The sequence below is a fragment of the Kogia breviceps genome, chromosome 1, assembly GCF_026419965.1.
Source record: "Kogia breviceps isolate mKogBre1 chromosome 1, mKogBre1 haplotype 1, whole genome shotgun sequence".
Classification (NCBI taxonomy): domain Eukaryota; kingdom Metazoa; phylum Chordata; class Mammalia; order Artiodactyla; family Physeteridae; genus Kogia; species Kogia breviceps.
In genome coordinates, this window is record NC_081310.1 from 179,385,681 (window position 1) to 179,446,628 (window position 60,948).

Here is a 60,948-nt window from a genome sequence, read left to right on the forward strand (position 1 = left end):
CAAAGAAGGATGAACTCTCTGCCTAGGAAAGTTTTCTGTGCCCAAGTCAGGGCCCCGATGGGACAGGAACAAGTGCCTGAGACTCAGGGTGAGGATATCTGGATGGTTGGGACTTGAGAACCCAGATTCTCCAGAACCTTCAGGCCTGCAAAGTGACCCACTCCCCTTGCTGGAGCAGAAAAGCTCCCTTGCCAGAGGATGGTGCAGGGACCTCAGATGAGGAGGTCCTTCCACGAGAGCCCTTGCCCTCTTCAGGATCTGCCCCTACATCCCCCTTTGGCCACCAGAGCCACAACCAGGCTTACACTGGGTCAGCCAGGGGAGGAGTGAGACTGATTATACATTCAAGGAGCTGCGGGACCTGGCTGCAAGGGCCAGCAGGAGCCAGGAAAACAGGGCTGGGAATGGATCCCGGAGGTGCCGGACCAAGGAGGGCAGGATATAAAGCTGGATAAAGCCACGTGTTGATAGAAGGGGACTGTCCTGTGACACGGGATTTGACACTCTGGGAAGGGCTTGTTCCAAAGCAGGGTTCCCTGGCAGCTATGGGGATGAAAGGATCCCACCAATCCCGCCGTGGCAGATGGCGTCATTATCTTAATGAGCAGTAAGTTTGAAATGGCAGCCTCATTAAATCTAAAAAACGTTGAGCTTCAAAAGACACTGGTACGAGATTGAAAGACAAGCAACAGGCTAAGAGAAAAGATCTGAAAATCATGTATCTGATAAAGGACTTGTTTCCAGAATATATAAGGAATTCTCAAAACTCAGTAAATAAAAAATAACCGGATTTTTTTTTTATTGGAAGTATAGTTGATTTACAAAACTGTGTTAGTTTCAGGTATACAGCAAAGTGATTCAGGGATAGGTAGATAGATGGACAGATGATAGATGGATAGACAGATAGATGATAGATTCGTTTTCAGATTCTTTTTCAGTATAAGTTATTACAAAATATTGAGTATAGTTTCCTGTGCTGTACAGTAGGTCCTTGTTGATATTTTATATAGAGTAGTGTGTAAATGTTAATACCAAACTCCCAATCTATTCCCCTTCCCCTTCCCCTTTGGTAACCACAAGTTTGTTTTCTGCGTCTGTGAGTCTCTTTCTGTTTTGTAAATATGTTCGAAAATAACCCGATTTTTCTAAATGGGCAAAAGACTTGAACAGATATGGATGACAGATAAGTACATGAAAAGATGCTCGACATCTTTAGTTACCAGGAAAACGTAAAGTAAACCACAATGAGATACCACTGCATACCTATCAGGATGGTGAAACTTAGAGCCTGATGATGCCAAATGTTGAAGAGGATGAGGAACAACACAGATCCCACACACTGAGCAGGCAAAGCACTGTGAAAAGTAGTCTGGCAGTTTCTTAAAAAGTTAAGCATGCCACCTGCCATGTGACTCAGCCATTCTACCTCTAGGTATTTACCCAAGGAAAATGGAAACACAAGTTCACTCAACGACTCATACACAGGGAGATTGGGATTGACATATATACACTAATATGTATAAAATGGATAACTAGGGCTTCCCTGGTGGCGCAGTGGTTGAGAGTCTGCCTGCCGATGCAGGGGACACAGGTTCGTGTCCCACGTGCCGTGGAGTGGCTGGGCCCGTGAGCCATGGCCGCTGAGCCTGCGTGTCCGGAGCCTGTGCTCTGCAACGGGAGAGGCCCGCATACCGCAAAAAAAAAAAAAAAAAAAAAAAAAAAAAAGGATATAAAATGGATAACTAATAAGAACCTGCTATATAAAATAAAATTCAAGAAATAAAAATTAAAAATAAAAAGCAATTAAAACATTTTTAAAAGACTCATACACAAATGTTTATGGCAGCTTTATCTGTAATATCAAAAACCTGGAAACAACCCAGATGTCCATCACCAGGTGAATGGATTAACAAATTGTGGTATATCCATGTAATGGGTTACTATTCAGCAATAAAAAGGAACAAAGTGTTTATACACACAACATGGATAAAACTAAAAATAGTTTCGGAGTGAAAGAAACCAGGCAAAAAGTGCATGTTGTATAATTCTAGTTAGATATAATTCTAGAAAATGTAAACTAATCTATAGTGAGAGAAAGCAGATCACTGATTGCCTAGAAAAACAGGAGGCAGAGAAGAGGCCAAAAAAAAAAAAAAGGAGGGGGGGGAAGGTAGTACTGGCCACAGAGGAAGATGGCTGTCAACTTGTAGTCCACTAGGACTGGGAGCTCTCTCTTGTGCTGAGCAGAGCTCCAGTTTGCCTCAAAGTCTTTCCAGACTGTCCTCTCCTGGAGTGAGTGTCACAGGGGCCAGGCAGGATTTGCTGATGGCAGGGAAGAGGGGACCCTTCTCCACCCAGGTCTCTGGAAAGTTATTCCAGCTGCCATCCTGGGCAGTGCAGGGTAATGGATGGCCTTTCTTTCATGCTCTCTGGGAGATGGGCTCCTCCTTAATCTGCTGCAGTGTCATTAACTCAGAAAACATTTGCTCCTTGGGGTTCCTGATGGCCTTTAGAAACTGCAAATTAAACACCAACCAGGAAGGGCTGCTCAAGGCTTAACCCTCGCTTTCCCAGCACACACCCAGGCCTTGGCCACTTGGGTCTACAGATCACTGGCCTTGACTCCCAGGGAGCCCCTGGGTCCTGTCTCCAGCTCTTCTCAGCCCAAGGAGCAGGTGGGAGGGAGGGCAGAGGGAGAAGAGGAACACTTGGCCCCTGAGTCACTCAGTTCAGGGGTTTGTAGACAGAGGACCCTCCCCCAGGCTGGTTAGAGAGCAGAGCACCGGAAGGCCTTCTTTGGGGGCTGGGTGACTTTGAGTCACTTCCTTAACCTCTCTGTGCTAGCTTCCCATAGGACAGAGGGGCTGGAGGGGCCTCCAAGTTCCGAGGTTCTAGGGTCTGTGTTTCACAGCAAGTAGAGCCTGGTTCCCCCAGGCTTTACGTGTCCATGCCCCCACCCAGGTCCCTGCTCCCTGCTGGGACCACATGTCACATGTGACCAGGTGGGGAGCCACCTCTGGAGACAGAGGGGAGTAGGTGACCTGGATGAGCTGACAGGGGTGGAACCCCTGTTACTGAGAGTCTCTGGGGAGCCCAGCACTGTGCCAGGATTACACACACACACACACACACACACACACACACACACACACACTACTCTATATGAGCCTCAAAACACAAGAGAGAGGTCTCACCTTGACCCCCTCCCCTTCCAACCTCCCTGCTTTTGCACGTGCAGTACCCCCCTCCTAGCACACCTTCCCTCCTCTATGCAAGTCCCACCCAGCCCAAGGTCAGCCTCTTCCAGGAAGTCCTCCCTGATGACTGACAGTCAAGCCCTCAATGGTTCCACTCAGCTGGCTCTTGGGTTGTTCAAGTTCCCAACACAGGTTTAGATTTTGGTGCCATGAGGCATGTGGCCCAGACACAGACATTAGCTCATTTCATTATCTCATCAGGTTAATTGATATTTACTGGACACCGACTTGGAGCCAGGCACTGCGGGGTCATAGAGGAGACGGGAAGAAACGTCCACTGAGCTCCTGCAGATCCCCCCCACCCTCATGGCTGGTGGGAGCCCGAGTGGGGTCCCTGCAGGCCCCTCACCCTGTTGGAAGATGAAGAACCCGAGGCCCAGAGACGGAGGAGGAGGGAAGCTGCTCAGGTCCGGCGGTGAGTCAGGGGCTGGGACTCAAAACCAGGCCAGATTCCAGATCTACCCCACCCCCATTACCTGCCCCTGGAACACTTTAAACCCCCTCAGCTGGGGCAGAATTGGTTCTGTAGCCTGGAGCCTTCTGGTCACCCAAGCAGGGCTCAGGTGGCCACAGCTGTGCAGAGAGGGGGTGGGACAGGGGTCAGCAAGGCAGGAACCCTAGTCAGGACTAGGGTGAGGTGAGTGACACCCTCACCCTTCTGGTGGCTCCCCAGTCTGTGGTCCACCTGGGACTCCTGGCCCCCTGGCTGTACACTTGCCCATCCCCTTTCTCCAAACTGTCCCCAGGACCTGTTTGTAGCCACAGCGCATGATGAATCTGCCTTTCGGATTCTGGCTCCAGATCTTCTGTTCTCTTGCCTTCCCAAGCTGGTCTCCCTTGTCAGTGAGATTCTCAGAGAAATATTAAAGGAACAGATGGTGGTCACTGATCCCTAGGGGTGGAAGGACAAGCCCTGGCCCCGGGACTGGTGCTGGATGATAAATCCCATCACTTGGATCTGGTAACAACTTTTCCTGCAGATGTGTCTCAGCATGAAAGCAGAGAGAGTGCGTGTGCATCTCTGTGTGTGTAGTGGGGTGGGCTATACATCCCCTCTGCATCCCCGGGCCCTGGACTCCATCTCTGGCTCCAAACCGAGGCTGCTGGGGTGAGTTCCCAGTCTGTTGATGGAGGCTAAAACTGAATGTCAGCTTGTGACCCCACGTTGGGCTGCCCCTGGATCAACTTCAAGTTGAGAGAGAGAAGAAAGAGAAAATTGAATCCCAAGATGCTACAGTCAGAATGGTCCCCAACAATCTAACTCTTGTTACAGATGGGCAAACTGAGGGTCTGAGAAGGTGCCAGAAGTTTACACATCTGGGCAGTGCCGGGACAGGCACGCAGGACTCCTGAATGTCAGTGCATCCGTGTGAAATGACGTGTGTGTGTACGCGTGCCTGTGCGTGCATAGTGTGCACACACGTGCCTGCCTTATGCGTGTGTATACAGGCTTTGTTAGGATGTGTGTGTGTGATTATCTCAGGGCGCACGTGTGAAGGTCACAAGGACAGGCATGTGTATTAATCTCAGGGTGTGGGTGTGTATGACTGAAAGTGTGAGAGGGACGTCGAGGTGACCTGAGGGTGAGGGTGGTGGTCTCAAGATAGTGCAGCTCTTGCAGCGCATGTGGGTGCCTGTCTCAGCAGGGCCACCCAGGGTGGGGATTCAGTGACTATTTGCAGAATGGGGGGGGGGCGGGGGAAGCAGTGACAGTGTGTGCAAGGTGCCAGGCATTGAAGATGAAGCTCAGAGGCCAGGACTTGACGCTGAGCACCAGGGGGTGAAACTGACCCCACCCTCGCCTGCTACAGGTCAAGGCCAATCCAGGACTTGGGCATTGAGCCTGCACGTGGGCCAAGTGACCTCATCCGTGGTCTGGGAGGAGGCCAGCCTGCCCAGGCTCTGCAGGCAGTGGCTGGCGTGGCTCGGATGGTGACCTACATCCCTAGACGTAGATCACCGGTGCCTGGATGTCAGGGGAGAGAGGCCAGGTGCCTCCCAAGGTCTCTATCAATTCCTTGTCTGAAAACTTCACAACACCCCTCCAAAGGTGGCTGCATTTTGCCAACTCTGGTTTCCTGGAGTCACTCCCCCATCCTTGTTTATGGTGAAAGGGACTCCATGATTTAGAACATAGATGGGTTCTGCAGTTAGAGAAGAACACAAGAGATTTGTCCAGGAGGCCAGCTCACTGTCCAGTGGGAGGAGCCACATCCTAACCCCAGCTTCTGAGGCCTCTCTGGGTCCCGTGACCCTGGGGTGGGTGCAGCCCATTGACCCCATACCAGGTTGGGAGGGGAGGAGAGGTGGCCAAGGTGAGACCAATAGTGTGAAGGTTAAGGGTTTGTTTTGGAATCAGACAGACCTGAGTTCAACTTGCTCATGGTGTGACCTAGGGCAAGTCCCTCCACCATTCAGAGGACAGACGTCTTATCTGGGCAGGTCCCACACTGAGCTCTGGGATATCGGTGCTGTATCAGAGACCATTCATATTCCCAGAGAAAAGGCATTCTCTCCATCTAATTAATCTAATTAATGATAATCAAGTTGTGGAGATCTGTGCAGCAGGGTAAGTGATTAGGAAAAATTACCTCCCCACAAAGAGTTTAGATTTAACATTTTTGGTTCCAAAATCTGAACACCAAGAAAAAGAAGAGTGGGCTCTCTGTCCCCATACCCACTGGCCAAGGATTCCCTTAAGTGTGGCCACCAGCCCAGAGAGAGGGTCAGTCTACAACCAGAAGGGCAGGGGGGCACAGCTGGCCTGCTGAGACGGTCACCCACAGCTCTGGAATATCTGTGCTGTCTCAAGACCGCCACCTGCTCCTTTGGGGACCCGACGGTCCCACTATCAGTCCTCTCTCACACACCCAGTCACATCCATACATACCCACATCCTGAGACAAATGGCACTTCTGTCTTTGAGTGTCAAAGTGTTCTTATATTTTATTCCAATAGACCCTCTCTCAAGAGAACCCAGAATTCTTGGGAGCCAGAGATGGTTATGTCACGTGTGTGTGTGTGTGTGTGTGTGTGTGTGCACGCGCGTGTGTCCTGGAGGAGGAGTTGCTTTAACTTCACTGCTTCCTGTCTCTGTTGGGTTTGGCTCAGGTGGAATGGAGTGGGTAAGTGTGTCTATCAGTAGCCTTCATCAGGAGAAGCTTAGGAAAGCAGCCTGAGGGATGACACCAGGGTAGGGCAATGCTTAACCCAAAGGGATGAGTGCCCTTATGGTGAGCATTGCCTATGAGGGTCCCTTATATCACGCTCCTTACCTCTCCTCCTTCACTAAAGAGTAAGTCCTTGCATTATTGCAGGACATAGGACCTGTTTACTCCAAGCAGTGCCCTGTGCAGGCCGTCCATCACTTAGGGGTGGGCAGAGCCTGGAGACAGTTATTTTCAGCCCTGCTGAGTCCCGTAGATTGGCCCTCCCAACCACACCCTTTCTCAGCTTGTCCCCCAGTCTGCATGGAGCACCTCATTATAGGCAGAAGAACTGGGAGAAGGAGGACTACAGAAGAAGGTGGAAAGAGATGGAGGGAGGAGCTTCCCTTTAATGGTTGCCTGTTGGTGGGGGGAAGGAGACAACATTCTTCAGAGGAGTTGGGTGTCGGGATCTCCTTCTCTTCCCCAACATTTGCTTTGGGGTTTGAAGAGGAATAAAGAAGACACAGTACTCAGAACCACAAAGTCCAGTCCCCACAATTTAGAATTATACAACTGAGGATCAAGACTGTAGAATCCTAGACCCCAGAGCTATAGATTATAAAACTTTGAACCACCAAACCTAGAAGTAAAGACCCCAGAATCACAGAATTCTAAACTCAGAAATTCAGAACCCAGAGTCACAGAATCCAGACCCATGGAATCTAGAACAGAGAATAAAAGACCCTGAACCCAGAATTATAGAACCCAGAACCCTATAACACTAGAGCCTAGGACTTTTGCTCTCACTGAAGTGCACTCTGCCTCCTACTCCATCTTAAATCCTTCAGCGCCCCACTCAAATACTTTTTCCACAGGACCTTTGGCAGGCCCTTCTTCCTTCGAGCTGTCCAGGCTTCTCCTAGACCCTGTGATGCTATCCACACCTGTCCTCTCTGACCATTCACATTGGATTCCCATCTGCCTCCACACCCCATCTCTGCACTGAGTCTGACCCATTTCCATGCTCATGGTAGACATACAAGGCATGTTTGTGGAAAGAGTGAATTCTTGAATCATTTAGCTTGAAGTCCCTCAAGTTCCCTGGGTGGGGGGACCTGAAGCCCAGAAAGAGAGTACATTTTTCCCATGGTCACACAGTGTTTTTGAGAAATCTCTGAGAAGACCCTAGTTCTCCTTATTCTAAGCCTAGAGCTCCTTCTCTGCCCCAGATTGTCTCTGAAAAACTAGGGTGTTGGCATGGAAAGCCACTATATCTTATTGCTTCATAATGTCTCCCATTGTTGTTAGTTTCACCTTTAAAAACCTCAAAAGTTTAGGAGAAACTGTTCAGCCTGGCAGTGGTGGTGATTGTGGTAGGAATGAAAATAGACTTCCTGGAGGAGGTGGCACCTGAACTCAGTGGGCATGTGGGAGCCTATGCCAATTAGAGAGCAGTGAAAAGGCCCAGAGGTAGGAGATGCATCCTGTGTTCAGTGACTGCAGGTGGACGGTAATCACAGAGACAAAAGTTCACATTACAGGAGATGTTACAGGGCTTTGTATGCCATCCTGAGATGTTTAGTCCTTACCTACTGTATATCTTGTACATATTATATCCCTAGATTGCTTATAGCTCCTTGAGGGCAAGAGCTAAACACAGATTTGATCAAGAAAAAAAGCAGGGCTTCCCTGGTGGCGCGGTGGTTGAGAGTCCACCTACCGATGCAGAGGACACGGGTTCATACCCCGGTCCAGGAAGATCCCACATGCCGCGGAGTGGTTAGGCCTGTGAGCCATGGCCACTGAGCCTGCGCGTCCGGAGCCTGTGCTCCGCAACGGGAGAGACCACAGCAGTGAGAGGCCCGCATGCCACAAAAAAAAAAAAAAAAAGCAATGAGGGCTGTGGCCTAGGAACACTGCTGATCCAAGGCTCAACAAACACAGCTCATAAGAATTAAAGCAGGTGGGTGTTTGTCAAGAGTAGCCTGAATATGCTGAGAGATAGGGGATGAGTGGGAGAGAGGTAGAAGAAGGTGAGTGGAGGTCAGGAGAGTGGACAGAAAGTAAAGGGTCCTATGTTGTTTAGAGTTTCGTTAGCTTCCGAACCATGGACAGCTCCCAGGGCATTTAGATGGTTTTTCTCTTCAGATTCCTGGGATCACTCAACCCCCTGGTCTTCTAGATGGAATTATCTGGTTGGTGTTTTTGTTTTGTTTTTTCTCTTGCAAATTGTGCATTGTGACCAGGAATGAGGGAAGGGCTCTAAAGCCAGACTGCCTAAATTCAAATCCTGACTCTGCCCCTTACTAGTTACATAATCTTGGGCCAATTTCTTAACCTATCTGTACCATGGCTGCCTTATCTGTCAAATAAGGATAATAATGGCAACCTACCTCATAGGGTTGTGGTGAAGAATAAGTTAAAATAATGCAAGAAAAGAGATAGTGACTGGCACATAGGTGGTGCTAAAAGAATATGTGATACACCTGAAACTAACACAAATATTGTAAATCAACTGTACTTCAATAAGAAAAGAAAAAGAATATGTGAGCTGTTATGGTTGTTGATGTTGTTATCTCAAGATCTTTCTACACAAGATGGGGATTCTTGAACCCAACTCTTATTCTTTAAAATGAGGCCATTTTTTTCATCCATATTATTAGACTTTTTTACCATGACAATGTATTTTCACATTATTTGGTCAATTATTTAAATAAAACAAAATAAGGATATTGGACTAAGAAGTATTTATGTTCCAGAACTCTTCAGCCATAACTGTCCCAAGGTCTTTGATTCAGGACTTCTCATGAGTGGAAAAAGACTTGAGCATGAGGCATAATGAAAAATGAAGCCTTTGTAACAGATCATGGGGTATACCAACTATAAAGAATTAGAAGTTCTTATCAATGTTTTTAGCCTCTATATTGTTCCTCTCCACTTTTCCCAATGTATACTCAGGTATTTTGGCACCCTGAGCCACAATATCCAGACCCCCACCACCCTCCCTTCATATACCAACTACGTACTTTGTCTCCCCTCTTCTTGACATGTGGATCATCTTTCAGATCTCAGCTTGAGATGCACCTCCTCAGAAAAGACTGTCCTCACTCCTGAGCTTAAAGCATGGCCCTCTTTTTTATTTTATTTTTTGTGTGTGTGGCTGTGCCCTGCAGCATGTGGGATCTTAGTTCCCCGAGCAGGGATCAAACCCGGGCCCCCTGCATTGGGAGTGTGGAGTCTTAACCACTGGACCGCCAGGGAAGTCCAACTTTTTAGCTCTTTTATATTCAAATTTGGAGTTTATTAAGTACTGTCTAAAAGAACCAGACACTAGTTAAAGCAATAAAGGCAAATTTTACCCAGAAACTATTGCAATAGGGAAAAAAAGACTTCAGTATTAAAAAAATTGAGCACAATTCCAAATAAAACAAGGACAAGTGAGTACTTATAGCCAAGGAGCAGAGTTGAGGGGGTCGGTGGAGACACCAACAATAATGGATTCGTGCTAAATTGACCTAGCAGGATTCTTACTGAAGGCAGTTCAAGGCGATCAGATATCAAGAGGGAGAGATTTTCTCTAAGCAGACTTAGCAGGATTCTTGCTGAAACTGGACTTAGCAAGGACAGATATGCTAGCCCAAAGTCAAGGTCTAGTCAAGAAGAGGGGCTTAGAGGAACTTGCCTAAAATTCAGTCAAGGAGAGTCTGTGTCATTACTTACTAGGCACCAAACACTATTCTAAGTGATTTACAGGTATTTAGTTTAATCCTCTCAAGTTCCCTATGAGATAGGTACTTTTATCTTCACTTTAGAAATGAGGAAACTGCAGCCCAGAGAGGTTAAGTAACTTGCTCAAGTTGCCACAGTCAAAATGTAGCAGGGCTGGAATTCAAATCAAATCCAGGCAGTCATTCTTCAGAGCCCACTCTCTTAACCACTCTACTCCTCTCCTGAACATAAGCATGCAAATAATCACAAACTTACCTCTACTTATGTGTATTCTTGATGTGATTATTTACAAAATGCCTGTCTTCTCCACCAGACTCTGAAACCCATGCAGGCAGAGGTCTTATCTGTTGTGTCCCTTGTTGGATCCAGTCTGTCTCATCCAGCACCCAACAGTATGTATCACGTAGGACTTTATGTCCTTCCTTTTCCAACGGAAATAACGAGTCGACCCGGCATTGCAAGGGGCATTTAGAGAGTCAAATCCAAACCTGAGTCCTATCTCACCGCTTTCTCTCCTGGCTCACCCCTTTCCTTCCTTCACCCTCTTTCCTCCTTCCCACCCTTCCTCATCCTCTCTGCCCCTCTAGGAACCCCTCTCTCCCTCACCCTCCTGCTCTCCCCTTTCTCTGTCTCAGTCCCAGACTATCTCCTCCCTCTCTCCACCCCACCACTGATAATTAAATAGCACTGTGGAATGCATTTAGTTTGCATTTGGCTCAGGGACCAAAGAGGGTCAGCAGCCCTCTGTTCATTAAATTGCTCTGTGTAGAAAGATGTAATGAACGTGTTTTATTACCATCTTGGCTCATCCTATGAGACAATTATGTATTCATTGGGGGAAAAAAAGAACCACAAGCCTTAGCCACCAGTGCTTGAGACTTGGGGGTGGGTGAGGGGAAGAGGGCTTGGCTCTGAATCCAGGAAGGGCCTTGGGCTGCTAAGTATTCTGCTGGAAGCGGGGAGCAGGGGAGGAGACTCTTTACTGCAATGCTGTCAACACTATGTATGCTGTCAGAAATCCCTCTTGGCTTTGACTAGAACAAGGTCAGAGTCAGAGTGTGGTTATTAAACTCCTGGGGGTGATTATTGCAAGGAGTCCTTAAATCCATCTCTTGTACACCCAGCACCTAGTAGCACCAAGCACTTTGTGTACATGGAATTATTAGCTTAGCGCACAAGAGGCCACTATTTTATTATATGTGTGTGCTATAGCAATTATAATGACAGAGAAATTCATTGAAAGCATTTCTGAATTCCTAGTAGCTTTTGCCCATTATGTACAGTAAGTCCCCTACATATGAACCTTCAGATTGGGAACTTTCAAAGATGTGAACGTGCATTGCATCAATGTCAGGAGTGAGTGAAATTGCAGCTTGCCCCACCCCCCGTCTCCTGTTGCTGACAATCCTTCAGCTCTACCATCGCCCACCTCCTTTCCCTCCTCCTGTCAGTAACTCTTCCTGCCTGTTCACTCGATGCCCCTGGATGCCAGCTATTGTACTGTACAGTGATTCCCCAGTACTTTTCAAGGTACTGTACTATAAGATTTTAAATGTTTATTTTTTGTGGTTTTTTTTATGTATTATTTGTGTGAAAAGTATTATAAACGTATACAGTACAGTACTACATAGCCGATTGTTAGCTGGGCACCTAGGCTAACTTTGTTGGACTTACGAACAAATTGGACTTACAAATGCGCTCTCAGAACAGAACTCGTTCATATGTTAGGGGACTTACTGTATTTCCTCAGTCATTGGTGTTGAATAGTAGCGGTTGTCATAGTGATATAATGATAGCAGCCACCATCTAGTGAGCACTTAGTGATTTAGTAGACAACAACTTGGGGTGGGGGGAGGGTAGTTATTGTTATTATTCGTCTTTTGTGGCTAAGGATACTGAGGCTCAGGACTAAAGGGCCAAGACCAAGACACTGAACAATAGACAGCGGAGGTCAGTGATCCCTCAGAGGGAGACAGAAAGGTGAGACGAGTGATTCCCCAGCTTCCGAGGGTCCCGTCTTCAGAGAATTCCCAGGCCAAGATGCTGGGAGGAGGAGTCAGCTGGAGCTGAGTTAAAGGGATGGAGCTGAGAAACCAGGAAGAATGAGACAGAGTCCATAGGACCGAGTACCAAGAGCAGAGAGGAAGAGAACACTGCAGAGGGTCCTTCCCAGGCATTCAGCTGAGTGTGATGAGTGCCCACATTGGAGGAAACTTGAAACTGTGGACGGAAGCACCCAAAAGGATGAGATTAACAGTGCCAGCACTCACACAGGGCTGAGAATAATGTGTATTCCCACTAGGCAGACTGGAAAACCTCATGGTTCACAGGGAATTGAGTAAAGTACACAGAAGGGTCTTGTCTCGATAGTGGGAAGTAAATCAGCCTAGGTTAAGCACTACTTCAGTTCTTCTAACCATTCTTAAAAGCAAGAACTGAAAGGATCAAACGATTAACAAGTAACTTAACTACACCTCAGAATATAGGTTAAGAAACTTTATAGAAATACAAAAGTATCCAGCATCCAACAAGGTAGAATTCATGATGCCTAGGATTCAAATAAAAATTAGCAGGCAAAGAAGCAGGAAAATGCAAGCCATAATGAGGACATTAAACAATCAAAATGAACTCAGAATTGACACAGGTGATAGAATTCACAGACAGGACTTTAATGGTTATTATAACTGTGTTCCTTATGTTCACAAAGTGAAGTAGAGACATGGAAGATATTAAAAAGATCAAATGGAACAATGAGAGGTGAAAACTACAATGCATGAGATGAAATATACACTGGATGGAATTGACAGCAGATTAGAAATTGCAGAAGAAAAGTTCAATAAACTTGATACCATAGTGACAGAAACTATTCAAACTAAAACAGAGAGAGAAAAAATAATTTTTTTTTTAATGAACAGAGCAGTAGTGAGTTGTGGGACAAATCCAAGTCCTCTGGTGTACATGTGTAATTAGAGTCCTCAAAGGAGGGAGGGGCAAAATACTTGAAATAATACTAGCAAAAAATTCACCAAATTTAATAAAAACTGTAATCCTACAGATCAAAAACATGCAAAAAACTTAAGGAAAAGAATTATGAAAAAACTATAGGCTTTTTCATAGAAATTGATAAGTTGATTCTAAAATTCATAAGGAAACAAAGGTTCTACAATAGCCAAACAACCTTGAAAAAGAAGAACAAAGTTAGAGGACTAACATTTCATGATTTCAAGACTTATTATAAAACTACAGTAATTAAAACAGCATGGTGGGACTTCCCTGGTGGTCCAGTGGTAAAGAATCACCTTCCAATGCAGGGGACGTGGGTTTGATCCCTGGTTGGGGAACTAAGATCCCACTTGCAGTGGGGCCCCTAAGCCCACACGCCACAACTACTGGGTTCGCGCACCTCAACAAGAGAGCCCTTGTGCTGCCAACTACAGAGCCCAAGCACTCTGGACCCCGAGCACCACAACTACAGAGCCCACGTGCCACAACTAGAGAGAAGCCCGTGTGCCACAATGAAGAGCTCACAGGCCACAACTAAGACCCAACACAGCCAATAAAAATAAAGAAAAGAAAGAAAAAATAAAATAAATATTTTTTAAAAAACAGCATGGTGTCGGCTTAAAGAGAAATAAATCAATCAGTGGAACAGAATAAAGTCCAGAAATAGACCCACAAACATATAAAGACAATTGATTCTTGGCAAAGGTGCAACGGCAGTTCAGTGGAGAATGGATAGTCTTTTCATCAATATGGTGCTGGAACAACTCAATATCCACATACAAAAAAATAATAAAAAGAACATCAATCCATACATAAAAATTAACTTTCAATGTATCATAGACCTAAATATAAAACCTAAAACTATAAAACCTCCATGAGAAAACATAGGAGAACACTTTTGTGATCTGGGGTTAGGCAAATATTTCTCACATGTAACATCAAAAGCAGGATTTATGAAAGAACTAATTGATTAAATTGAACTTCATCAAAATTTAAAATTTCTGCTCTTCAACATAGAAAACAAACTCATGATTACCAAACATGAGGGTGGGGGGAGATAAATTAGGGGCACAGGATTAAAAGACACAAACTACTATACATAAAATAGATAAGCAACAGGATTCACTGTGTAACAGGGGGAACTATATTCAATATCTTATAATAACCTATAATGGAAAATAATCTGAATATATATATTTTTATATATATATATATATTTATATCTGAATTACTTTGCTGTATACCTGAAACTAACACAATATTGTAAACCAACTATACTTCAATAAAAATAAAAAGCTAGGGCTTCCCTGGTGGCGCAGTGGTTGAGAATCCGCCTGCCGATGCAGGGGACGTGGGTTCGTGCCCCGGTCCGGGAAGATCCCACATGCCGCGGAGCAGCTGGGCCCGTGGGCCATGGCCGCTGAGCCTGCATGTCCGGAGCCTGTGCTCCGCAACAGTGAGAGGCCACAACAGTGAGAGGCCCGCATACCGCAAAAAAAAAAAAAAAACTTCTGCTCTTCAACAGACACTAGTAAGAGAATAAAAAAGCCACAATTGGAAGTAAATATTTGTGAATCATATCTGAATAAAGGACTTGTAACCAGAGTATATAAAGAACTCTTACAACTCAATAATAAAAATACAAATAACCCAATTTACAAATGAGCAAAATGTATGAATAGATATTTCTCCAATGATATACAAATGGCCAGTAAATACATGAAAAGATGCTCAACACCGTTAGTCTTTAAGTAAATGGGAAATGCAAATCACACCACAATGATATATCAGTACATACCTATTAGAATGCCTAAAACAAAACTGACAGTAACAAGTGTTGACAAGAGTGTGGAGAAACTAGAGCTCTCATACACCACTGATGCAAGTGTGAAATTGTTTAAGCACTTGCAAAATGTTTGGCAGTGTCTTAAAATGTTAAACATATGATCCAGCCATTCCGCTCCTAGGTGAGAAAACTGAGGCTCAGGAGACAGAGGGACTGCTAAGAGCCCCTGGTCCCTCGTGGTCCAGCTGGTTTCTGGCTGGTCTGACTCCAGGGCCCCTCTCCTTCCAACACTGTACCCTGCTGGCTGCAGTAGCAACTTTGAGAATGGAAGGGGCTGTTTGGGGGTCTCACACTGAGGGGCCCAGAGATCCCTTCAGAGGGAGTGGAGCTGCCTCCCACCCACTCCCTCCAGGGGTCCGACTCCAGCCCAGGCAGACCCTGGGTCATCTGCCTGATGAAGCCAGTGCCCTCCACTCTCTTCTTCCTTATTAGAACTCAGACAGGTTAAAGCGTTCTGCTGACCCCTTGGATCACAGCACAACTTTGGGCCCCAGAAGCCCCTTACTCTGCCAAGGATTGTTTATAGACAAGATGTGTTAACTCATCAGCAGGGAAGCAGCTGCACTGCTAACAATCCCTGGGCATGTGAACCATCTGTGCCCAGTGTCCTGGCACGTAGCTGGGCCCATCCTGCCAGTGGGACCTCGTCCTTTTCTTTCCTGAGCCACAGGGCCGTGGAACCTGTGAGACCGACAGGGTCTGCTCTCCCCGAGGACAGAGATGGGTACAGGAGGGCACTTAGAGGAAAGCTAGGGGGGGAGACCTGGAGGAGGTGATCTGGCAGGGAAAGGGAGACCTCAGATGGGCTAGAGGGGAGAATTCAACTTTCCTGAGCACCTGTGTGCCAGGCATTTATACACAACCCCTCACCTAAGCCTCATCTTCTTGGAGGGCAGATGTTGTCACCAACCCCACTGTGTGATTATACCCATTTTGAAGATGAGGGAATCGAGGCCCTGAGAGATTAAGTGACCCTGCTAAGTTCACACAGCTTGGTCACGGTGGGGCAGGGATTCAAACCCAGGACACTGGTGACCCCTAAATCCACCTTTTTTTTTCAACCACACTGTCTAGGTTTGCTCTTCACTTCATGCGGGTCCCCATAGCTCCTACACCTCTGTTGCCCCCCCTACCCCAAAGCCACCAGGCAGGAAGTCTCAATAAATCTTAGCTTTCAACCAGGAGGAGCCAAGACGATCCCTCTGGAGGAGCAAGCATTTCCCAGCAGAGTAAATCACCAGGCCTCTTAGTCACTGCAGGTGCAGACACCACTCTCCTTCCCCAGGAAGTCTGTAAATCAAACCTTCAACCTGGATTTGAGAATCTGCTCAGAGGTAAGTGAGGCAGGAAGCAGGGGGAGGGATGCTGGGAGAAGAGCAGCGCCCCAAGTCAGGCTCTGGGGGGTTTCATGGAGGGGAGGGGCACAGCGTGGTGCTGAGGGACCACTGCTCCCACCTGAGCCCCCAGGGGTAGACGAGATGCTCCTGGGGCCCCTGCCAGCCCTGACGTTCTGTGGGTACCTGATCTGGTATCTGGGTGTCTGGGGGGCAGCTGGAGCAAAGGGTCTGGGCTCAGGGATGGAGGCTGGAGAGGGAGGTTGGGGGTGGGCAGCAGCTCTGAGCTGAGCTCTGGGTGGGGGTGTTCAGTGGGAAGAGGGCTCCGATGGTCATGGAGGACAGGCCCAGAGTGAGGGTGGCCAGCAGGGCCCTGGGCCACAGCAGCCGGAAGGAGCCCAGAGGTGCAGAACTCAGCACCCAAGGCTGGGAGTCAAGGCCTGGGTCAGTTCTGGTGCTGCTGAGTTGGCTGTGTGACCTTGGGCAAGTCTCTTGACCTCTCTGGGCCTCAGTTGCCTCATTTGCAAAATGAAGGTGATTGTTCCTGCCCTGGATGCTGGGCTCTTGGAGGAGGTCAAGGAGCAAAAACCCAGTCGGGAGGGTCCATCCTGAACACGGGGTGTGGGGTCTGGCTCTGCTCCACCTGCCTCTGCTCCCAGCCTCCTGGTGATTGGCCAGGTCCTGGTTCCCCGCCCCTGAGAACCCAGCTGATTGGACGAGGTGGGACTTTTAGGCAAATAAGGCTGCTCCCTCGCTCACTCCCTTCCTCCCTCAAGGCCACCATCACTGGGGCCTCACACGTGCTGGCTTGAGTTTCCCCAGGAATGGCTGGAGGCTTGTAAAACATGTGATTTACTGTCTAAATGCAGGAGCCCTCTGGTCGTCTCTCCCCAAGATCCATGCTGCTCTCCCAGCCCTACCACTGACCCTCCCCTTCCTAATCCCTGCCCCCTCCCCCTGCTGTGTGATTTTGGGCAAGCGCTTCACCTCTCTGAGCCTCAGGCTGCTCCCCTGTTAAATGGGGATGAGAATGCCTACCTCATGGATGTGTCCTGATTATTTACACACTCTCGTAGTCCTTAGACAAACATTTCTTGGGAGACTCCTGTGTGCCAGGCCCTGGTCTGGACACTGAGGACACAGAGGTGGACAGTGGAGAGGCCTCTGCTCTCTCGGTGCTTCCATCGTGGTGGGCTGCTGGGTGGCTGCAGCAAGGAGCTGGCGGGGAAGGTGTTTGCAAGTGGCCAAGAGCCGAGGCAATGCAGAGTGCATGGGTGACACACCCCCAAAGTCACGGGTGGGTCATCAGCAGAGCCCAGGCCAGGCTGGCCGCAGAGCAGGCACATGACACACCCCTGTAAGGGGACCCACCACGTGGATTTCCAGACCCACATGTGAAGTTACCCCCTAGTGCAAGGATGTCAGGTCCCAGGGCAAGCCTCAACTCGTGGGGGAGGCTGAGACCTCCTGGGTCCCCTTGCCTCCTCCAGCCCACCCAAGGGCTCACGGGCCGTACAGATGGGGGTCACCTGGTCACAGAAGAGTAGCTCTCCGCTTCCCCTTCCTGAACTCTGTCACCCTGTCCATTAGCTCCAGAATGCCCAGCACACTTACCTAGGGATTGGAGGTTTAGAGCTGGAATCCTGTTACCAGAACATCTGCTTTACTCATCAACCCCCAGCTGGCTGTGCAGGCAGCACTTTCCTCCCCACAGACGATAACAGAATTTTTAATTATTATAATTATCACTTGAAATATTGCTTTACAGCCACGGATAAATAAAATGAGATCTGGCTCCTCTTTACCTATCTCTCCCTTCGGCTTTAAATCTGATGACAAGTTTTGTGACATGCCCAGAAACAAAAGTGGGTAAGAGAAAGCCCCTGAGGGGACTTGATGCAGGAAGGAATTTATAGTAGTGCGTGTGAACGTGGATGTGGAGACACATCTGGGGGTGAGGGCCCCTCGTGCATGCCTGAGTGTGCACAAGTGTGTGTGTGAGTGTGCGGGCATGTGCTTGTGTACATGTGCGATGATGGGGTGGGCAGGGGGCAGGCGGCACCTTGTCAGGGGCAGGGCATGGCAGGGGAGTCAGGTGAAGGTACCTGGGGGTGCGTGATGGGGCACAGGTGCAAGTCTGTCCCCAGGGCTAACAGCCGGGGCCCTGGAGGCAGGTGAGCCCCTGTGCCCGCGTACTGGTTGTTTATTTCTCCTCTCCAAGCCTCTTTTTCCTCGTCTCCAACTGAGCACCGTGATTGTGCCTCCTCCATAGGACCATTAGTCGTGAGAATTAAGTGAGATGGGCTGTGACTCATGGGAACACTCAGGGAGGGTTAGTTATTAGTATTGGGGGCAGGGTGGAGGGACAGGGTGATAACAGGTGACAGAGCATGACTGTGGGTGATGAGGAGTCAGGTCTGAGGGTCCAGGCAGCAGGGCCCAGGCTTAGGCTTGCCTTGGCTGGGGACTCAGGGGCCCTCCCTAGAGAGACCTGTCCATCCTTCCAAGAGGTAGTTTGGGAGCTGTGGCCAAGCCAGCCTCTTCTCCCGTCCCCAGCGCCCCCCAGTGGGAGCTTAGGACCCCAAAGAGGGGACCACCAGGCCCCAGTGCTAGAGCCCAGCCTGCAGGAGTCCCAGCCCCAAGGGGGATGAGAAGGCACAGCCATTCCTGAGTACCTACTATGCGCTAAACACCTGTGCCTGCCTCGGCTCCCAGCCTCCCAACAAGCTGCTGCTGCAGTTGAGTGACTAGCCCAGGGACACAAGCCCAAGTGGCATGAACCTGGGTTTGTCAGGGAACAGGGCCCACTTCTCTCCCACGGTCCCTCCACTGACCACTGACTCAGGGGGTCCTGAGATGAGCCCATGAGCCCCCTTCCCTCTAAATGTCAGGGGGGTGGAGAGAACACGAGGAGGGCAGGCACCCCTCCCCATCAGGGTGCAGATCCCACCGCAGGACTTTCCAGTGTGACCTTGGAGGGGTCCCTCCCCTCCTCTTAGCCTCGGTCTCCTCACCTGTCAAACAAGGACAAGGACCCCCACTCTGGGGGACAGTGGGGTCCACATGAAGATGGTGCAGCACAGTGATTACACACAGAGTGCTGAGCCCGACAGCCTGGGTTCAGATCCCGTCCTCAGCACCTATGAGCTGCGTGATCTGAAGTAACTTGCTTAACTCCACAATTTTCTTATCCATAAAGGGGAAGGACCGTAATTAAATAATAGGTGTCTTGTAGAGGTGTCATGAAGATTAGGGAAGTCAAGAGCCTTGGAGAAGTTACAGCAGGGCCTGGTGCAAGGTAAATGCTCAATAAATGGGAGCATGGTTTAATGTGATGACAGGTAGTTATGAAGATTAAGCTTAACAGTAATAGCTGACACATATAGCGATTTGAAAAAAGGATATGATGTTGGTGAGCATTTTATTCAAGACAAACTCAGTGAATGTCACTGTCCCCATTACTCCCTGCCCACCCTATGCAGACCTCTCCCTGGGTCTTAAAGCAACCCACCCACCACCCTCCTTTCACAGGCCCCACCCACACCCCCAGCACTCAGAGCTCTGCCCACCTCCTCCCAGGACCCGCACTCCGAATCATGGAAACCAGTTTCCATCTAATCGTTAATCCAGCCCTACTGCTGATAAGAGCCCACCTCCCTGAGGTGTAATTACCCAGACCTGCAGGGTCCCAGCAGCCTCTGTCTGCACCATCTCTGAGCCCAGCGGCCCAGCAGCTGCAAGGCTGTGCTTCTTCACCTGGGCTGAATTCTCTCCCGCTACAGGAGAGGGAGAGTGGGTAGGAGGTGGAGTGGGGCAGGTGCTTGGAGTGGGAATGGGGTAGCAGCTTGGTTCCAAAAGGCAGAATGTTTGTTTGTTTGTTTGTTATTTGATTGATTGATTGATTGAGTTTTGGCTGCGTTTGGTCCTCGTTGCTGCGCGTGGGCTTTCTCTAGTTGCGCCGAGGGCTACTCATCCTTGCGGTGCGCGGGCCTCTCACTGCTGTGGCCTCTCCTGTTGTGGAGCACGGGCTCCAGGCGTGCAGGCCCCAGCAGTTGCAGCACGCCAGCCCAGTAGTTGCGGCTCACGGGCTCCAGAGTGCAGGCTCAGTACCTGTGGCACACGGGCTCAGTTGCTCCACTCAGTAGCTCTGTGCCATGTGGGATCCTCCCAGACCACGGATCGAACCTGTGTGCCCTGCATTGGCAGGCGGACTCTCAACCACTGCGCCACCAGGGAAGTCCCTGTTTGTTTGTTTTACAAAGGACTTTTTTTTTTTTTTCTTTTGGCCACACCATGCAGCATGCGGGATCTTAGTTCCCTGACCAGGCCCTCTGCAGTTGAAGCACGGAGCCCTAACAACTGGACCTCCAGGGAATTCCCAGAATGTTTTAGAATGAAGCATTTAGATAATGGAATTCTGCCCCTGCCCTCCCCTCTACTTGTCAGATGGGGAGACTGAGATCTAGAGAGATCAAAAAACTTCCCCAAGGTAACACTATATATCAGTTAAAAGCAGGGATTAGAACTCAGGTCACCTCTCAAGCCAGGGCTCTTCAGACCACTCTGACTGGGAGATTAAAAGACGTTTACAGGAGAACAAATGGATCCATCTGCTGCTGTGTGTGAGAGGACTAGAAAGGGAGGCCCCTAATGCCAAGGTGAGGAGGTTGGACCTTGTTATGTAGGCAATTGGGAGCCAGGGATGGTTCTTCAGCAGGATAGTGACATGGTCAAAGCTGGCTCTAGGGAGCTGTCTATGGAAGCAACATGGAGGCATGATTGGAGATGATGGGTCTGGAGGCAGGGAGACTGGTGAAGAGACTAGAGTGGTGATCCAGGAGGCTAGTGATGGGGAGTGACCGTAAAACAGTGACATAACACTAGTGACCATATTTTGACTACTTATGGAACTTCACGTGCTTCATTTTATTCAATCTTCAAAACTATCCCATTAATAGTCCCATTTTTCAGGACACTGAGGCTCAGAGAGGTTAAGCTACTCCCTGAGAGTCACACATGAATTAAGTGGCAGACCCTAGGCTTGAACCCAGCACTGCCTGCTCCACACAGGGCTGACATGTCTGGGACTGCAGCAGTAAGGGTGGGGAGGAGGGACATTGCCACAGAGATCTGATCTGAGAAGACAAACTGACAGGGGAGGGAGGTGGCAGAGTTGGATGACACTTGGAGAAGCAGCCTGGGAGTTTGAGCTTCTGAGGTCATGTTGGGATGGAGCCTGGGTTAAGCAAGGGAGATAGCCCATTGGGCAGATGTGTATAAGAGGCAGGGAAGGTAAGGGGCATTTATCTCCCTACTCTCATTCCCAGTACCTTGTAATATGAAAAAAAAAACAAAAAAAAAAACGGTTTTAAATCAATCCCTAATGACTCCCAAAATTACAGGAGCACTTCTCTAAGTTCCAGACTCTGAGCTTTGTATCAGTCAGTTTATGCTAGGCTATGCTGTGGTAACAAACATGCCCCAAATCTCAGTGGCTTAAAACTAAAAGGACTTCTTCCTCACTCATGCCACCTGTCCTTCTTGGTTGGCTGGGCCTTCTGATCCATGTTATCCTCTCTCTAAGACCCAGGCTAATGGGCCTGAATGGAGCTCTTCTGGTCATTCCAGCAGAGAGAAAAAGGAGCAAGGGGAATTGTGCACACATTCTTAAACTCCCACCTGCACATGTTACTTTCACTCATATTCCATTGAGGAAAAAAGCAAGTCAATGGCCTCATCCAAGTTCACATGGGCAGCAGAGTGCAATCCCACGTGTCTGGGAGGAGAACAGGAAAATCTGGTGCACAGTACAAGTGCCCACGGTGTGTTTGATTTCCCCAGTTGTGCATCCAGGGGGCAGCTGGAGCCCAGCATATCCGAAAGAGAACTTCCTCTTCCTCAAACTTAGCTACCCCAAGCCTTCCCCGTGCCTGCAGACAGCACCTCCATCCACCAGTTCATCAAGCTGAGAACCTGAGAGTCTCCCCCTTCCCACCACCCACGTCAAATTCATCACTCGGTTCTGTTGATTTGACCTCCACAATGTGTCTGAGTCCCATCTTCTTCTCTCCCAAGGAGTCCCCAGTCTTGTGGAGGCATCAGGGCTTGTTCTAAGGAGACGTTAGTTTGCTGGAGGAGATAGCTCTGCCTTTAGAAGATTGCCGTCAGCGGGGGGAGCCTATCCTCCCTGGTCAGGAGCCCTCTGGGAGAAACTGGGAACTGCTGAGGACACCCAGTCCCTGCAAACTCACTAAGACATGAGCTCACACTGTCCCGACAGAGACCATCGGTGAGGTGGCCCTTCTCATAGGTGGGTACCCCCTCCCTGAGGCAGAGGGGCAGCTGGGGGGAGGTGGAGGCTAGCCTCCCCAGGTAAGTGGACACTGGGTCAGAGCTGCCAAGGGCATCCCTCTCCTGGGAGGCCAGACCCCATCAGTATCCTCCCCTGGTCTGGCGGTGCGAGGAGGGAGCCTGGACCCCAGCCTCACTGTGCCCCCAGCATCCTGCATCATCACGGATGTGCCCCTGCCCCTCTCTGGGCTGGGCTGGGTGACACTAATACTGCATCCGCCTCCAGGCTGGACTCTCCCCTCTCTCGCCTCCCCGTCCCCTTGCTCCCAACCATCTCCCCCCATCACTCCTGGTTCTTGATCCTGCAATTACGGAAACAGAAACTTGGCTAATTTCTTGGGCCCATAAATCACCCAATGGGGAGGCCAAGTGGGCGGCCCCCGCTTCACTCCATCACCCACCCTAATGCATCGTCTGACACTTCCAATTTATTTTTCAATTCCTTTACCATCAGAAATGATGATTAAATTTCCAGCGTAAATACCACTTTACCAAACTGAATTAATCTCAGGAGAAGAGGGGCAGACAGGTCCCAGCAGCGCCGTCAGAGCATCTCAGGCTTTAACCCTTCCTCCCAACTGAGGCCCTACTGGGAGGGCAGGGTCTCCTGGGGGTGGCGGCCTCACCGGAGTCACATGGCCCAGACCCCTTTGCCCTCTTGCAGCCATTCTCCTGTCAGGGGTCTGGGAGGAAAGTCTTGCCCATCGTCCTGCCCAAGATCAGCTTCCCCATCAGGGCAGAGTCAGGGACACCAGCCCCTCATCCCCCCACCCGGCTCCTTCCTGAGCTGCCTCCAGTCCCTCAGGGGGACTCAGTTGGGGAAGGGGCGCTTCATGGCTGAGAGAAGATGAGATGTGTGGAGTACCGGGGTTGGCCATTTTTCAAGTCACTTAAGGGGCCAGGGGTCCTGCAGCCATGAGGATGGGAGCTCCCTGTGATCCCAGAACCTGGGGCGACAGGAGTCCTGGAGGGATGGGAGCGCCCACGACTTGCAATCCCCTCACCATCGCCCCCGCGCCCGCCATGGCCTCTCATATCAATGCCACCAACAGCTGCATTTGACGTGTCTCCCGCCCCCAACCTCGGCCCAAACCTCCCGCCTGTGTGACCCACCCCCCGGCCTCCCCCCTGGTCTCCCCACTTCCATGCCTGCCCCCAACCATTCCCCATCCATCTGCAGAGTCATGGGCTCAAAATACTGGAAACCCTTCAGTGCTTCCCTCTGTTCTCAGATCAGGTGCCTGCCCTTCACGGCCACGAGGACTGAGGGAACCAGCTCCTTCCCCATCAAATGGTTCCTCCACCTGGAGGGCCCTGTCCCTTCCTAACATCAAATTGGATGGCATCTCCTCGGAGAACCTTCTCTGACCACCATCCTCCATCTAAATGAGTTTTTACTCCCTACGATTCTATTTCTTTTCCTTCAGAGCACATAACACGAATGATAATCTTGTATTTATCTGTGGGCTTATTTGTTTAATAGAACTTCAATGAAGGGATTTTTGTCTGACTCACTCAGTGCCTCAGCGGAAGCCCCCCTGGAAGCGGCCCTGGAATACAGCAGGTTCTCAGTGCAGACCGAGACAGATGATACCCCTGTCTCTGAGCCCTGCCCCGGTTGGGGGGACACACCCAGGCACAGATGGCGAAACACCAGGCAAAGAAGTGCCGTAAGAAAGGACAGAGTAGGAGCTCATGGGGCAAGTTCAAGAGGCTTCTCAAAGGAGGACTCTCGCCCTTCTGACCCTCTTTGTCTGTCCCTCACCGGCCCCCTGCCCCATTTCTGTACCACAGTCTCCCTCTGCCCTGAGGGGAGGGCCCCCCACTACACCCCACTATTAAGCCAGGGCAGCTGGGTGTGGGCAGGGAGGAGGAAAGTTAGCAGTGGCCCTCCTGCAGGATGTGAATTCCCATTCGGTGGCCTGGAAAGCAGAAGGGGCGTCTGCAGGAAGCCAGGGGCTCCGACCACCTTCCCACCCTGACGTGGGACAGGGCAGGCAGCTGGGCCTAAATACACCGTGTCACCCCAGGCAGGTGGCTGTCTTTCTTGAGGCCTTGGTCTCACGACTCTTAAACCTCGAAGAGCTTCTCAGAGGCAACTTCCCAGCCCACCTCGGCCCCAGCTGTGCCAGGTGGGTCAGTCCCTTCCCCTAAGCCTCTCTTTCCTCATCTGTAAAATGGCTCAGTGATGCTTGTTCTGAAGTTTGAAACACATGGGGAGTCAGAGATGACACAATAGACATGTTAATATAACATTAATATTAATCGTGAAAGGGCTTTTTTAACTGTCAGCTGCTGTGCCCACATCAGGGCTATGGTTGGTGAGGAGGCAGGATTGGGGCTGGGAGACCTTGTTCTCATCTCATTAGGCTGCTGGACAGCTGGATTAGTCAAGGTCCTCCCTGTTACTAATTCAGCAACCATTTAAAAGTAATTTATTAAGCATCTGCTGTGTGCCATGCTTCATGCAAGGGGCTAGGACACCATGGTGAGCAGAGCCAGAACCGGGCCTCAGTTTCCTCCTCTGTGAAATGGGGCATCACCTGGATGGTCCAAGGGCCTTTCCAGCCAGTCCCGAGCCTTTCAACTAGAATTACTCCCTGAGGCCAGGCTGAGGGTGCAGCTGGCAGAGCCAGAGCCTGGGCAGAGGGTTGAGAAGAGGCTGCAGACCGCAAAGTGGCCAGAGGGACAAGGAGGGGGGACATTGCTCCTGAGCCTGTTTCACCCCTAGGACAATGAGAGTTTCCAGAAAAGACCAGACATGCTCCCCAGTCCACCCCTCCTGCTCAGCCCAGTGACCTCTGGTCAGTGGCTGCTGTGACCTCATCCTCCTCTGGGAGCCCTGGGCTGGGAAGGAGCTCTGGGACCTGACATGGACTTGGAGCCTGACCCCATGTCTGAGCAGGGAGCTCCCATATCCCTCTGTGCTCAGATGGGAAAACCGAGGACAGAGAAGAAAGCAGCTTTCCCAGGTCACACAGCAAATTAGTGATGATTAGTTCTCACCGATGTGTGTGCTTCTGATGAGGAAACTTAAAATACAATAACAACCATAATAATAAACAGTGCTGAGCGCTTTACAGGTGAGACTGCATTTCACCCTCACACCCTCCCCTTGGGGTGGATGCATGGCTGGCCCCATTTTACAGACAAGGAAACTGAGGTTTCACTCCCATTGCTGCCCCTCTCACCCCCCCTGCACGGTCCCCAGTGGGTTTCCTATGCTGTGGGTGGTTATTTACCCACGTCTGCCCTCCCTGCTCATCCCTGACCTCCAGGACGTCCAGGGCCGTCCGTGTCTGTTTCACTCCCCACAATACCCCAGCAGGTGCCCAGCATGTAAGAGGGGCTCAACAGAGATGTGTGACAGGGCGATAAAGTGAGAACCTAGGAAAACCAAGTCTCCCAGAGGAATTGTACCCCCACCCTGACCCCCAGCAGCGGGCAGACCCCGACTCCTGGCTCCTGTTGGCACCGCCTGCCACGGCCCATGTACCCACGCCTAGCGCTGCCGAGACAGGCTGACTCAGAAGGAGTTAACAGCCGGATCTCGGGGTGGGATTCCCGGGCCTGCCTGGTTGGCTGAGCCCCATGATTAAGCCCCTAACCTGGGAGAGCAGGCTGCTGACGGAGGCGAGGCCATGCACTCTGGGGAGAGCCAAAGTCAGCCCCTTCCCCTCCCGAAGCCCTGAGCACTGGTTCAAAGCAGCCCCACATCCCTCCCCTCTCCTCCCTTCATCTTCAAAGCAGCCCTGGAGCTGGAGCTGCTGTTTACTCCTGAAAAAGAGGCCCTTGATGTGTGTGGGGGGTGGTACAGGCCCAGGGTCACGCAGCTGTCTGGTGATGGACCAACGGCCCCTCCTCTGATTCACCAGCATCCTTCCTCCTCCTCCCTGGCTCTGTAGATGGTTGAACACCAGGCTCTGGCTTTCAAAGTCCCTGAGCGCTTCCCTGTCCTCCGGGCACCCTGCAGGGCATTCTGCCTGCCACCAGTCTGCTTCTTAGACTGAGCAGCTCATCCCCAGGAACTGCGCTCCCTCCCCCAGGCCTGCGAAGTGACTGAGAACACAGAAGAGCTGTTGCCCTGGCCAAGCCCACAGAGAGGAAACATGAACTCATATCCCAGTTCCTCTGTTTTCCTTAATTCATTCAATCACCCACCCATCCACCCAGCCTTCCATCCACCCATCTTTCGATGAGCAGCTACTATGGGCCAGGCACTGCTCTAGACACCGGGGTGAAGCAGTGGACAGAAGAGATGGGCAACATAGTAGGCTCTCAGGACACAAGAGCTGTATCACTGTTACTGTTACACTTTGGTTATTATTGTTTGAAGACACCGCCTGTTCTGAGGTCTCAGAAGCCACCGACGAGGGCTGTGGGGTGAACACTGCTCCCCCTGGATGAAGCTGCCCCCCCAGGGGCCGCCAGGAGCCACAGAACACCCTGAGAGCACCCATGGGTAGGGGATGCACGCAGGCACGGGGTCAATCCTTCCCATCCCCCATCCTTGCAGACAAGGCAGGTGGCTCCTGCTGACAGGCTGTGGCGCCAGGAATCTGGGGAAGGTCTAATTAATTATGACAACTGACACCTTCGCCAGATGTCCGCCATGAGACGCCAGCTCTGATGATAAAAGGTTCCGGTGATTCTGTTTGAAAAGCACTTTCCAGGGCTTCCCTGGTGGCGCAGTGGTTGAGAATCCGCCTGCCGATGCAGGAGACACGGGTTCGTGCCCTGGTCCGGGAAGATCCCACATGCCGTGGAGCAACTAAGCCCGTGAGCCATGGCCGCTAGGCCTGCGTGTCCGGAGCCTGTGCTCCGCAACGGGAGAGGCCACAACAGTGAGAGGCCCGCATACCGCAAAAAAAAAAAAAAAAAAAAAAAAAAAAAAAAAAAAAAAAGCACTTTCCAAGCAATATGTTTTTCATTTGAGTCACCAGGAAATGGGTTTATTTTCCAAGGACACCACCCAGGAAGGGCTGGCTGAGCTTTTGCTCCCCCTGCTGGAAGGTTGCAGAGAGTACCAGGGCAGACAGGGCTGGGCAGCAGATCTGTCTTGCTCAGGATACAGGACATGTCCACTGGGAGAGCCACATTCTCCGTGGGCCTCACGACAGCTGGGCTCAATAACTATCTCACCTGTGCCTTGCTTTTCTCAGGGTCTGCATAGTCACATAACTGTGGCGGGGGGCACATCACCATCCCCCCACCTTCTTTTCCTCCTCCCCCATCACTCACAGATCTTGGTCTGTTTGTTCCTGATGTGACCCCAAGCACCTGGACAGTGTCTGGCACATAGTAGGTACTCAATCAATGACTGCATCCTTTTTTTATTGAAGTAGAGTTGATTTACAATGTTGTGTTAATTTCTGATGTACAGGAAAGTGATTCAGTTATACATATATATACATATTCTTTTTATATTCTTTTTCATTATGGCTTGTCACAGGATATTGAATATAGTTCCCTGTGCTATACAGTAGGACCTGTTGTTTATCCATTCTATATACACTAATTTGCATCTGCTAATCCCCAACTCCCAATCCATCCCTCCCTCCCCCTCCAACCCCCTTGGCAATCAAAATTCTGTTCTCTACATCTGTGAGTCTGTTTCTGTTTTGTAAATAGGTTCATTTGTGTCATTCTTTCGATTCCACACGTAAGTGATATCATATGGTATTTGTCTTTCTCTTTCTGCCTTACTTTGCTTAATATGATAATCTCTAGGTCCATCCATGTTGCTGTAAACAGCATTATTTCATTCTTTGTTATGGCTGAGTAGTATTCCATTGTATCCACATCTTCTTTATCCATTCACCTGCCTACCAACATTTAGGTGGTTTCCATGTCTTGGCTATTGTGAATAGTGCTGCCATTAACATTGGGGTGCATGTACCTTTTTTGAATTAGAGTTTTGTCCTGATATAGAGTGCATCATTTTTTTTTAGCATCTTTATTGGAGTATAATTGCTTTATAAGACTGTGTTAGTTTCTGCTGTATAACAAAGTGAATCAGCTATACATATACATATATCCCCATATCCCCTCCCTCTTTCGTCTCCCTCCCACCCTCCCTATCCCACTCCTCTAGGTGGTCACAAAGCACTGAGCTGATCTCCCTATGCTATGCGGCTGCTTCCCACTAGCTATCTATTTTACATTTGGTAGTGTATATATGTCAATGCCACTCTCACTTCGTCCCAGCTTACCCTTCCCCCTCCTCGTGTCCTCAAGTCCATTCTCTACATCTGCATCTTTATTCCTGTCCTGCCCCTAGCTTCCTCAGAACCTTTTTTTTTCTTTTTTCTTTTTAAGATTCCATATATATGTGTTAGCATACGATATTTGTTTTTCTCTTTCTTACTTCACTCTGTATGACAGATCTAGGTCCATCTACCTCACTACAAATAACTCAATTTCATTTCTTTTTATGGCTGAGGAATATTCTATTGTATATATGTGCCACATCTCCTTTATCCATTCATCTGTCGATGGACACTTATGTTGCTTCCATGTCCTGGCTATTGTAAATAGAGCTGCAATGAACATTGTGGTACATGACTCTTTTTGAATTATGGTTTTCTCAGGGTATATACCCAGTAGTGGGATTGCTGGGTCATATGGTAGTTCTATTTTTAGTTTTTTAAGGAACCTCCATACTGTTCTCCATAGTGGCTGTATCAACTTACATTCCCACCAACTGTGCAAGAGGGTTCCTTTTCTCCACACCCTCTCCAGCATTTATTGTTTGTTGATGGCCATTCTGACCGGTGTGAAGTGACACCTCATTGTAGTTTTGTTTTGTTTTGTTTTGTTTTGTTTTTGCGGTACGCGGGCCTCTCACTGCTGTGGCCTCTCCCGTTGCGGAGCACAGGCTCCAGACGCGCAGGCTCATCGGCCACGGCTCACGGGCCCAGCCGCTCCGCAGCATGTGGGATCTTCCCGGACTGGGGCATGAACCCGCGTCCCCTGCATTGGCAGGCGGACTCCCAACCACTGCGCCACCAGGGAAGCCCCTCATTGTAGTTTTGATCTGCATTTCTCTAATGATTAGTGATGCTGAGCATCCTTTCATATGTTTGTTGGCAATCTATATATCTGGTTGGCACCCATCCTCTGTGCAGGGAATCTCTCCACTTTGCCCTCCGCACCCCTGTTGCTGCGCTCTCCTCGATGGTTCCGAAGCTTCCCCGCCCCCCATCACCCCCTGTCTCTGCCTGCGCAAAGGGGCTTCCTAGTGTGTGGAAACTTTTCCTCCTTCACAGCTCCCTCCCAGAGGTGCAGGTCCCATCCCTATTCTTTTGTCTCTGTTTCTCCTTTTTTCTTTTGCCCTACCCAGGTACGTGGGGAGTTTCTTGCCTTTTGTGAAGTCTGAGGTCTTCTGCCAGCTTTCAGTAGGTGTTCTGTAGGAGTTGTTCCACATGTGGATGTATTTTTGATGTATTTGTGGGGAGGAAGGTGATCTCCACGTCTCACTCCTCTGCCACCTTGAAGGTCCTCTCTAGAGTACATCTTTAATGACAGTAGCACACATACACTGAGTGCTTACTGGGTGCCCGGCCCCCACAAGCTCTCATTTAATGCCCACCACAGGCCTATGTGTGATAATAGGTGACAGTCCTGGCTCGTGTCTGTGAGTCAGAGCTACGGGCCAGCACAGTTCTAAGCACTTCAAATGGATTAACCCTTAATCCCCCCAACCCCCAGGAGACTTGCACTATTATTAACTTTCACTTCCAGGTGACTTACATCCCTTGACCAAGGCTGCTTGGCTGGAGGGCGGCAGAGCTGAACCTGGAGAGACCTCTGGAGGCTGACTCTGACCCTGTGCTGTATTGTTTCCCCATTTCACAGATGGAATCCCAGGCTCCCCCAGGTGTTCTAGTTCTCTGTTGCTGGGAAACAGACCACTCCAAACTCAGGGCTTAAAATTTTGCTCACAATTTTCAGGGCCAGGAATTTGGCACATGGAGGACAGCTTGTGTGGCTGCAGTGACAGGCCACAGCCGGGTAAGTCGGCAGAGCTGTCGATGGCTGCTGGGCTCGATGGGGCCGTGTATCTGGGCCTTGGTTCTGGTTGTCAGCGGCTTCAGTTCTTCCCCTGACACGCCTGCTGGGGCTGTGGTGGCCCAGATGCTTTCTTCCCTCACAAGCATGTCACCTGGGATGGGCTCAGCTGCCACAGCTGGGGTTAGCAGGCATTACTCTCCCCAAGCCATCCCTCCCCTGGTTTCTTGGGCTTCATCACAGCCCTAACACTGGCCTCCCCCAGAGAGGCAGGGGGTGCTGCCTGGGCCCAGAAAGCAGCCTAGCGTCACTTCTGCCATATCCTATTGGTCAAAGCAACCAAAGACCACGCCCGTCCAGACTCAAGGGGACAAATCACACAGAACCACAGCTGGTCTGTGACTTGCGCGTGACAAACATCACCCAGAGGCAGGCCCCACCTGCCCCCAGTCTTGAACACCTATCCTATCCCACCTGCCTTTCCAGTAAAGCCTCTTGTCCCACTGCATGAGCTCTGCGCCCCCTCCACACCTTCCCTCGTCACCTGCCAGACTCCTGGCCCAGTCAGTGTCCTCCAGTTCCAGCCCAAGCCCCGAGAAGACACCTCAGGGTCCCCAAAGTGTGATCGGTAGCCTCCCGAATGGAGGAGGGGCTTGTGAACATGCAGATTCCCCAGCCCCTCCCCAGACCCAGGCACCAGGACCTCTGGGATGGGGTGGGGTCAGGGAGTCTGTATTTAACCACCTCCGGGGGTGAGTCTGCGCGTTCCAACCTCTGGGAACGGCCATCCCAGTTAGCGCACCCCTTTCCCACCACCCCCAGGCCCTCCCGGTGGCGCCAGCCCCCGCTGACCTCTGCCCACGTGCCCGGGCCGTCCCCCCAGCAGGCCTGCGGCCTGAACCACCACCACCCTTCTCCGGGGTGTCAGGCAAGGCTCAGGGGGGGATGACTCGTCCAGTCTCTGCCCTCGGCTCCACCCCCGCCCCGCTCCTCCCCCTGGACCCCATCCCTGGGCCGAGGACCCTGATGGGGGCAGCTTCCTGGGTGGGGAGGGCCCTGCTGACTCGCTCACACCGGCCCCCCAGGAGGGACTGAGGGCCCCTGGCCTCGGCTTCAGAGTCCGAAGAAATCGGGAAGCGCTCGGGCGTTTGTGACTCAGCCGACCCAGCAGTGCTCCACCGCCGCGGCCGCAGCCCCCGCTGGCCAGGCCGGGCCTCGATCCGGCCACGGGACCCGCGTCCCCTCTGACCCGCGGGAGCCCCGGTCAGTCAGGGCGGAGCCGCGGCTCTGCTTTCTCCCGGTAGTTCCCGGACCTCACCTCAGGGTCCAGGTTCGCGGTTCAGTGAGAGAGAGACAAAATTACTCCGCTATCGGCTTCCTAACTTCCCGTCACCAGGCGATTGGGGTCTCATGGAAAGTTCTGGAAGCCAGGCATACGGACCCCGTCTGCATCGCCTCGCTGAACCCCGGCCACAGCCGCACGGGGTGTGCTTCTCCCCGCCGTCCTGGCTGGGGACGTGAGGCCCGGAGGGGTGCGCCTCCCGGCCACAAGGCACGCGGCCACTCAGGGGACAGAGCAGGCGGTGGCCCCCGAGCCCCCCGCCCGCGGCGCTGCCCTCCGTCCGGCACCTCCGGCTCCGCCGCGGCCTCCAGCAGCCCCTGGGCGGTGACGGTGCCCCGGGCTCAGCCCGCCCGGGAGAGGGAATCACAGCCCCGCCCGATGCGGCTGTGGCCGCCGCGCCGCCGCCGGGGCCGCGGCTGCGGGAGGAGCGGGCGGAGACCGGGGCCGGGGGAGCCGCCCGTCAGCCCCGCGAGCTCCGTCCTCCGAAGACCGTGTTGCGCCTGCTCCTCGTTCTGTAAATTCCGCAGGGGCCTTGGGCCAAAAGCAAGAAAATCCTGACCTGGAAGAGGTAAAAGGCCTTGGGAATTATGAGCCCGGAGCGCTGGCCTGATGTGTGGCCGGGGACAAGGTGGCTGAGGAGGCAGAAGGAAGAGGAAGAAAGGCGCGGCCGCAGTTCCCTCCCCGCGGCTCCTCCAGGTTTGCGCTGACGGCCGCGGGCCCAGAACCCCGACCTGACCTGCCGGTGGAGAGGAAACGAGGGGGTGGTGTTGGGGGGCGCGCGCAGGGTCACCTCGCCCTGAGGACCCCCAGGCCCTCCAGCCGGGACGGCCGTGCAGCCAAGTGCCCACCTGCCGAGGCCAGGATGGTTCTCAAGAGTTGGGGTTCATAGCGCCCTGGAATTCAGGGCAGCCCACTTAAAGGTGTCCCAACAGTCCAGCCATGATGACAAGGCCACGTTCTGCCATGTCCACAAGTCTCTCTTGCCCTCTGCTCTAGGTCTTTCTGTACAGGTTGTACTCTCCCACACCCTGACTATGCCTCTTCTAGATATTTCTAGCTTAGGCTCAAAGCTTAGATGCCTCCTCCTACCTTGCTCCTACGTGAGTTGAGATTGGTTTACGTTTCTCTGACCACAAACGGGAAGGACGTTCAAGAAGGGAAGGGGGGCATAGGGCCAAGCTTGTGGTCTCTGACCTAACTTATTCAGTAGTTTTTTGGACAAAGTGGGAAAGGTGACGTGAGTCCTGCCTACATCTGTCCACCACATGGCAGTGGCAGAAAGTGAAAGAGAAAGGCTGTATGGGCTCCAGCCTTGTAGCACAGCAACCCTGTCCCCCAGTAACTGTGGCTCTGATGAATCAACTCCTCCACCTCTGCAGGGGTTGGGGGGTCAGGAAAGCAGAGGTGGGCGAGACTGGAAAGGAGGGAGAAGACTCCCTCCCCCTCTGTCAATCATACACTCCTCAGATGCTGCCCAGGTCCCAGGCACATCCCCTCGACAATCCCCATCCCAAACCCTACCACTACTAGAATGTTCCATCAGGCACCTGTAAGTCTCTATCTGAGGCTTCCTCTCGGCCTGCACGCCAGGCAGCGAGCCTTCCACCAGCAATGGGTGAAAACCTGGAGGACCCATGTGGGATAGCTGGCAGGCATGTTCTAGAATGTCTCCTAGCATTCTTCACTGGGACCGAGCCCCAGTTACCCCCAGTGGTAACTGTTCTGAAATGCGCTTGGGCTGCTGACTTTGAACGCTTCCTAGCTGTGCCTTAGGTAGGTCACCTCCCATTCTGACTTCAGTTTCCTCCTCTGTGAGGATGCCCACCTGGCAGCTTGCTAGGGAGGTTTGTGGTCCTGGATGCCGAGTGCTTAGACCAGCATCCGTGGCAGGAGGTGCTCCACTGCCGTTGATGTGTACTCCAACGGGCATCAGTTCTTTGCTGCCCCAGTACTCATCTCCTCTTATTCCAACAACAGTCCTTGATCTGGGGAGGGATCAAAGGTACCCCACTCCTACTCGCAGTCTGTGGTTCTGGGTGGCTCCAGCTAGTCAGAGATTTACATTAACTTGGCCACAGTTATTGGCTCAAGGATGGTCACAAGGCCTGATAAGAGCCAACAAGGTGCAATGAAATGCTGGCTGGGAATGCTGGGACTGAAGCACTTGCTCTTTGCCTCTGAAATTGAACCTGAGGAGACAGAAAGGCTGCTGCAGCATCTTGCCAACACAGGGTCTGAGGATGGAGCCAATGGGGCAGAACCAGAGCAGGGAGAGAGAAGGAGACTCAGACCTTGAGCTCTTGAGCAAGCCATTCCTGAAACCCTCCTCTTTGACTTTTCAGTTACCTATGCCAATACTTCCCCTTTGTGCTGAAGCCAGTTTGATATGAATTTTCTTCTCATCATCTGTAACTTAAAGCAATGACCCAGATATTTTTTGTTATTACTGTTATTATTGACCCTCAGGCCTCAGTTTCACACAGTGAAAGGGTTGAGTCTGATGGAATCTCAGAGTCCAGCCCTGAATTGCTGGGAATTCTAAGGAAGTTGAGGGCCTCACAAGGCTTGGAGCTCCCAGAGGCAGGGATGGGTCTTCCTTGCTCAGGTCACAGGGAAGACGGCAAGCTGTGGGAGGAATATTGATAAGGACAAGTCAATCATGGCTTTCACTTGCTGGCCTGCTGGGGGATTTGGTTTGGAAAAACGGAGCCAGGGAAGGGAAGAAGAGCTTCTTGCTGAGCCCCGGGACACTCAGTGGTGACAATGATACCCAGGCTCACAATAATCCTTCTCACCTCTCAGGTGTGTAAAATGTATCCTAATCCGCTTGAACCTCCCCATTGCACTATGCAAGAAGCAGAGCCCAGGAGGAAAGGGCAGCCCAGATAGGTTAAGTGGTTTGCCCGAGGTCACACAGCCATTATAGGACTAAGCCTCCACCAACCGGGTAGTGGCTCCAGACAAGTGGCTTCCCCTCCCCAGCCCTCAGTTTCTACATCTGACAAGTGAGCATGACCACCCCTGCCTGACAAACCTCACAAGGTTTGGGTGAACAGATGAATGGGTGGTTGGGTAGGAACCGCTCTGAGATGCCAGGACAAGGCGTTGGAATGTGGAAAAGGAAATGGGGAGCCTGGGAAGTCAGCTTTCTGGCACATTCAGCCCACACTCCATTCCTGTCTCCCTCTAGGGCAGGGAAGGCCATGCTGAGGTCAGGGGTTGTACAAATGCCAAAGACTGTCATCAAACTAGCCATCTTGCACCTTGGTGTCTATGCAAACATGACGTGGCTGTTGAGGAGGTGATCCTGGGGGTCAGGAGGGCTGGGTGGGAATTAGGCTTGTGTTTCTCTAGGGCTCCCCATCTCTGCCTCAATGCACAGCAGCTCCGATTTCCAACTTCTAAAGCCTGGGGTGGAGGAAGGACCAGGACCCGGGGCTGCCTGCCCTGGGCCAGCCAGAAACCAGAGCGCAAGGCAGGAGGGCGAGTTAGAAACTGCACGACCCTGGCACCTCATCCCGCCTGGTTCCTCTCCCACTTCCCGCCTCCCGGCCTCCATGCAGCCTGGGTAACATTCTAAGAAGTAAATCCAATCACATGCCTCCCAGCTTAAAACCCTCCAGTGGCCTCCCACTGAACTTGGAATAAAATCCAGCCTTCTCACCATGGCCTCCATGGCTTCCTGTCTGTCCACAGCCCGGAATGCTCTGTCCCAGCTCTCCATCCCACAAGCTTCCCTCATCTTTGAAGTCTCAGCTGAAATGGAGTCAGCCCCACATGTGCCACCCACCTATTCTCCATCCATGCCCCTATGATCTGTCTCCCTGGCTGGCCGGCACCCAGCCAGCAGAGGGCCTAGTGGGTGTTTGAAAGAACGGATCAGCTAATTAATGCGCTAAAGCAAATCTCTTTGACTTACTGGAGGTCACAAGACTCAAATCCTTAACTCGTCACTCCCAGGCCAGGCTCTTACTACCAACCGATTTTAACTTCACTATGAAAGTTGGGAGTGGGGAAAAGAGGAGAGAAGGGGCCAAAGGACAGATGCCAAATCCATTTCTCTTCCTAAATGAAGGCCCCTCAGTCCAGGCTTCTCCAGTGCGAGAGAAGAGTTGGGAACTGTTGGATAGATGGGGTGAGAGACGTGACATGCTCAGGACCCTGGCCTTTGCTACTAAGCCCACAGACTCTGGAGCCAGACTGACCAGGTTCAAATCCCTCACCTTCCAGTGACTAACTGTGTGACCTTGGGCAAGTGATCCAACCTCTCTGTTGGGTTGAGCACAAGAGGAACCCAGGGAAGGGTTTCAGCAGGTGGGGACTGGGTGGTATAACTGGGTTTGCAGAGAAATGAGTTGGAAGGAGCCAGTTTGGGTGTGAAGAGTTGTCACCTGTAATTATACTCCAGACCCAAACAGGCTCCTACAGAGTGGGCTTGTAGTAAATGTCAGCTAAGCTGGAGTCTGTGGGTCCCATCCCTTGTACCACACTTGGATGACAAATACAGAGGTGGACGCCACCTTAGTCATGGTGTTCAGGCAGCACTGTGCCCGCCGTCCCCAATGTCCCCTCGACACTGACCATCTGTTATTCACCCAGGAGGCCCCCTCTCAGCTCTTCCTCCCTGCGGCCCTCGGATATCATCCTATAGTTTTGGCAAAGATATCCCCTAACACCCCACTTTTGTCAAAACACTGGCTTTGATTTCATTGAGCAAGACACAATCTGAGATCCGACGGATGCCACCAAAATAATTTTAAAATAATGAATTTTGATTTTGTAAAACTGGCAAATGTATAGTGTAAAACATTTAAGCAACACTGACGATTACAAAAAATAAATAAATTCAGCATTTGGTGGATCTAATTCTAGGCACCTCTCTGTGTGCATATGTAGCATAGAAGGAAAGACAGATGAGGAAAAATGAAATTATAAACTATTTTTAATAAAAGGGTGTTAAATATAATTTTACTTAAATTTAACAGAAGAATTTAAAATCGAGGTTAAACTGAAATAAGTATTAATTTCAGATAAATGTTGCCTCACAAGACATATCCTTTTCCTAAAACTATTTTTACAGTTAAGAAGAAAGCTTGAAAAAAAAATTAAGATGTTGTGGTCATGCTTTAAAAAAAAAAAAAGCTTTATGTTTTTATTTTAGACTGAATGTACTGACTCCCTAGTAATAAAAGTTAGGAAATTAGTGCATTTATACTGTCCTTTAAAACATTATTATTACCTTGTCAGGGTTTACAACATTTTGTGCTGTTATGGAAGCACAATTCTCACGGCAATTTAGAGTGAGCTTTGCATTTAAATAGAATCACTTCTCAGCCCCAATCCTTCCTTCCTTCCTTCCTTCCTTCCTTCTTTCTTATTTTAACTTTTGACTATATCTTTGCCTTTCCTTTTATCTTTTTTACTTTCAATTTTTTGTTAATAAAATATTTTTGTCCAGAAAGACTCATGAATGTTGTTTCCTGAGCTCCAGACAGTTGAAAATGTCCCTGTCACCTTTTTACTTGAAAGACAACTTGGCTGGGTATAATACTCGGGAGTTGTATTTTCTTTCCCTCAGATTTTGTAGACATTGTTCCAATGTCTTCTAGCATTACTGCAGAGACCTTTGTGCCAATCTGATTTCTGCCTACATTGTGATTTGATTTTTCTACCTAGATGAACAGATGAATCTTTTATTTCTGAGACTAAGTTATTTCATTCAGATTTGTCTTAGAGCCGATATTTCTTCAGCAGTTATTCCTGGAAGATCGTGTGTACTTTCAACCTGAAGATTCATGACTTTATTTTCAGACTTTTATTTTTGTAAAACTTGGAATATCTTTATACCATTGTCCCATACAAGGTTTATCCGTTGGCTAACCTTTTTCTGTCTTTTATGCCTCTCATCACTCTAATCTTTTTTTTTAATCTTATTAATTTTATTTTTTTGGCTGCATTGGGTCTTCATTGATGAGCGTGGGCTTTCTCTAGTCAGGGTGAGCGGGGCTACTCTTCGTTGCAGTGTGCAGGCTTCTCATTGTGGTGGCTTCTCTTGTTGTGAAGCATTGGCTCTAGGTTCATGGGCTTCAATAATTGCAGCACAGGGGCTCAGTAGTTGCAGCACGGGGGCCCTAGAGTGTGCAGGTTTCAGTAGTTGCAGCCCATGGGCTCAGTAGTTGCAGCGCACAGGCTCTAGAACACATGGGCTTCAGTAGTTGTGGCATGCGGTCTCAGTAGTTGTGGCACACGGGCTTAGTTACTCCATGGCATGTCATCACTCTAATCTTTGACCCCCGCAAAAAAGTTCTTTTCTGTTTAATGTTGCATGACTTTCCGTAGCTTAACTGCAATATTTCTTACTGTAGTCATATTCATTTTATTTGCTGGTGTTTCTAATGTGGCTTAATCTCTTTTGTTCTTTTTTTCTCTTTCATTCCTAAGAGGAGCCAACTTGATTTTCACTATTTTATAATCACTTCTTTCCATCCTTATATTTCTTATTTGAGTCTTTTGTAGAGACATTGTGTCATTTGAAAATGATGAAGGCTGTAAAAAACAATTGTTTTTCCCTGCTTCTTTGGGCAATTCTTCTTGCAGAGTATTTTCTTCATCTGCTTTCGTTTATGTTCCTTTTCTCCCCTTTTGCAGCACCTCTGCATAGTTCCTGTGCTGGTTTCTTCTTAACTCAGTTTCCAGTGGGGCCAGCTCTTTGTGGGAGGGTAGTGTGGGAAAGGGTGGGAGAGACGACCTCGGGGAGACCACAGCTTCCATTTGGGTTTGTCGTCTTAAACTATTTTACCACATCAGTTTTTTCCTTTGCTGTGGGAACACAACTCAGTGTTTGACACCCAGTGGTCAGTGTGGCCCCTGCAAAGCCTCAAGGGAGGCTGTGACTGGGTCCCAGGGCTCTACGCCAAAGATTTTTGGATAAAGTTTTCAGGTTTGGGTTGTATCCTGCAAAGCCTCAACTTTCCTATCCACAAAACATACTAGGGATGATTGCATAGATTCTCTCTTTCCTCTGGGCAGTGCTCTAGATTTCACAGTATTTGGGCAAAAAGACTTCAGTGTTTGTGGTTTGGGGCTGTGGCGATTTCTGATTTCAATAAAAATTCAGGGGAAAAAATTCCCCTATATTCCAATTTTGGTTGTTGCTGTCTTTAGCTGATTTTGAGAGAGGAAAGTGATTCAAATGTCCTTTAGCCATCATTTTTACCTGGAAATTAAATGGTTTTTCATCCATTATCTCTTCTAATTCTAACACCAACCTTAAGAGGTGAACTACGCTAGGCTGGTTAGTGGTGGCAACAGGGCTAACAGCTAGAAGACACAGGGCCTGAGCATAACATAAGAGTGCATGCTCATCTTAGGTAAGAGCACCCTGCTCTGCCTCAGGGACAAGTCCTGATATGTCAGCCAAAATTCTCTCATACTTTGGGTTTGGGTATACACAAGACTTAATGGCTAATGCATAGCACTCACACTGCTACTTCTGTGTTCACCATCCGTGGCAGACATCACTAATCAACCACAGTAATCTTTTTGTCCCCCTCCATCTTTTCAACACTACATTATAGGCAGACATTACCAACTAACTAACATTGGCTAGTGAAATGAAGCCTATTTGCCACCCCAGTATTAGAGATTCTTCAGCTACATCAAAAAATGACAGAGAAGTCAGAAAAAGCTGGGTTGAATTTTAGCTCTGGGATTACTAGCAGAATGACTTCAAACAAGGCTTTACTTCTCTGAACCTCAACTTTCCCATCTGTAAAATGGGGATCATTATTATTACAAAAAATTATTGAGGGAACCACATTAGATAGTGCACGTTAGTCATGGTTGCATTAAAAAATAACTCCAAAACATATCTTAAAACAGTAAGCACTTATTTATTTCATAAGTCTGAAACACAGCTGGGGAATTCTTTTGGTCTGGATAAACTTGGCTGATCTCACCTGGACTTAACACATCTGTCCGTGGTCAGCTGGAGCTGGCTAGTCTTAGGTGGCATTACTCGAATGAATGACAGTTATCTGGCTGTCATCTGGGGTAATAGGGGTGATTAGGCCCAGGGAGGTCTCTCATCTTCTAGTAGGCTAGCCCAGGCTTGTCCCATGGCAGCAGTAGGATTCCAAGAGATTGGGTAGAAGAACACTGCGTCTCTTGGGGTGAGGCTCTGAACTGTTACGCTGTCATTTCCATCCCATTCTATTGGGCAAAGGAAGTCACAAGCCGGTCCAAGTACAAGGTGGGGAGAAATAAACTCCCCCACTTGATGAAAGGAGCTGCAAAGTCCTATCACAAAGGGCTTGATTACAGGGACGGGTGGAGAATTGTGGCCATTCTTGCAGCGAGTCAAGCATAGCCCTTCGCTCACTAACAGCCACAGTTGAAGCTTAATAGTGGGTTTGAGAGAAAAAAATTAAAACTCACAAATTACCTACTTTTTCTCTTGGTTGATGGAGCTCATAAAAACTGGATATGGGGAGTAGCTTTTACCTCACCAGTTAACTCCCGTATTGGATAAGATTGTGCGATCTGGGCTTCCCTGGTGGCGCGGTGGTTGAGAGTCCGCCTGCCGATGCATGGGACACGGGTTCGTGCCCCGGTCCGGGAAGATCCCACATGCCGCGGAGCAGCTGGGCCCGTGAGCCATGGCCACGGAACCTGTGCGTCCGGAGCCTGTGCTCTGCAACGGGAGAGGCCACAACAGTGAGAGGCCCGCATACCACAAAAAAAAAAAAAAAAAAAAAAAAGATTGTGTGATCCACACTTAGTGGGAAGAGTGCCGAAATCCATCAACACCGTCTGCCATCAGTATGTGATGGGAGTTGGTGGTAAGTGTGTCACCGTGTGCTGGGCAGTGAGACCAGAGCTCAGAGGAGGCAGGTCTTGCTTCATTATGCCCTCCCCCCATAGATCACAGGTGCATGAAAAGAAGAGTCTTCTTACGACAACGTGGCATTTTTTGCTAACCTGCTGACAGTGTGTTAGCCCAAAGCTGATAGGGACCAGGATTAGTGGGTGTGATGGGAAGGTCACTGGTGTAGCATCAGAAAGCCTGTGTTCTGGTCCCAATTCCCATGGACCAGCTGTGTGATGTCAGTATGAGTCTTTTCCTTCCTGGGGATGGAGGTTGGTTGGAATGGGATGAAGGAGGAATGTTGTCTGACAGGGAAAATGGGGTGAGCCCAGATGAGCTCTGAGATGTGTAATGAGTCAGTCTATTAAAGAGAGCCTGCCACCAAATCACCGCACTCCACCCCAACCCCAACTGCACCCCCCACCCTGCTTCCCCATTTCCTAAACAAACGCTTGAAGGTCACGGTTGGTCCCCATGGAGTTAATGGGCACGAACCTGCCTCCTAATTTAATGCAAATCTCAGCCCACCTTATTGTGTGGGAGTTTCAGTTCATTTGTACTTTCTTGGTGACACAACTCATCTCTGTCTCCAGTGGAGTCTGTAATCCCTGCAATTTCCATGGTGCTAGTAATTATGGGGAAAAAAAGTCGGAAGCACAGAAATTCTGCACCCTGTCTATGAGATTACACACTTTATGGAGTTTATTAAATTTATTTTGCAGGTACTGAGGAGATTAAACTCCCTGTGAGGCTCTGGAAAGCAAAACAAGGACCAATTGGCAGAATCTTCAAGTAGGCAGGTAAGAATTCAAAGGAAGAAGCACTTTCGGATCATCAGAGCCAATTGGTACTGAGTGAGCTGTCCCAGGAGGCCAGGGGCGAGGCCAGCAGGGTCCAGAGCCCAGTGTGGTCACTGTGGTGGGCAGAGAAGAGCAAGGGCTGAGGGCCATTCCTGGGTCCATTTCCCAACTCGCACTTCTCAGGAGTTTAGAAGAGAGTCAACTTTCCTAAGCCTTTTTTCATAAGAGGGTGGCTTCCCTGCTTAGTATAGAGCTATGCCCAGCGAGTGGTCACACTATTATTTCATCATTTAGAGTTGGGGGGAGGCTTCATCTCCCCTCCAGTTTCCCCGCTAACAGTGTGGAAACTGAGGCAGAGAGAGGTTCGGTAAATTACCAAAGGTCACACGGCCATTAAGTGGAGGAAGAGGGGTTTGAACCAGGGCACTCAGGTTCTAGAACCCATGTTCTTAGCCACTACACTGTTCTTCAGCAACAGAGGGGGGGCAGTTTTTACTTTAGGAACAGTCCTCTAGCGGCCAGTCTAGGTGGTCGATTCAGGGACACAAAACTTGAGCCTGGTGATAGGTTTAGAAGCACATGGCCACTGTCCAGTGAACAGTGGCACTGGTCACATCTACTGGATGGGGGCCAGCTGTGGAGCATTTGCATGGACCCAAACATCAATGTGTCAAATTCCCATGTTGGCCTTAGACCAGACTACTGGGGAAACCAGCATGGGAAGCCCCCAAGACAGTGTCAGATATGTCACAGGGGGCAATTGTGCTCCTCCAGACTGCTGTTGACAAAGACTCAGATTTAGAGCAAGAGCTAGAAGGGCCTGCATCATAGGGAAGCGACACCCGGAGACAGAGCAGTATGAGAAAGAGTAGCCGGGAGTCTCAGACATGAGGCCCCACAGAACCCAAGCCAGGCAAGAAGGAAGGGAGGAGCGGAGGCCTTTGTCAGAGCCACACCTGGATAAAGGGTTTTCACTAGTTGCCTAGTAAAAAGACATTGGAAACTCAAAAAGAGATTTCATTCAGTCATTCATTCTTGGAGACTTATTTAGCAGCTTCTGCATGCTTGGTATGTACTGGTGTCCACCACAGGGGTGGACGAGACAGACCAGGTGCTGCCCACACGGAGTGTGTATTCTCCAGGGCCCCCACTGGTTGGGATACTGAATGCTGGTAAACACCATAGACACACCCCCCAAATCTCAATGGTTTAATAAAAAGGTTTTTCTCATTCACATCAGTCTGATGTGGGTCTGTTGGCTTATAGCTTTGCTGTCTGAAACAGGTGGCCCCTAGGTCACTGAATGGGAAGATAGGGATGGAGGAGTCACATTAGCTGTTTGCCGTCTCAGTCTGGAAGTGACATGTTACTTCTGCTCGTGGCCCATTGGTCAGAATGAGTCACGTGGGGAGGACTAAGCTGCAAGGGAGGCTGGGAAATGCGGGCAGCACCTGCACTTCAGCAGATCCAGAGCTAGAAAGACATTGTCATAATCGGAAGCATTGCTAGGTACTGGAAAAGGGCCATCAGTCAGCGAAGATCAGGATTCACATCCTGGGACCCTATCCACCATGAGCAAGACGCTGCACAACCTCCTGAATGTTGCCAGCATTTCGCCATTCTGGCCAAATGATATTGGTAACATCCACAACTCGACAATGTCTTGGCCACAGGCTCCATCCAGTGTCGTTCAAAGTTGCATTTAGTTTTACGGTACACATACGGTGAATTGTCAACAGTCCTCTTCTTAGAGGCTGAGCTGTCTTTTTCAAGGAATCATCCAATCAATGTCCTAAAGCTCTTATGTCTGGGAGCTCCTGTGGGTCAATGGAGGAACCGGTACCACAGGACCACAGTCAAGTTCTGGAGCCCAGAAAGGGCCACAACAGAAAGACAGCCCCTAGAGAAAGTCACCTCAGCAAGGCTTCCCTTTTCCTCTGGCTGACAGACAACTTGAACAGCACTTTTCTCCTGGATGTGACAGGAAGAGCAAAGAGAAAAAAGATTGGGGTGAGGACTGAGTCTCCGAGAAGAGCCTCGTTACTGGGAAGGACCCAGGTGCTAGCTCTGGAATGTTCCATGACAGTGACTGAGTGGCCAGGCTTGGAGCCTGCATTAAGCGTGACAGCAGGAGAATCAGGAGACACGGCCAATTCATTGCATCTCTTCACCTGAGCGGTGCTAACGTTTCTGAGTGACCAGGGCCCCCTTCTCAGGAGGCTGCAGGAACCAGGAAATCAAAGGGCACAGTGTCATGGGCCCAGCAGGGACCCCAGAACAGTTGCCAGTCCAGGCTCCTCATCTCATCAATGGTCCACAATTGTGCTATGCTCTCACACTCATTACCTCAAGAACCTGTGTGTGAGTTAGAGGGTGGGAGGAGGAAGTTCTTGTTATCCCCACATGACAGAAGAGAAAATTGAGCCACAGAGAGGGTAGTGCCTTGTCTAAGGTCACACAGCTGGTGTGTGGAGGAGTTGGGTGTGGAAACCAGGGCTCTGCTGGCTTCCACGCTGCTATTCCTCTCCAGGAACCAGAGAAGTGACGAGGCCTGAATTCATCCAGCAACAGCAAGCCCTCCTTTATCCTAAAGAGATATTGTTCTGATGTGTGATTGAGGGATAACCTTCCCAGCCCCTGTAACTTTATCAGTCAGGACAAGGAAGGCTCTGCTGCAGTAATAAATAGCTCCCAAATCAACAAAGATCAAAAATCTATCACTCAGGCTTTGTGTCCTTTGAGGCCCAGCTGAGGCTCTGCCCCTTATGGTCTTCACTCAGGGACTTAGGCCAACAGAGTGGCCACCATTTGCTACATTGCCAGTCACTGTAGCAAATCAACAGAGAACTCTGGAGGGTCTCCCATTAATATCAAATGCTTCAGCTCAGAGTTGGCACACACCACTGGCTCAGTCGGCTCAAGCTGCCATAACAAAATACTAGAATAGTATTGAGTGGCTTAAACAACAGGAATTTATTTCTCACAGTTCTGGAGACTAGAAGTCCAAGATCAAAGTGCTAGCAGGGTTGGCGTCTGGTGAGGGCTCTCTCTCTGTTGGCAGACGGCCACCTTCTTGCCATGTGCTCACATGACCTTTGCTCCATGCATGAGTATGTAGAGAGGGAGAGCAAGAGCAAGCTCTGGTATCTCTTCTTATAAGGACACTAATCCCATCACAGGGGTCCCACCCTCAGGACTTCATCTAAACCTAATCACCTCCCAAGTGCCCCATCTCCAAACACCATCATATTGAGGGTTCAGGCTTCAGTATATGAATTCTGGGCGTGGGGGACACAATTCAGTCCATAGCAAGCACTTTTGCTCACAATTGGCCAGAATGAGTTGCTCAACTACTCCCCCCACAACCACAGGGGGCCGGGAAGTCAACCCTTCCTTGTGGAGAGCAGGAGTACTGAGCAAGAGGTGCTGGTGACTCCCACACCAAGCTTTTCAGCAAGGGCGACTGGGTGGCTGCTGCTGCCTTTTAGCAAAGTCACAGGACCCTGGGGCAGGAGCACAGCTGTGGGGAAGGTCATGATAATGACTTTCATTGAGAAATTGCCCAGAGTCAGGCCAATGATGTGTTCTATGTATACAGGATGTAATGTAATCATCATGATACATGTATAGCGGAGGTGTTGACACCCCCTTTAATAGGTTGATTTGCACACAAATAGCTATTGAGTGTCTTTTGTGTGCCAAGCTATGCTCTAGACAGCCGGAAAAAGCAGTGAACGAAACGAGCCTAATCTTTGAGCTTGCATTTTACTGTAGAACATGGACAATGACCAGAGAAACCAATGTGCATATGATCCCATGATGTCAGAGAGGGACACGTGATAGAGAAGAATAAAGCAGAGGGGTGGAGGGAGCCATGGAGAGGCTGCGGTGACGGGGTGTTCAGAGAAGGCCATCTGGGGGCGGTGGGGGAACATCTAGCAGAGACCTGAGTCAGGTGGGCCGCGTGCATCCAGGTGGATAAGCATCTGGAGCAGAGGGAAGGGCACAGGCCAAGACCCTGGTGTGGGACTGTACTGGGTGTGGCCATGGCATGGCCAGGAGGCCAGTGAGGCTGGAGCCGAGTGAGGAAGAAATGGAGGGAGAGGAGGTCACATGGGGTGGGGACCAGATCAGGCCAAGGCCTCGGAGGCCTGGGACTTCGTCCTGAGTGGGGGCTGACCTGGGGGTGATCCAGATGTGTGGGCACGTGGGCAGTGTAATTTTGGCACCAGGAAATTCCGCCTCTGAATCCTGGCTCTGCCACTCCCCAGCTGGGTGAACTTGAGCAAATATGTCTCAGGTTCATCATGCTCCAGGATGCCACCGCGTCTACTTCAGGTGACGTCTAATTGGGGAAGAGCATAGAAATGACTCTGCACGGGGCCAGCTGCTGCGGCTGCCTCTCATGACTCCATTGTGTCATCCTAACTGCTCCTGACAATATTCCTTCCCCCTTCCGCCTCCAGAATGCCCACCTGGCCTTGTCACCGTGGGGCGACATTCTCCCCCTGAGGGGCTCCTGGGCGGCCTTCCCAGTTTGCCTCCCCGTCTCCACTCCCCCCCTCCCCCACAAGCCATGGGACCCACAGCCTTTCTGTGTATCACCCTGCTCCCAGCACAGCTCCCTTGACCAGAGCTGGGCCTGGCAGGAGTAAATGGTATTAGACCCATGAGTTATTCTTTCCTTGGCCAGACCTACAACGTGTAAACTGTAATAAACTGCATAAACTCAAGGGGTCTGTTGCGGGGTTCTGTCATGGGCCTGGTCAAGGAGGATGCTGGTGGGGGGGCAGGAGGGGACCACGACATGTAAGAGGAGCAGAAACCCAGGACCTTGAGGGAGACCCCCAGCTCTGCCCACTCCCCGCTCTCCGTTCTGGGGTCTGACCACACTCCTGACCTTGGATCTGGGGGGCCACCGCAGGTCCTGGATCCCCCTCTGGGTGTAAGTTAGCTTGAGTGAGTTTCTGATTCCTGCCACCAAGAGAATTCCATTGCCTATGACTGCACACTCTTCTTTCAGGCCCCATTCATCTGCGGCCCCCTCCGCGGAGCCCGTCCTGACCTTCCCTATGGTGGGGATCTCACGCCACCTCTGAGCCCAACGCCTTGAACCTCCCTGTGATCCTCCCCTTCAACAGTGATGTTTGTCCATGTATCGCCTCCTTCCCGCTGGACTGTCTCTTCCCAGGGGGTTGCGAATCCTGTTTCCTGATTCAAACCCCCAAACCCCAGGCCCCGGCGCAGGTCATACATACAGCAGGTGCTCCGTGCCAGTTTACCGAGCCAAGAGCTAATCAGAGTAGAGGTGACTTCACCGGGTGCTGCCCCCGTGCCAGGCATTTGCACTTCCTGCCTCCATCGTCCCGTTTAATCCTCACGAGGAGCCAGACGTCCTAGGTTCAAGTCTCAGCCCTGCCGCTAACTAGCTGTGTGACCTGAGCAAGTTGTTGAACCTCCGTGTGCTTTGGTTTCTCATCTGTAAAATGGGGGTAATCGTGGTTCCTCCCTCACGAGGTTGCTGTGAGGATTCAACGAGTTAACACAGGGAAGGTGCTTAGACTTGTACCTGGCACCAGTAGGTGCTGCGCAAACATCAGCTATTTTGAGGCGGACACAGATAAGGCGGCCTGAGGTCTGTTACTGAATACACAACAGCCCAGACCCTGCTTGGGAGAACGTGGAGATGCTGGGCCCACCGCTCACTGCCACTGGCACCGCGGCGAGGTCCACCTACGAGGCTGGTGGCCTGTGGGGCAGGCTGTTCTGAACAGTGGCCCACGCGTGCTAATAAAGATCTACGGAGGAAGTGTGCACGGATAAGCCTAAGGGTGCTGCTAAAGCTGCGAGCAGATGTTGACCTGAGAGAACGAGGTGGGTGGTCTGGGCAGAGCTGCGGTCAGCAGGGAATGTTCACCAAGAGGCACTGGAGCAGGCAGAGCAGTTGGTAAAAATGCAGAAATGTGCCTTTATTGGCTGGTATCAGTTGCCATCATGAGCCCCGTGTGCCCCAGCCCCTCTCCAGGTACCCTCAGACCTCCTCACCCTCCAGTAACTAGTTACCATGCAGCCCAGCCGGGGGCCTCTGGGGCCCTGCCCAGCTCTGGCAGCCTCCAACCCTATTGGTCAGTTCCTTGGGTCTAGTGGTTGGTAAGTATTTTCAATCTCTCCCCGATCAAGAGACTATTTTTGCCGGCTTGAAACCTACTCCCTCTTTCTCTGGAGTACCGCCTCCTCCATTTTTCTTTGGGGACCCACTGCCCCCACTTCCTAGGTCCTTGGTGGTTTGGGTTCCAGGAGATAGGCACATAATGTCAGCCTGGCCAATTAGTAATTAGAAATACTGCACATAACCTCTGGCCGTAGCAATTAGCTTAGGGATGGACATATACCTCAGGACTGACCAACGAAATTCTATCCTGAGACTTTTTTGGAATTACTGAGCTAGTGAAGCTCTCCCTTCTGCTGAAACCTCTGGGGGCCTCCAGGAAGAGAGGGGTTGTGTGGTAGGGAAGCAAAAAAAGGAGAAAACTAATAGTCAACTTACAGGGAAAGATGGATTCCTGAAGACCTCATCTGATCGCCTGGATCCAGCCATACCTGAAATTCCCCTGGACGTTTCATTTAATAAGCTTATAGTTCCTCTTCTGCTTTTCTTTCCATTGTAATCAAAAGGGTCCTGACTGATGCAGTTATTATCCCCATGAAATATTGTCCCTGGGGAGTAACTTATCTACACTTATGCGCCTGGTCATAGACAGAGATTCAAATCCAAAGCCAGCTGTCTCTAGTGGTGATGGTCTTTGAAGAAAGCTTTAATAATTGGACCGAGGGAAGCAAAGTAACAGGCCCTGCTCAAGATGCAATTTGCCGAGTCTGAAATCACTCAGCAAGGCAATCTGATTTGAGGAGGCCTATTTCGCCAGCAATCTCAATTTCCTGGAATCCTCACCACACACCTCCCAGGGCCAGACTGTCCACGGACCATGACAGTTCTGTTATCAGGCTTGGCAGGACACAAGCCGTTGCTGTGGCTGCCAGTCGAGATAGGTGGTGAGGTACAGTGGAAGGTAATTTTCCTCCCTCTCACTTCCCTGCTGCCATCAGGACGGCCTGATGCAGCGGGTAGGGAGAATCTCCAGGAAGCCACGGGCTCAAATGAACCTTGACAGGTAATCATTCCCCGGAGCAGCAGGTGAGTAGTGATTAGCGCTCCCAGGGGGAGAGAGAGGTGGCCGTGCCTCCGCCAGTTCCCTAGGACTCCAGCCTGGAAGTTGCTGGAACCAGTGCAGGTGAGGGGAGGCTCCAGGTGCTATGGGATCATCCTCCTGTGACAGTCCAGGATGTGCCACCAAAAGACCATTCTAGACTGGTCTCTGTTCGGGGATTCAGGGTTAAAGTCAAGGTGAAGCCGAGACCACGATCCCCAAACAGTCCCACATCTGTCTCCCCTTCTATATGGTGACCCCCTTGAAGGTGGGGAGGCTCTCATCCCACTGTTGGCTCCTGAAGGCCCAGCACAGTGCTAGCTCCTAGGAAAGCTTTGTTATGCATTTGTTGACTGAATAAATGGAAAAATAAATGAACTAAGAGGCCCTCATTCCCCTGAGGTTCATTCTCAGGGGAAACTGAGACCTACAGAGAACTCAGAGCTCATTTGCAGCTACCACCAGCTGTAACACAAATGGGTAGGGGACCTTATGCCCCGCTTGGCCCAGGACAGCCCAGTATATGCCTACTGCCCTGGTGTAATAATTAATAGTGCCTCCTCTCTCGCTCTCAATAGTTCCCTCATTTGGATAATTTTTCAGGGTCACTGAGAGGGTGGGGTCTCTAGAGAGGGAAGGGAACCAGCATCACCAAAAACTACCTGAGGCTCAGCTTCCTTCTTTTGATCCTCACAACCACCCCCCTTTCTCAATGGCTGTCCCACACCTTGAGATTTCAGGTGTTCATAGATGCTCCATGACAGAGGTGTTCCATGGCCAAGTAAGTTTTGGAAAGGCTGAACTAAACAACGGTAAACTGACTTTCTCACCGTAGTGTTTCTCAGCGCCCCTCCTATGCTAATACAAGCATCAGGAAGAAAGAAAAGACACTCCTCCAACACCACAACTCCAGAAAGGAGTTGGTGTGGGACAAATCTTTATGCTAGTCCCCTTTAGTTTATGTCTTCACCCAGACAGGCGGTTTGCTGTGCCTCAGAATGTCATTGAGTTAACAGGAAGGGGGAAAAAAATGCACAGGCATTTTATGGGGCTAAAGAGAAGCTCAGAATAAATGGCTTTTTGCTCTGTCAAGCAAAGCAAGGGTTTTTGATTATGCAAACTTGAGTCCTAAGCTGGGGTGCAGGTGGAGGTGGAAAAAGGAGAACAGGGCTTCCCTGGTGGCGCAGTGGTTGAGAATCCGCCTGCCAATGCAGGGGACACGGGTTCGTGCCCCGGTCCGGGAAGATCCCACATGCCACGGAGCGGCTGGGCCCGTGAGCCATGGCCGCTGAGCCTGCGCGTCCGGAGCCTGTGCTCCGCAACGGGAGAGGCCACAACAGTGAGAGGCCCGCGAACCGAAAAAAAAGAAAAAAACGAAAAAGGAGAACAGGCACGGAGGGACATGGATAAAACTGAGAAGAGAAAAGAAACCAGGAGAAGCAGTGATCAGGAGACCCTAAGCCCAGGGGGAATCTGTAGACCTCTTTGGGAATGCCCTGGACTTTTCAGAGAGCCTGAGCTATGGTTCAAGCCAGTTTACAAGACATTAAAGGAAAGGTGGCACCAGTAATCTAGAGGACTGTGGGCAACCCAGCTGAGCCATCTGAGGCCGGGGTGTTCTGTGATTCTGAGTCTCAGTGTTACAGTGGAAGGTGGGACTTTTGTTTCCCATCTTTTGCTCCCTGCCTCTGCCGTGTGGATTTGTAGAGCCCTAGAACAGGCAAGCTCATGATCTTGGCTTGGCCGTGTGACTTGCTTTGATCAATGGAATGTGGGTGCAAGTGACCATGGCATTTCCAAACTGAACCTTACAACGTAAGGGGGCCCTTGGGAGTCAGAGAGTGTGGGAGAAAAGCACAGGGAAGTGGGGAGCTTGAGAAAGCCATCCAATAATGCTGTGTATGAAGTTCTGGACACAAGCTGGGCATGTATGTAACTGACCCAAAACAATATACTAAAGGCTTGAAGAACTGAATTACAATGTAGTGTGCCCTTGGGGGAGGGGAGGCACATATTTGGGGAACAATCAGATAGTATTGCAGTCTTTGAAAACTTAACTGAAATTAAACCTGCTGGCCAAAGAAGATGGGTAAGGATTTGTGGCCTGCACCCTCCTAATCTAACTGCTTTCTTTTAAAGAAAAATCAAAGTTCTCCACAAAATGTTAAAAGAACCCCAAAGTTTCAAAAAGTCCAGGATATACTCCAAAATTATTCAATATACAAAGAATCAGAACATCTCAACAACTTGCAGGGGAAAAGACTATCAACAGGAGCCCATTCTGAAATGATAGTCATGTTGAAATTATCAGACAAAGATTTTTAAAGCAGCTATGATAACAATGTTCCATGAAATTAGGGAAAATACTCTTAAAACAAATGGAAAGATAGAAATTCTCAGCAAAGAAATAGAAGCTTAAAAAAGAGCCAAATGATATTATTCAGCCTTAAGAAGAGAAGAAAATTCTGACATATACTACAATGCAGAGAAACCTTGAGGACATTATGCTAAGTGAAATAAACCAGCCACAAAAGACAAATTCTGGATGATTCCACTAACACAAGGTGCTTGGCATAGTCGCTAGCATAGAGACAGAAGGTAGAATGGTGGTTGCTGGGCCTGGGGGTCAGAATGAGGAGTTTCTATGTAATGAGTATAGAGTTTTACAAGATGGAAAGAGTTAATGAAGATGGATGGGAGTGATGGTTGCACATTATAAATGTATTTAATAACACTGAACTATACATTTTAAAATGGTTAAGGTGGTAAATTTTATGTCACGTATACTTTACCACAATTTTAAAAATGGGAAAAAAAATAACCAAATGGAAATTTAGATCTGAAAAAAGCAATAACTGAAATTTAAAATTTCATTGGATGGGCTCCATAAAGCAATGGATATAACAGAAGAATGAGTCAGTTAGCCTGAGGACAGATCAATAAAAGTTATCCAGGGCTTCCCTGGTGGCGGGCGCAGTGGTTGAGAGTCCGCCTGCCGATACAGGAGACACGGGTTCGTGCCCTGGTCCGGGAAGATCCCACATGCCGCGGAGCAACTAAGCCCGTGAGCCATGGCCGCTAGGCCTGCGCGTCCGGAGCCTGTGCTCCGCAACGGGAGAGGCCACAGCAGTGAGAGGCCCGCGTATCGCAAAAAAAAAAAAAAAAAAAGTTATCCAATATAAACAACAGATGGGGGGGATAGAAGAATTTGAAAATAATGAACAGAGCCTCAGGAAACTGTGAGGCAATATCAAAGGGTCTAACATTTGTGTCTTTGAAGTCTTTCCAGAAGGAGAGAAGAAAGAGATCAGTGCAGAAAAAGTATTTGAAGAAATAATGGATATAAACTTCTCACATTTGTAGAAAGACATTATTTTACGAATTCAAGAAGTTCAGCAAACCCAAAATGGATATACTCAAAGAAAATCATGCCTTGTTATATCATAATCAAGTTACTGAAGACCAAAGACAAAGAAAAAAATCTTGAAAGCAACCATAGAAAAACAACATTTTACATATAGGAGAAAAATATATACAGATGACTATGGATTTCTAACTAGAATTCATAGAGCTAGAAGACAGTGGAATTTTTTTTTTTTTTTTTTTTTTTTTTTGCTGTATGCGGGCCTCTCACTGTTGTGGCCTCTCCCATTGCGGAGCACAGACTCCCGACGCGCAGGCTCGGCGGCCATGGCCCACAGGCCCAGCCGCTCTGCGGCATGTGGGATCTTCCCGGACCGGGCCACGAACCCGCGTCCCCCGCATTGGCAGGTGGACTCTCAACCGCTGTGCCACCAGGGAAGCCCAACATTTTTTTCTTAATTTTATTTTATTTATTTTTTTATACAGCAGGTTCTTATTAGTTATCCATTTTATACATATTTGGAACATTCTTAAAGTATTAAAAGAAAACTACTGTCAACCCAGTATTCTATAGCTACTAAAAAATATCCTTCAGGAATGAAGGCAAAATAAAGACATTCTCAGATGAAAGAAAATTAAGAGAATTTGTCACCAGCAGACCTTCTCTGAAATAAATGCTAAAGGGAGTTCAGATAGAAAGGAAATGGTACCAGTGCAAAACTCAGAACTTGAGAAATGAAGCTAGAGTAACAGACTTGGTAAACATCTGGGTAACAATAATAGACTATTTTTCTCCCTTTAGTACTTCAAAATACGCATGATAGTTGAAAACAAAAATTATGACATTATCTGGTAGTATATACATGTAAAACTTATGACAACTGTAATACAAAGGTTGGAGAATAAAAGAAATAATGGATTGTAACATTTCTAAATTTCACTTGAAGTGGTAAAATATTAATTTTAAGTAGCCTATTCAGTATGTATATTGTATGTTAAGTGTGTATATTGTTATCCCTAGAGAACCACCAAAAAAATCTGTACAAAGAGATGTAATAAAAAGACCAAGATATTAATTTAAAGGGAACAATAAAAACATTCAAATAACCCAAAAGAAGTCAGGAAAGGGGAAATCATGGGAAAAAAGTACAAGGAACAAATAATATCTCAATCTTAAATCCAAACATATCAATAATTACATTAAATGCAAAACGTCTAAACACCTCAATGGAAAGAGAGAGATTGCTAGATTGGATTTCTTTTAAAGACCCAACTACATGTTGTCTACAAGAAAACCACTTTTTATGTAAAGATACGGATAGATTAAAAGTAAAAAGCTGGTAAAAAAAAGGTACTATGCAAACATTAATCAAAAGAAACTTGGCATGGCTATTAATATCAGAAAAATGTAGATTTCAGAAACAGGAGAGTTATCAGAGATAAAGCAAGATATCACATCATGACAAAAGAGTCGATTTACCAGGAAGACATAGCAATCCTAAATATGTATGGAGCTGACGAAAAGGCTTCAAAATATAGCGTAAGGAGAAACTGACAAGGCCACAGTTATATTTGGAGACTTCAACATTCCTCTCTGTAATTGACAGAAAAAGTATACAGAAAATCAGTAAAAGTAGAACTCAACAATATGACCAACTTAGCCTAATTGTCATTTCCTCTCACTGTTGTGGCCTCTCCCGTCGCGGAGCACAGGCTCCGGACGCTCAGGCTCAGCAGCCACGGCTCACGGGCCCAGCCTCTCCGCGGGCATGTGGGATCTTCCCGGACTGGGGAACGAAGCAGTGTCCCCTGCATCGGCAGGCGGACTCTCAACCACTGCGCCATCAGGGAAGCCCAGAAAACATTCTTTTTAAGTGCACATGGAATATTCACGAAGATAGACCATATCTTGGGTCATAAAACAAAGTAACAAATTTAAAAGAATTGAAATCCTATAAAGTATGTTCTCTGGCCAAAATGGGAATAAACTATAAATCAATAACAGAAAGATATCTGGAGATTCCCAAACACTTGGAAGTTTATCAGCACACTTATGAATAACCTATAGATCAAAAAAAGTCTAAAGGTAAATCAAAAAATATTTTAAGCTTAATGAAAATTTGTGGGATGTAGCTACAGCTGTGTTGGTAGGAAATTTTATGTTAAATGCTTTGATTAAGGGAAAAAAGAAATATCTCAAGGCCAATAATCTAAGCCTCCATGTTAAGAAAGTAGAAAAAGAAGAGCAAAATAAAAATGCAACCAGAAGGAAGTAATAAAGACAGAAGCAGAAACCAATGAAATTAAAAACAAAAACAGTAGAGAGAAAGACAAAATCAAAATTTGGTTAATTTTTAAAAGTCAATAAAATTGATAAACCTTGGTCAGACTGATCAAGAAAAAAAAGGGAGAAGACACAAATTACCAATACCGTAAATGAAAGCAGGGGCTTCACTACTGGCCTCACAGACATTAATATGAGAATAAACAAATTCTTTGACCAACTCTACACCTATAAATTTGACAATTTAGATGAAATGGACCAATTCCTTGAAAGATAAAAGCTCACTCAAGAAGAATCTTATGATCTGAGTAGCCCTCTGTCTATTAAGAAATTAAATTTATAGTTAGAAAACCTTCCAAAAAAGAAAATTTGAAGACAGATGGTCTCACTGTCAAATTCTATCAACATCTAAGGGACATAATAATACCAAGTCTACACAATCTCTTCCAGAACATAGAAAAGGAGGGAACACTTCCCAACACACTTTATGAGGTCAGCATTACCATGATAACAAAACCAGACAAAGACCATATAGGAAAAGAAAACTAAAGATTAATATTCCTTTGTGAATATAGATGCAAAAATCCTCCATAAAATATTAGCATGTCAAATCCACGAATATATAATAAGAATAATACATCATGGCCAATTTTGTTTATTCCAGGAATGAATATGATTGAAACTTAAGAATCAATCCATGTTATCCACCATGTCAACAGACTACAGAAGAAAAAATATACATACACGTACATATATATACACATATACATATATATATGATCATATTAACAGATGCAGAAGACATTTTGACATTTGACAAAATTCAATATATGCTCATGATTTTTTAAAAATCTTTCAACAAACAAGGAATAAAAATGAATTTCCCTAACCTGGTAAAGGGCATCTACAGAAAATTTACAGCTAACATCATACTTGTTTTCAAATTTTTTTTTAATTGAGGTACAGTTGATTTACAATGTCATGTTAGTTTCAGGTGTACAGCACAGTGATTCCGATATATCTATATATCTATATCTATATCTATATATATATATATATATCTTCTTTTTCAGATTCTTTTCCCTTATATGTTATTACAAAATATTGCATATAGTTCCCTGTGCTGTACAATAGGTCCTTGTTGGTTATCTATTTTATATATAATAGTATGTATACGTTAATGCCAACCTCCTAATTTATCCCTGCCCCCTCCTTTCCCCTTTGGTAACCAGAAGTTTGTTTTCTATATCTGTGGGTTAAATGTTCTGATGTCATTAAAATTATTAAAGTAAGAAAACTGGAAAAAAATTAATGCATCTCTATTTACATTTGGGGGGAAATGTAAATAGTATTTACATTTAGGGGGAAAACATGGAAGAATAGACTAGAGCGATGGCTGGCAAAGGATGTCCTGAAGGCTAAATCTGGCCTGCCAGGTGTTTTTATATGAGCCACAAGCTCTGAATGGTTTTTATATTTTTAAATAGTAAGGGTAAATCAAAAGAAGAATAATATTTCATAATATATAAAATTATATGAAATTCACATTTCAGTGTCAATAAATAAAGCTTTATTGGAACCCAGCTATGCCCACTCGTTTATGTATTGTCCACGTCGGCTTTTGCACTATAATGGCAAGGTAGAGCAGTTAACATCATACTTGATAGTGAAACATTGAAGGCATTTCTACTAAGATAGGGAACAAGATAAGAATGTCAGCTCTCACTATTCTTATTCATCTTTGTACTAAAAGTCCTAGGCAGTCTAATAGGGGGAAAAAGACATACAGATTGAATGATTTCACAATATATGTATACATATATCAAAACTTCAAGTAGCACACTTTAAAATACACACATTTTGTCAGTTATACCTCAATAAAGCTGAAAAATATAAGTAAAACTGTCCCTATTCACAGGTGACATGACTGTCATGTAGAAAATCCCAAGGAATCTATTTTTAAAATTTCCTAGAACTAAGAAGTTCTAGCAAGGCCATAGTATACAAAGTTAACATATGAAAATCTCTATGTACTACAATGAACAGCTAGAAATCAAAAATTTTAAAACAATACCATTTACAATAGCTCCAAAAAATTAGAAATACTTAGGTATAAATGTAACAAAATATGTACAGGATCTATATGTTGAAAACTACAAAAAAAAAAAAAACTGATGAAAGAAACCAAAGACCTAAATAAATGGAGAGACATATCACTTTCATGGACTGGAAGACTCATTACTGTTAATATGTCAATTCTCCCCAAATTATTCTATAGATTTTACATAACCACAATCAGAAGTTTAACAAAATATTTTGTCAGATGTAGACAAGCTAATTCCAAAATTTATATGAAAAGACAAAGGAACTGAGTCAAAACAATTTTGTAAAATAAGAACAAAATTCTTAAGACTCAATTGTCCCAACTTTAAGACTTACTATAAAGTTATAGTAATTAAGACAGTGTGGTATTAGTGAGAGGATAAACATATAGATGAGCGGAATGGAACAGAGACCCCAAAAATGACCCACAAGAATATGGTCAGTTGATGTCTGACAAAGGTGCAGAGGCAGTTCAATAGATAAGGGATCATCTTTTAAACAAGTGATGGTGGAATCTGTGTGCAAAAAAACTGAACCTCGAAACATACCTCACACTTTACACAAAAATTAATTCAAAATCGATCATAGGGGCTTCCCTGGTGGCGCAGTGGTTGAGAGTCCGCCTGCCGATGCAGGGGACGCGGGTTCGTGCCCCGGTCCGGGAGGATCCCACGTGCCGCGGAGCGGCTGGGCCCGTGAGCCATGGCCGCTGAGCCTGCGCGTCCGGAGCCTGCACTCCGCAACGGGAGAGGCCACAGCAGTGAGAGGCCCGCGTACCGCCAAAAAAAAAAAAAAAAATCGATCATAGACTTAAATATAAAATGTAAACCTATAAACTTTAGAAGAAAACATAGGAGAAAATCCTTGTGAATTTGAGTTAGGCAGAGAGCTCTTAGATGTGACATCAAAAATATGATCCATCAAAGAAAAAAATGGATAAATTGGACTTCATCAAAATTAAAAACTTACTCTGTGAAAGACACTGGTAATAGAAAGAAAAGACAAGGGACAGATTAGAGGAAAATATTACAAATCACATATCCAGCAAAGAACTTGTGTTCAGAATCTATAAAGAACTCTCCAAACACAATATAAAAATGAACAACCCATTGAAAAAATAGACAAGAGATTTGAAGACAAAAGATTTTTCACCAAAGAAGGCATTTGAATGGAAAATAAGCACATGAAAAGACGTTCAACATCACGAGCCATTAGGGAAACATGAAATAAAACCATAATAAGAAACCACCGGGCTTCCCTGATGGCGCAGTGGTTGAGAGTCCGCCTGCCGATGCAGGGGACACGGGTTCGTACCCCGGTCCGGGAAGATCCCACATGCCGCGGAGCGGCTGGGCCCGTGAGCCATGGCCGCTGAGCCTGTGCGTCCGGAGCCTGTGCTCCGCAACGGGAGAGGCCGCGGCAGTGAGAGGCCCGAGTATCGCAAAAAAAAAAAAAAAAAAGATACCACCACACATCTACTAGAATGGCTATTAATTTATTTTAAATTGGCAATACTTAGTGCTGACAAGCATGTCAGCACTTCTCAATGCAGTGCTGGTCAGCATGCAAAATGGTCCAGTCCTTTTGGGAAACAGTTTTGCAGTTTCTTGTGGTGTTGAGCATGCACTTACCACATGACCCAGCCGTACTGTTACTATGTATTTGCACTAGAGAAATAAAAACTTACCTTCACACAAAAGCCTGTATATGAATGTTTAGAGCAGCGTTATTTACCATTGCCCCAAACTGAGAACAACCCAAATGTTCTTAAACAGGTGAATGAATAAAAACCCGGGTAGAGTTAGCCCTCCAGATCCCCGGGCTCCACATCCATGGAGTCAATGCAAATCAAAAATGTTAGGAAAAAAAAATTTCTAGAACGTTCCAATAAGCAAAACTTGAATTTGCTGCACACCAGCAAGTTTTTACATAGCATTTACACTGTATTAGGTATTATAAGTAATCTAGAGATGAAAAAGTATATGGGAGGATGTACATAGGTTCTAGGAAAATACTACACCGTTTTATGTAAGGGACTTGAGCATCCTCAGATTTTGGTATCCACGGGGATCCTGGACCAATCCTCCTCAGATACCAAGGGAAGCCTTTACATCCATTCAGTGAAACACTCCTCAGCAGTAAAGAGGGCCAAACTACTGACACACACAACATGGATAGATGTCAAAATAATTATGCCAAGTGGAAGAAGCCAGACTCAAAAGGCTACATGCTGTGTGTTTCCATTTGTGTGACATTCTGGAAAAGGCAAAACTATAGGCATGAGGAACAGACCAGGGGTTACCAGGCTTAGAGGTGGGGAAATAGTGTGACCACAAAGGGGCACACAAGGGAATTTGGAGGTGGTGGACTGTTCTGTGTCCTGAGAGTGGTGGTTGTGACACTAATCCACACATGTGTTAAAACTCAGAGACCTGTACACCAACAAAGGGTGGATTTTACTGTCTGTAAATATTTTTAAATGTTTAAGACAAAATATTTGAAAAAGAGTCGAATGTTCCTGCTCACCCCTCCTTTGCTCTCTTCATTCGTCACGGAAGAGCCCGCCCAGGGGAGCTGCTGGCTCAAGAAGGACCTGAGGACAGACCGGAGCCCACCTACACCCTGAAGAAGATCCCTCTCACCTGCCGTGAGCAAGAAAATACGTTTGCTATTGTACCCCATTGAGATTTCCAGATGACTACGTAGCAAAAAACTAATACAGTTATACAAACCGATCTGATCATAGAAAACACCTGCTGGTATCTCTCAGCACTCCATGTCCCTCGGAACTGCTGCTCTGGGAAGGGTAGACTATTCCTATAATCAGAATGTCTCAGAGCAAGAAATAAAGGGGCCACATTAACATCAGACAACCGCCCTGCACCTACCCGAGGACCATAGAACCTCACTTCCCTCTTGGATCTCCCCTGTTAGCTCTGAGCATCCACGGTGGGCGGGGACACATGCTTAGGGCTCCCATCACCCTCATTGTCCTCTCTGCCCTCCTCCTGGACTGCTGACCCCTGCAAGCCATCACCGGGGCCTCCCACCTCTGCCACCAGTGGTGGTGTCTCCGGGAGCCTGCGCCTCTGCTGAGGGCTGAGGTCTCTCCCTGCTCCAACAAGCAGTGACCCCAGAAGGCCCAGGAGGTGCTGGGCGGGTGGCCTGCTCTGGGGAGAATGCCGCATCTCTTGTCTCTGGATGCTACCTGGCCCCTGAGCCGCACTGCTCAGAAGCTGAGGCTCACACAATGTGTCATGAATACAGCCAAGCTCTGGCCTTTACCTATCTCCCCATGGAATCGGAGAACTATCCCTGTGGCCAGAAAGAGAAAGAGCACGATGCAGGCAGCTGCTTCTCCCCTCGCCCCCCCCCCACCAACCATCGCTTCCCTCTTTACCCACAGGCACCTGCCTCCAGAAACAAATTCTTCTCTTCTCCTTTAATCTAATGTATTTGAATAATGAAGAAAATATACGTATGGAAGGGATGCTGCCTAAGTCTACCTGCCAGGAGAACATGGGCCCCAGTTCCAATTCATCCAAAGCATCTCTGCCCATTTAACAGATGAAGAAACTGAGGCCCAGGGAGGCAACACAAGTTGCCCAAGGTTGCACAGCTGCTAGGGGGTAACGATGGGGATGAGCCCATAGCCCTGTGCTTCCAAAGATCTTTTCCATGTAGAAGGTTCAGGGGGTGAGGTTGGGGGTTGGGGGTCAGAGGCGAATGAGTCAGGGGCGAGTGGAAAGTCCTTTGAGCTCATGTTTATCTGTAAAATTCATGTGACTCCAGATAGATGTATCTATCTTGGTTTTAATAAAAAGTGTTTCATGTTTGCCCTGGAGGGTAGTATAGGGTTTTATCTCTTTATTAACGTCCCTCTGTCATGGAGCAGATCCCCAGGGCTGAGCCTGCCCTGGGTTGAGAATTCCAGAAGTACACATCCAGCTATCTCTGGGGATGGGGGGAGAATGTGCCAGGGGCCGGGGGTGGGGTGGGCGCGGTGAGCCTGACTGACCTGCTATTAGAGGCTCAGGAGAATTAGGCTAAGGGGGAAGGGGGAGTGTCTTGGTGTCATCCGCCAGCACCAGGGCCAGAAACCAGGGACTTCAACCTGGAAAACTAATGAACTGTGCTGGACACCGATGTCTCCATTTTAGAGATGGGGAAATTGAGGCCCAGCGAGGGAAGGCGACCTGCACAAAATCACCCAGAGAAGTGGGAGCTGAATCCGGGCCAGAATCGGGTCTCCTCAAGCCCACTCCGTGGAGTCCAGAGTATGGGGGCCGCCCTCCCGCATGCC

General features: G+C 48.6%; 1 long non-coding RNA gene across 1 annotated transcript; it reads left to right on the forward strand.

The window, feature by feature from the left end:
- The first annotated feature begins 32,426 nt into the window (after nt 1-32,426).
- On the forward strand, nt 32,427-60,618 carry LOC136792732 (uncharacterized). Its single transcript, XR_010837007.1, has 3 exons — nt 32,427-32,717; nt 41,610-41,687; nt 59,204-60,618. It is a non-coding gene; the product is annotated as an uncharacterized lncRNA (long non-coding RNA).
- Nucleotides 60,619-60,948: the final 330 nt, after the last annotated feature.